The sequence below is a fragment of the Blennius ocellaris genome, assembly GCF_963422515.1.
Source record: "Blennius ocellaris genome assembly, chromosome: 6".
Taxonomy (NCBI): domain Eukaryota; kingdom Metazoa; phylum Chordata; class Actinopteri; order Blenniiformes; family Blenniidae; genus Blennius; species Blennius ocellaris.
The window spans coordinates 13,494,620-13,566,708 of record NC_137655.1 but is presented as its reverse complement, the minus strand read 5'-3'; the positions used below and the strand labels follow the sequence as shown (position 1 = coordinate 13,566,708).

The window sequence follows — 72,089 nt, the reverse complement described above, 5'->3', positions numbered from 1 at the left end:
TATAATATTTCTCCCTTCTCGGCCCACTCCAGTCAAGTTTCACGTTATACTGCGCACACTGCTTGTGAGTAATAGTTCAGCCAATTTAATGACTTGTTCAGGTTAAGTATGATTACCTTTTCACGCTTAGTTGAGAGTGACTAATCTTGTTCGGAGTTTAGTATTCACACAGAAGCTTCTAGTGGGTAGTGATGTCCCGACCAGCTTCGTGACCACTGGTACATTTTATCATGTGTTCATATATCGAAATGTTGCCTGGCCATTTATGGATAATTATTGATCCGTAAAAAAATCCAGTGGTCTGTCCCTGCAGTGTATAAGATGTGTCATACACACACACACACACACACACACACACACACACACACACACACACACACACACACACACACACACACACACACACACACACACACACACACACACACACACACACACACACACACACACACACACACACGGGTCAAATAAGAAGCCATAGTAGTTATGGCTAAATGGATTCAGTTGCCATAGGTGATTACTCACAGGAGCATGTGGCCTTTTTGAAAGAGCACAGTGTGTTTCAGCCAACCGCAGCTGAGCAGATTAACATATTTCCCATGATTGTTTTCATTAGTGTGTAAATGCCAGGGTGGTCCTGGTCTCTGTCCCTGAGGGAATCAGAACAGACCAAGCACACTGTCTGTTTGACACTCAAGAGAGTGGAGGCCAGCTCATTACTATTTATTAGACTCAGGTACATCAGTAAGACCAACTCCTCGTGCACAAGCAGGCCGCTACTCAGCTGCGCGTTATCTCATTGCAGACTGCCACTAATCACAGTACGCCTTTCCAACTAAGTCAGAATGTCCACATGGGAAACTGACTCAAGTTCATTTAATTTGAGTGATTATTACCTGCATCCTATCATAAAATAAATTTTTAGTAGTACAGAGTTTGGGCTCAGCTCCTATGCAGCTCCAGTTTTATACTAGCACTTGGCGATACATCCCACACTACAAAAAATGTTTCTCAGTGGTACATATTCATCCTTCACCTCAGTACTGGTGACACATCTCTTGCATGCAAAAAATTTTTGAAGAAGCTGGAAACATATATAAATAAATGTATTTAAAAACAATCAAGAAGCTGCTCCTGATGCGACCAAACTCTGAATATTGTTTCTGTTAAAATGCATGACAAAATAGGAAGATTTCACATTTCACAGCCTTCTTCTGGTATTTTGAATGACACATTTTGTGAATGTTCTTTTTTGAGTGTAATGATGTATGATAATAGTATAAACAAAGATAAAACTAAAGCACAGACATGTCACCAGTGACAAAACAGGGCAAAGAAGACAACAGTGTGGACTGACTTTTTCAATTGTGTATTAATAATGTTCATATTGATGAAAGGTTTGGCCGGCTTCACGCCATCTCATCTGTGTGTTTGGCACCAGATTCTTGAAAACTCCCACATATACATGCAATCATGTATGCATGCAAGCATGCACACACACGTGCACTTAAATAAACATCATAAATAAATTATGCCGCATGCAACTGTTCATTGTTGTGCTTCACTGCCTTGGAAACATCATTATATTGTTACCACTTGCTAGTTAAGGAGACATGCCAAACACATTTACATCCGCAGAAACTTACATAAGATCAGACAAACTGCTGTGTAATCCATTCCTCGCGAATCTCCATAGCAAACGGAAATTGCTAAGGCATGACCTCTGTTCAAATGAGGGTTTAGCAAACGGTCACTTGGGAGAGAAATGGGAAATTTTGGTCTCCCCTAATGTAAAAGGCAAATAAAAGCACATTAATTGACATCAAGGTAATTTGAAGGGGAGCCAGGCCTGATGGGCCACTAATGAAATCAAATGGTAGCAGTGTGCATTGGTGCGCACATAACAGCACAGATTTACGTGGGCAGCAGACACGCACACACTGCCAGCGTGTCCTCATCAGGATACGGATAAAGGTCAAAGGAAATTTGGCCTGATTTTTCTTTTTTTCTCTCCGTTTCTGTCTTTCCACGGCCTCATCATCAATCCATCCGTCTTCCCGCAGATACCCAGAGCAGCAGTTTCATTTAGCTGCATCATCCCCTCCCCCTCAGACTCTAACACTAAAGTGACCTTCACTAGCTCAACATGCCGGAAGAAGGAAAAGACAGAGGCAGAGGGAGGGCGATGTGGTAAATGACTAGGAGAAGATGTATTGAGGAGGAGGGGGAGGAGGAGGAGGAGGAGATGGGAAGCGGATGATGACAGAGGCGCAAGAGAAAAATTATATGAGCGAGAGCGGGGAACACAAAAGAGGAAACGGAGACTGAGTGGAATGAAGAATGGGAAGGAGATCAGGGAGATAAAATGATGAACGGCAGTGGACTTTCTAAAATAAATCCATGTTCTGCACATGCACAGAGGGGCTTGACACTGCTGTTGATCTGGCTTCAGTCAGATAACATCACCCCAGCCTCAAAAACTAGAGTATGTAAGCCACTGATGCAGAAGAATCTGGCTTCTCCGAACAAGCATAATCAAATCTCTCCTGCAGGAGCAGTGTCTCATGTTGCTGGAATGACAGGAATCAGATTAACTGTGTCCACGCATGTTTGACCTTCTCCTTAACCTTGTTTAGTCACGACACTTCAAGTGAACACACACAATGTGGAGAGAGAGAGAGAGAGAGAGAGAGAGCGAGAGAGAGAGACAAAAGAAGAAGAATTTCCACAGTACTGCAGGCTTTACCGTCACAAGTCCCTTTCCCTTCCGGCCTCATTGCCAAGTCAAGTCAAACTAAAGCAGGGTAAAGTGTGATTATTTAAAAACTACATTATACATTAAGCAGGGAGCCATGCCTGTCAGCTTCAGAAACAGCCAGTAAGATATGGAGAATCTTTCCCTCTGTCTTACTGTCGCTATCTCACTCTTTTGCACTCTATCTTGCCCTTCCACTCTGTATAATCTTCACTTCATTAGCATTTCAAAAAAATCATATCTTTATGAGTCATGCATCGCGGGCGCTCTGGTGAGTTTGTCATTACTTGGTTACGAAACCGCAGCGAGTCAGCCTCCTCGCACAAGACCCAGTTCAGGGCTGCTGAAAAACATTTCCACATATTCACAAAACACACTCTGTGCTCGGCACGCAAAGGAGAGCAAGGATGTACAGAGGGACATGAAAGATCAGATGGAAATGTTCCCATCTCTGAGGAGAAATTAGGTCATTGCAGCAGGAAGCGCTCTCAGGACTCGGTGAGAAAGTGCAAAAAGTTCTGAGAAGCGTTCGAGACGATTTGCATGGTGATATCAACATGTGGAGAAGATTTTAAGCCTACAGGTGATTCGTTTGAAAAAAAAAAAACCCAAAAAACAAGCAAAGACGCAAAAAAGGCTGAAAACATTTGAGGGGAAAATATTCTTTAATCTTAAAACTGGCATATCTGTAAAAAAACAAAACAGTTTTAACAAAATACAAAACAAAAACCCCCAAAAAATGACAAAACAAATCTGCAACAAGGCAAGTGAACAATCCAAATAAAAATGACGTGCAGTGTGGAGTCAGATGAACGATTGAACAGTTTATTCTTAGTCCCAAAACCATCAGAGTTTGAGCACAAATCAGTCTGACAGGGGAAGATACAGAGGGGGCAAACAAAAGATCCAAGAAAGCAAGGAAAGGTCAAGAGCTAATAAGATGGTTAGACCAGGAGTGAACAAGATCCAGAAAGGGCTGTAACGAATACTGAGGATGGCACGTGAATATAATGTGCAAGTGGAGAGTTAACAATAAACATTAGGATGAGAATACGTAAGCTATAAGATTAAAACTGAATACAGTTCGTTATTCAGGAGGGTGGGGAAGAGACTCATCCTATTTATTTTCTCACAAATAAAACCAATGGTTGACCAATGTATTTGTTTTGGGTTTTTTTTTGTTTGTTTTTCTGTTCGTTTTTTCCACATCAGATTAAAAAAACAACAACTTTTTAATAGTTTATTTGGGATTTTAACCATATCCATCTTTGTTCGGTTCTATATAATCCAATTAAGGTCACAATATATTAGAGAGGATTCCAGTGGACTATACACCCAGTACACTGGTCCACAGTCTATCACAGTGTAAAAAAAAAACATTTGTGATTAAATAAATTGTCTTATAAACAGTCAAAGTTAAATTGAAACACCATTGATTCATGCAAAAAATTTTTTTATTTATTTGTACAAATTGGACACCAGAAATGCAGTTAAATTCACCTAAACAGCAGATCTATCTATTGTGGCACAATAAAACATTGTATTCTTAGTTGCATCAACAGATATAACCATGTATTTATACATGCAATCATGTAGTTATTCTGTCATTTGCTTTTTATGTGGAGGAGTTCCTGATGAACTTTGCTTGGAATGGCTGAGGATACAGCTCTGAATAAAGTAGTACAGAAGATAGATGGACGTCGAGGAGAGGACGACGCGGTGGGTCAGTGGTTAGCACTGTTGAATCACTCCAAATTCCTGGTTCAAACCTGCTCTGATGAGGCCTCTCTCTGTGCTCTGAGCACTTTACCGTTCTTCCCCAAGAGATGTTTCCTGGGTTAATTAAAGCACCAAGATTTAACTATGAATTGTGGGTGATTGCTTGTGATTCACTGAAAACTCGTCCACAGTGCAACCCCGCCTTTTGCTCTGAGGTGACTGGGATCGACTCCGATCACCTTACGTCTGGAGAATAGTGAGAAGACAACAAAGCAACAATGAGTTTGTAAATCTGAAGTGATTACTTTAGCTTGTTTTATTGTTTGTTCAACGAATGGTTTGTTGTTTTGTGTGTGCCAAAGATTAACAGGCTGTTCACACTGATTCACAACTGCAAGAATCTGATCAGAAATCCCCATTGTGATTCTTGATTTGGACTATAATAGTCCAAATCAAGTATCTTTTCCACCAAAACACACGTGCATGCAGAGGCAGGGTTGAAAAGTGGCATACAATTTGCCTTGTGGGGAACAGGCTGTGCACATATTGGTATAATGACAGGCAGCAATGCATGAGTCGTATATTCACACAAAAGAAGGTAAAAGTGTTTCATTACTGTTCCTGAAAACATCTTCATCTATGATACTCTGAGAAAAAAGTACATGTGGGGAGGCGGAGGGGCTCGTCATCACAGCCACTTCTCGCAAACACTAAGACGGGATCTGTCATCGGTGTTAACAATGAGAGCTGGAGAGGGAGAGAGGAGTGACGCCGCCACAGTCACAGCTAAAGAGAAATGCTTCTTCTCCCCCACCCTTTGTCACCTTGCCGCAAGCACTGGCTTCTTAGACCTTTAAAGCAAATTCAATAAACAGCTGTTAATAGGTGAGGAAAGACATCGCAGACAAAATGGAAAGTCCTCCAGGCTGCGTCGTCCCATTTTCAGATCGTCTGCTTTGGCTTTGTTCACTCTGATCACATGTGGAAGATACAATGTGACAGTGGGGCATTTTGTGCCTTGTGCGAAGATCAAAATACAAAATCTGGTGGTTGTTTTTTTTTTGTTTTTTTCCTTCTTTTTTTTTTTACAGGAGCTTTTCCGGCATTGCAGCCGTCACACAGCAAGAACACGTTACCGCGTACTACTTTTCTGCACAGGTGTCACATTATTAATCTCACGATGTTGAATTAAGTGTTTGATAATTACCACCTGCAGCACATCCATGTTTGCGGTGCCATGAAATGGGCTAAATATCAGAGTGAGTAAAAAAAAAAATGAAAACGTCAGCAGAGGCAGATTTTTAGAAGAGAATTGCAGAAAGTAATAGGAAGAGGTTGGAGAAGAGATACCTTATCTTTGAAATGACAGCCAGGAAAAATTGGACTTCTATTTATGAGCGTGTGAAAGGGGACCGCAATAAAGAAAGGGCTGAAATCACTAAAATCACAGTTATAAAAAAAAAAAAAAAAAAAAGCAATAAGTTTCAATAATGATAAGTGTGAAGAATGAAAAGATGAGCTGTGACAAAATAATTGTGAAATATGAATATTTCATATAGGATTTCTTTTAAAATCACAAGTACTTTGTACATGTATATTGTATTTCTGCATTGGTTTGAAACTGTGTTTTCATTGTCACCTTATATTAAAAGGGATTTCTGGTTACATTTTGTTGTATGAGGAATGTGGAGCAGTGATCCTTTTATCAGAAAGTTTTAAAAAATTAGTCCAGGAATCTGTAATGCTAAATAGAAAAGTTGCACATGAAATGAAGAACAATGTTTTTGTTCAACATGTACACAGATTAATTTGAAAATGGGTTGTGAATAGTCACGTTGCTCTGCACCGAGAATCTGTTTGCTTGCATCTTCATCATCTCAATAATGTTTTCCCCTCCTTTCAGCTTCTATTCTGCTTTATCAACGACCGTCGATTAGAATTATTGACTTATAAAAATGCACAAGTGCGAAAGGTTTCATAATCTGTTCACATTACATTCTGCTTGCAAAGAAGCATGAGAGTATTTATCAAATGTGTACAATACAAAATTAATCAAGGACATAAAATGTATATACGTCACTCATTAGAAAAACAAACAAACAAAAAATAGATTAAATGGATTAATGGATGGAATATTTCACATTGTTTTGAAGACCTGCTGCTGAATCCAAGAGAAAGATCATTTATGTTCATTTATGATAGATAGATAGATTTATTAAATAGATAAGTAGATTTAATTATTGGCTCTAAACAGACTTTAATATGCACACAGCCTTTTCTGTATCTGTACACGGAGGATAGAGGATCGGCCCTGAACTCGGATCTGTGTTGTTCGGTGTTGCAATGAGCCAGTTGCATAATGATGTAACGCACTTGTCATTCTCATCACTGCACAAGTGGTGTGTTTATGTTGGGGTTAATAATACTGCAGCTAATCCTCGAGTTCTTGGCAAGAGAAAAATGCTCCTCTCTGTACAGTACGCACCGTTATGTCCTCCTCCACAACACCTCTGTGATGCTTCCTTTGTACAAAATCACAAGGTAATCTAATGGAGCTGCAAATCACCCTCCTCCTCATGTACACTTATAGCTGCAATCACAGTGTTTGCCCCGGGGCTTCATCATAAATGATGAAATAAAAAAATAAAAAAATGGGGAAAGGAACTGCCTTTGAACTTGCATTTAAAACCTGAAAAATCACATGGTGGAAGTGCAAATTAAATATACCAAACCGACTCCCAATGTTTCCAGAGATGTTCTTTTATACACATTTCCCTTTAATTCGCCATGATGTCTTTTTGAAGTTGTTCGAGGTACAGTCAAGTTTAACATTCATTTTCTATGAACAAAGGGTGTCTTGGTAATGACGGTCTTTCAGCTGTATTCAGCAGAAGTGGAAAAGTTATTTCTTTCCTGCCTTTCGGTAACAGGGGTTATCTTGCATTTTTAAGAAATGTGTTGAAATGAGGAGATACTGTTTTCGAACCAAACATCTAAATAGCCTTAATCACTGTATACTTTTTAAACTGTGAAATTAAAACTGAATATTGAATGCTGAGAATAAAAAATAAAAAAAAATTCTATGGATTAGGCTTTTAGTTGTTGACATCACACATAATGAAAGTCCTAGAGAGACTGGTTCTGGACCAGCTGAGGCCTGAGGTGAAGTTCGGAGATACAGCCACAGGAGCAGTGTAGCGGAAACCACCTCTTCCTGAATGTGTCAGAGACTAAAGAGCTGGTGGTGGACTGGAGGAGAACAGAGACCAGGCCTGTTACTATCAGAGGGAAGGAAGTCATATTGTCGACCACTACAGGTATTAAGGAGTGCAGACTGGACTGGAGAACAAACACTCAATGTGTGCAGCGAGATGCTGGAGCTCTTCACTGTGATCTACTGGGGGTGGGGGTGGGGGGTGGCAGTACCACCACCAAAGATGCGACCAGAACAAACAAACTGATCCATAGAGCGGGATCTGTTTCAGGCCAGAACCTGAACACGTTTGAGTCAGTGAGTTACAGGAGGTTTAACACATCAGAGGTACAGAGAGGAGCTCATTCTCCAGCAGACTCAAAACAGCTCTGCTGACCTGTGTGACTGATCACTGCCTCCACGGTCCCCATCCACATCATGTACATATGTTCTTCTTTACTATAAACTAAAATAAATAAAAGAATCATACTTTGAGTAGGATTTCCCTTGGGGAAATTCATTTCGGTCATTAACCCATCCTATTTCTAGGGTTGTGTGCATTTTTCACCATTTGGATGAAAACTGAAAGAAAAAAAAAAAAACAATTTACCATCCATTAGAAATAAATTCACATCAATTGTGAATGTTCCAAAGGTTTTACACCAAACACAGAAACGTAATGAGCTCATAATCAATACTGCATCCTTTCTGCATTCGGAGCAAGTTGCAAGAGTTACCAACCATCATAGAATACTGAACAGTGACCACAAAGTAACTTTATTGAGCAGAAAGGAAAAGCGTTTGGAACTGCAAGGGCTGCCTCAAGTTTTGAAGAAAGCAGTACGTTTATGGATTGGAGGGTACATCGAGGTAAACCTTGAGGTTTGCTGGAGAGCTTTGAAAGAGTCTGACTTCATTAAAATGCAGAATCCAGTTTTATCGATAAAACTCAGCTCTGCCTTCGTCTCCTGATCATCACAGATCACAGCCTGGGAACCCTGAATGTGGATTAGTGTTCAAACAGTCTCCATTTATAACAATTTGACTCAGTTTGACAAGACAACATTTAAAAAAATGATGCAATGATGACGTTTTGTTCTGCTAAATGTCATCTCTTCGCCTTTAACACGTTCATTGGGAACTGTAGACAGTAAATAATATGATCTTGACTGTGAGCATGCGATTTCTATCTGGACTGCACCCATTTGTCATCATTATCTACAATTCAGCTCAATAAAATGGTAAAATGATCTTTCCATTATTTGAGAAAGGCCTCACATGTTCAGAGAGCAAGGGGACAGGATTTACATTTTCTGTTTAGCAAACACATCCCCTGAATCAGACCAGCGGCCAACAGCAGATGAAAAATCCAAACACACAGCAACGAAAACAATCCTGAAAATCTGCGTTTCATGCTTTCTTCTACACTGGTATATAACCCATTAGGATGATGATTGTGGCTTTGAATGTTGATCAAGTCCGACTTTTCTCTTTAGAAATCTACATGTCACAGATCCGAGTGAAAGAAGGGTCTCACAACACATTTGAAATGTTTGGTTTTTCAGAAGGAACAAGCAAGTTCTCCATTCGCTTTACAAAATACAAATAGTTTGAAGTCATTCTTTTTAAAGCCGTATGAAAACATCAGAGCCACTGAGCTGCCGCCTCATCATTCTGAAAACAACTCAGTCCACCTGATAGCATCGCGAAAGATGGAAGTGACATCAGCCTGTGTCCACCTGGGATGAATTATTAGCCTTGAATGAACATTTACTTACTGCATTAGAATCTATCAGCTGTTGTCTGCATGTCAAGCAATGCTAAGCATATAACTGGTAAAATGTAAAATGATGACCAAAGTAAAATTCAATTAAAAATCTGATTTATTTATTTCAACCTGTAATGTAAATGTAGTTCAAATGAAACATCAGAAATGTATATATTTTTTGTGAATCAACAACAGATTTTCGCAAATTTAACCCCCGTATAATCACCGTATTTTAGAGATCAAAATGTGTGCATCCAGCTGCTGAATGAACACGCTGCTTTGCTGTGGAGCTCATAAAGAAGCTGTGATGTGCAACTTGAAGAATGACACAATAGTGACACAAGACCCACTTTATGGACACTTGATAGATGATGCCATCCTGACTAACTGAGCTATTAAAAAAAAAAAAAAAAATCGACTTATGTAGCCATGGTAACATCACAGGTTTGAAAGGATAAAAAACAAGAATGCTTTGCGGGAATGACTCCTTGTTTTCAGCAAACCAAAGCAAAGATTTTGTTAAAAGAAACAACACAAGAATAGCGATCTAAAAACAGCTATAACAGTATTATTATTGTTCAAACTTACAAGCAAAGAATTGATTGAACTATATGATGTTATAGGCAAGCTGTTATTGGCTCTGGTGCCCGGCGACTGCACAGGATTAAGAAGATTGATGGATGGCTCATGGATGGATGGATATTATGTAAGTTCAGTAAGTACCTGCAGAACTGACTGATTTAATTTTGTTCTCTGTTTTTAGTCAAAGGATCAAATTTTCCAATTTTTCTCTTTAGTTCTGACAACATTGTTAAGCTTTACCCTGATGGGGACAGCCTTTGTTTTTTCCTTCAGTAACTGTGATTTTTCTCTCCCAGAGCTCCTTTTCTGAAACACGGCACATCCTCATCACTGAGCAGTCTCAACACATTTGATGCATCACATTATTTGATTCCATGAAGATCAGACGGAGCCATCTGGCAGGGAAGCTGGAGAGATGAAACCGGAGGGAGACGAAGCAGTGACCTTGGAAATGGCACTGTCATCACATCCCTCTCTTGTGTCCAATTATTGTCACGGACTCTGACACCGACTCCTTTAATAATCCCGAATTTATGTCCAAAATGTTCAAAGAGATGTGTTTTTGATGAGCACAGCCGAGTGGTTCTCTCTGAATTTCCCACCCATAAAGGTATAATTCAGCTGGGGAAGGTGAGAAAACTCAATTCTGCACATGGAGAAACTGCCTGCTGCTTCCTGCTGCCTTCCCACAGACACACATGTACGGCCGTGAATGTGCTTAAACTCACATGCAGAGTGATGTGTGTGAAATGCGAAAAGCTTATTCCAGGGAAACCCATCTGATATCTGTTTCAGTCATTACCATAATAATTGGCACTCCTCTGCACAGAGAAGGAGCTCGGCAGACTAGGACAGAATAATAACTAGAGATGAGAATGGAGGGCGCACACTGCAAAAAATACCAGTCATAACAAGTCTCATATTCAGTCTAACACTCTGTCTTTTCCCTAAAACTAAAAAAAGAAAAAAAAATATACCCCAGTGGTCTGTGGTGATTTCTCTTTATTTCAATACAAATTTGTTTGTGAAGAAATAAAGGTCATGATTTTAAATTGAGCTATAAAGAAGAGGAATGCAAATCAAAGGCAACTGCACGTGGTTACAGGCATTTGTTGAATGAAACAAATGTTAGCACAGTCAGAGCTTGGAGTACTTCTGGAGCCTGTTTTCATAAATGCATGGTTGCAGAGAGGATTGCTGCTGTCTACAGAGTTTTCAGGGTGACGCGGAGAGGAGCAGGTAATTCCAATGAACATCTGTGCAGCACAGCCCATGATGCTCAGTTTCACGCCGGATGTGCTTCTGCTCTCCTGGCTGACAGCCACACGAAGCTCTGCTTTTGTGAGATTCCCCTGCAGCCGTGTATTATAACTTTAGAGCTACAGCATACGAGCCTCTTCTTTACGTTGCCGTCGTACAAAAAGCTTGGCTTCCTCTCTCCCTCGCTCTCATTCTTCTTGCTCGAAGCATGCAGCAAGTGTGACTTCGTTTCGGTATACAGTATATGCTGCACCATACAGATTAAACTGCTTTGACCCTCCTACACTAACTTTTTTCTTCAATGGATTGAAATTATTTATCTTTTTTCCAATGAATAGTTACCCTTAGTTAACCTTAACCATATGACCTCTCAGCCACCACGTGATGATTACTGACCCTAAGAATACCAATAGAACAGTTTTCTGTCCTTCCACTGCTACGGTTTGTGCTGAGTTGGATATAACACTAAAACTACTGTATTTAAGTAAGCGGCATCTGACTATAAATAGAAAATGGATTGATTTGGTGTAGGAAAAGCTCCACTTTGAGTGAGCTTTTGAAGAAATGTCCTATTCAATGACTCATCTGGGAGACCTAATCCTTCCCTCTTGAATTAAAAACATTAAAGATCTAACACAGAAAAGGTTTTTCTTTTTCTTTTTCTTTTTCTTTTTTTTGGTGAAGGAGGGAGGATGATGCAGGAAATAAGACGAGATCAGCAGTGAATCCGAAATGAAACGGCTGCTCTGGCCGTGGCTAACGCTGTTTTCCATTAAGGTTAAAAATGCAGTTTGCTTCCAAATAAAGGAAGATACTTGTTTAAAGATTAATGAGCAAACGTCCGGAGTTCTTGTCCGGCTCTGCCGGCCCATCCAGTGATTCGATCTTCGTCTCTCTATAAACACTTGGCAAGTCATTCTTCCAGCCACGCTGGAGGTCAAACTCTGTTTTATGGACAGGATAAAACATTTATCTTGGGGCAAGTGTTTTTTGTTGTTGTTTTTTTTCATGTGTTTGTCAACATAAGTAAGTACCAATGAGCTTTCTATTATCCACTGAGTGTCAAGCTGTTTAGTTCCCACACAATCTGACCTCTTTGTATGAGTAAGAAAGGTGTTTTGGCCATGAGGGATTTTGCGTTGCATTATTCACGCCAGCTGTGGTCGGTCCTGTTAAACCTATGACACTGATCTACTCACCGTGTCAACCTGAGTGAACAGGCGGCTAAATGACAGCCGCGGTATCCGTCTTTGATACGGCAGCTGTGAGGAGACTGTTAAAATGACAGCGTTGCGAATAATTTCATCATGCTGGAATCGAAATCCCAACGAATTGCACTTGTTTGGCAAAGAAACGCTGGAAATGAAGTGTAATGAAATAAAAAGGGAATTTTCGAGGACCTTTTGAAGGTCTAAACTTTTGGTGATAATGCAACCACACATTCTTCCGGCGTACTCTTCCGGAATAACCCCCCCCCCCCCCCCCCCCCAACACACACACACACACACACACACACACACACACACGCCAATGACAAATTCAAGAGAAGAAAGACAAAAAGATGGACTGTATGCCATTGCCTCCAAGGTCAGCGAGGAATGTGGTGTATGACTCATGGAATTAGTTCATAAATCATTCAATGTGTGATGAGATAAAAAGCCAATATCTGGAAGCAGTTTGGTGTCTGAACTCCACAACTAATTTCCTCTTCCAAATTTAATTTTTTTAACAAAACAGTTACTGATATATATAATGTAGAGAGAAGACTTATTCTAAATATTTTGTTGTGTTTAATAAAGACATGTCTTGGATCAGTTTTCTTGCTGCATGTTATTGATCAAAGTCACATCACAAGTTTTACACACTTAAGTGTACATCTTTGCCTGTTTCAAAGCCGAGCATAATCTTTTTGCTGTTGCTTCTGTTCTTTCTGATTTGTTTCGTTCATGTTGCACCTTGTGGTCGTATCATATGTTTGTACTTTAATTTCCTGGTTCAAGTCATTCAGTTTAATGACAAGGACAGGCGTGATTAAAAGGTGTCAGGGCAAGTCTCATCTCATCTGGGTATTTTTGTCTTGTCAGGATCATATTTTATGTTTAATGTTTACTGTGTTTGAATAATAAACCAGAGGATGCATTTAAACAATGTCTCTCTTGTGTGTCCATGTTTTCTCCTTGACATGATATATTAGGCAGTGCTTTGCATGTTTCCTGATGTCCTTGTGTTTCATGTTACTCAGTTGTTTTTTGTTTGTTTGTTTGTTTGTTTTCTGTCCTTGTCTGGATTAATAATCACTGCCTTTGTTCACTTCAGTCTTTTTTCTCTGTCCCCGTGACATTCTCTGTGCTTCCTTGCTTCTCCAGTACCCTTGAACATCTTTGCTACTGACTGATATTTTATTTTCTTAATTTCAAATTTAAAACATTAAAAAAGACACGATTCCATAAATATGTTCCAATCAGACAAAACTATGTCACATGTATTGAAGTTGTACTTTGCAGATGCAGACAGCCCAACAGATGCATCCTTGAAATTTCTCTCAGGGAAGGATTGTGCTCTTGGTATTATTTTGAGCGATCACTGAGATGGAAACAGTCCTTCGGGGGAATGGTTTGACGCAGTAACCTCAGAATGCAGTCTACCTTGGAAGCATCCTTGCAATTGAGAAAGACCCCGACTGACCTGTGAATGTACCATCAGACTAACTGAGGCAACAGTTGGGATGCGTAAACACAATGAATAAAATCTGTGCTAAAGCTAAAGCACTGGGTCATGGAGGACATCTTCCTGGCTTTTCTTGAACTGACACACCTGATTGAAACACACAGGTCAGTATGAGCTGGTAACACTGGTCTGGGTCAGGGCTCCCCAACTCTGGACTTGATTTAATAATATCCTGCATTAAGCGTGTTAAATTGTATATTCCTGCAAGACTGCACCTTCAATAAGCATATGTGTTGCAAATTATCAAATGGTAAAACATACCATGAATGGCAATCACGTGAAATAAGAATGGCAATCATGTGCATTAGACCTTTCTACACAAGAACGACCTGCTGAAAACACAATTATTTGCTTGTGTTCACGATGGATGTAATGAATGTTGCTTTGTGTCCTCACAAACATAAAAAGGAAATATGATCCAAATAGAATTGGAGGTGTTATTGAATATATTGGGGTGTCACAGCAAATAATTCTGAATTTTGTGAAAAAGAAAGTCAAAAAGCAATGATAGCAAGTTTTGAAGAGTGTTTCTATAAACCAGTGTTTACTTTGAGAGCAGCGTTTTGCCAAATCATCCCAAAGGATCCACAGCCTTTTCAACAGAACTCTGTTTGGGAACAAAGGTCAAGAACCACCGATCAAGGCAACAAAAGCATTTTGGATGGAGGTGACCTGTAAGACTTTGTCTAAAAAAAAAAAAAAAAGACCCACAATGTCTCCTTTTATTCATCTTTACACATCAAAACTACATCCTTCCTTGTTTATTAATCCTGATAGTGGCTTGTTCCTTTGGTTGCGGTGTGATTCTATGTGCGTGTGCCGCCACAATATTCAACCCTAGTGAGTAGAAAGCTCCCCAAGCATCCCCCAGCTTGCTAGCTGTAATATTGGAAAAATATAAGGTAAGTACTGTATCTTAACATTTGACCTTTGGCGGCCTGTCTTAAAGGTGAATATCGCAACGTGGCTCGTGGTTCCATCAATGAAGGGTGCAAGAGAGGCTTATCTCCAGGGGCTGGATAACAGCCAGTGCACCATTTATTTACTCATTCAAATCCATCTGGCAGCTGCATCGTGTTTAGCGTCATCAGGCTCAAGTTACCCGGTAATAAGTTAACAATGTTGCTCCTCTCGTCTGCCACGCACCCGCTCTGTCTGGGAAAGACGTCCTCAAGGCACTGATGACTGAGAGATGACAGACTGAATTGTGTTATCTTTCACTGCTGCTTGTCTTTTTCATAGCCCTCCCTACTTTGTCTCCATTTTTCTCTTTTATCCTCATGTGGTCATTACAGGTTGACATTCGGCCCGTTAATTTCACTCAGGTTTTTAATTTTTTTTCTGATTCACTATTAGGCACTCACAATCACACGAGTCACACCTACCCTTCTTCTTCATTGCCTCAATTTAGCATGACCTTCCCAAAGCTCTGTCTCGCCAATATGTCTCATTATTGCACCATGGGGGGGTCTGAGACACACCGAGGCTCACAAAGCATTCACACACACCATCTCAGATGATTAAAGAGAACACGGCAATGCTGACATGTGCACACAAGCAAAGTTATGCATTTAAACATAATACACAGTCTGCTGCTTCCTTGTGCGTGCGTGCATGCATGCACACACACGCACGTGTGTGTGTGTGCGTGTGTGTGTGGAGGGTGACTGACAGCAAAGCTGGAGAGAGTAAAAGAAAAAAGGTTTGAAAAATAAGGCAGCGTGGAGGCTTCATTGATTTATGCAAAAATACAATGACAAACACCCACACATGCACGGACGCTGGTACCCACACACAAACACACACAGAAAGGGGACAAAATAAATCCGGCAGAAGAAAACAAAATGGCACAATGCGAAATAAAAACGATTGTGGCTGTGGCAGTGACAGGTTTTGTAAAACCTGTGGCTTCCGTGGGGATTGTAATTATATTCACAAACACATGCAAAGTTATTCACATACAGTCCTGAAAACGTCATACATATACAAGTGAAATAGTTTTAGTTTTTTTTTTCTGCTCAACTGACAATTTCTTGCATACACAAGTGAAATGTGAATGTTTGTCGGAACATTTCAGTTTCAAATATGTTTTTCAGTTGCCTGCATGTTGGCGGCTCCTGATTATAATATACAGGTATCTGTTGACTCCACTTCCCAACCTCATATCTGACTCCGCTGGTGTGTTCCGAACCCTCTGCAAACCTTTTTGCTGTAGCTCTTTAATAGTATAGATGAAAAAAAACAGCATTAACTTTAACTATGCAGGCATCACAGGAGCACCATTGTAAGTTAAAGTTTGCAAGTTTTGCAAACTTTGACTTACAAGTTTTACTGCAAGTAAAAATTGTGAAATACTATTTTATTAAAAATAAATATGTAAAGTATTGATATTAAAGTTTTAGTTGCTTCTCAGGTGCTTTCTTGTGTTTACTTTGTTAAACAGTGTGTGATCAGAATTGTTTTTGTGTTGCAGGAAATACAATAATGGAACAAATATCTAGTTTTAAATTACTTCTTTTACTTCGATGATATGAAATGCATTTGCTCATCACTATGACGGTTTCTCATTTGATTTTTCACTGCAATTCCTTTAATGTTTCACTTTAAACTACTTGAATGCTCACCTATGGTGCACCATAATGCACAGCCTTCGAGCTGCACCCATTTCATGCAGCATTGATCAGGCATTCAATGAGCCAACATTCTTTTAAAGATCTGTTCTCAGCCAATATTGATGAAGGAGGACACAGCATCCGATGGCTCCTGAAATGATTTACTATATCAATGGACTTCCATGGAGCAAGATGAAGATATTGTGCTTCCTTTCCTTCTTTCTTTCTTTCTTTCTTTCTTTCTTTCTTTCTTTCTTTCTTGTAATGAGTGACTTTTGGCAATTATGCCAATAAAACCAGAAAAATGTTGAGTCTGAGCAATGCGTCTCAATTTTAACATTTTTAGACAGAGATTAACAAATTAGATTTTTTTGTTTGTTTGTCGAGAAATAATCACGTAAGAAAAGTCAGCTGTATATAGCCTGACCAAATTTGCACATGTCGTGTCTACCCAGCTGCTTTATTTTACAGCAGTCGCCTCGCCACATTCAGTCATAACAAATTGCACTGTAGACTTGGCAAGTTCATTCTCTTACACTCGAGGTCAAGGCTTGGCCCGAAACACCATTAAGGAGGACACCAGATGTGCACAGATATTTAAATGACACAGACTAATTTTTCACTCAAATCCAATTTTCCCTCTTACATAAGAACTCCTGTATAGGTCGTTCTTGTGCTCATGTTATAGTCCAGACATTTTCATTGAGACTGTTTGGAAGATACAAAAGCAGTGAGACGGCTGATTGAATGTTTTCCTTCTCGCAGACGTGCAGAGTTGCACGGAAGAGTTGAACCTTACGTTAAAAGCATACGTTTTGATATGAGCATATGGGGAATTGCAGTCACAAGGGCGGCTGAGTGTGTGTATCTGTGTCATTGTCAGAGTTTGTGTTCCCAGTCTGACAAATGGTCTCTCTAGCAGACGGCGTGTTCATGTGGTGTCAGTCATTTGTCTCCTGTACAGCGTTTGTGCCCACACACACACACACACACACACACACACACACACACACACACACACACGCACACACACACACACACACACACACACACACACACACACACACGTCTGCACATACACACAGGCAGGAATCTGGACAGCTTTGACAGTGTGTGCGTGAACGTGTGTGCATCACGATAATCTAATGGCTTTATTGACCCGAAACCCAAGGACTCCGCAGCACTCTTCACCTAAACCAAATGGTCACTTCTCCTCATTTCATCCACAGAGCACTTGTCCTCTCGCCTCCTCCCCTCGCCAAGTATGATCTCCTCCCATCTCACATGCTTCTTGTCTCTCCGATTGGCCCTCCTCGTCTTAATCTCCTCAGTCTCTCAGTAATCTCCTGCTCTTCTCAAAGTGCTACGCAACAGAACAGGAAAGACGTGAGGATCGAAAGTTAAAGAACTGCAAAGTATTGTCCATGCTCCGAAGCACACACACTTCATTTAACGTGAAACCGAGTATCATGTATGGTGTGTACCTTTCTCAACATGCCCCATTAAATTGTCTTAACCCTACAATATACATTTATAATGGCTGTATTGTGCAGAAGTGCAGGCAGATGGATAGTATTTACCAAACGTGTCCATGTCTTTTATTTTTTCACGAAACAAAAAAATACCTCCAGTTTTATTTTATCTAACAGGCTTGATGAAAAGGTGAAAACACATATTCACACCAGTCATACATTATTTAGATGGTGAGTACTTGAGCTGTATTGTCAAGTACAACTGGCCCCTGGCAGCCTTGGCACAAAATGTTTCACAGGGTCAATTGTGCCTCAAGGGCCCAAAAGCTTAGCTGTGCCTATTTAAACCACATTTTAATTCCTAATCTAGTTCAAAAGCATTTAAAAAATAAAGGGAGTTAAAAGAAAACACACAAAAAAACTTGTAGTCATTTTAATTCACATAAGCCTTCACATTTTGTAAGATAGCGCAATAATCTTGCAACACACACACACACGTTGGAATTCATGGGTAATGAAATGCATGCATCTTCTCACACTAGATGCTGTGGAAGCGATTCATTTGAAACATTTTTGTGGGCGTTCAGGTATAGTCTGGAACTGTCATAACTGAGGGGGGGGGGGGGGGGGTGACGGGGGACTCATGCTGGGGAAAGGTATTCCCCTGACCCCCTCCCAGAGTTTTCTTCCTACATCCTGCTGCTCATTACTAAAACCCTAAACTGACTTGACATAATGAACACAATGTTATAAAAGAAGTCATCTGGAGAAGTCTCTTCATATTGTGCTCCATATCCAACCGACGAGCCCCAGCCCATCCAGCCATCTAATAACTGTGTAGTTCACCATGGTGTGTTGACCTTATTTATTCATAGTTCTACAATAAAGAAAAAAGGCAGCATGGGGTGACCCCTTGTTTTGAATAAAAACAGTGGTCAAGGGAAACTGTAAAAGTCGCCGAATGTTTGAACGAGTAAATACCTACATCACGGCCGCCTGCTGCTTAACAGGATATAAGATTGTTTTCTACAGCTGAAGACAGCTGTTGGTGAGTAAAGGAACTACGTTTGATGTCTAACTTGCAATGTTGCTTCCGGTCTCATGAGAAAACAGCTGATGGTACTAATGTTGCTTAATGTATAACATTACCGAGCATCCTAAGAAGCCAAACGTTGAACCGAGCTGCCGAGTGCTGTTCTCACAGTCTCATCCTGATGCCTGCCAGAGCAGAATGAGATTTGCACCCTCAGTCAACCTCCTATTGACATGCTAATCACTGTAGCAAGCGAGCTCAATTCGCGAGTGTTCCATCTGTTCACACCAAACTGAGAAAATGCACTGTAGGAACCAAATGAAAATGAAAGACCCTGTTGAGGTCAGTTCAACACAGACAACGGAAGGTCTTGTAGAAGACCTATCAAGAAATAATACAATGACTGCAATGATGTGTTGTGGCAACCCCAGTGATCACATGTGCAATACACCAACCACTTTTTTATTTAAAATGACATGTTGCAAGGATATCACAATTGAGAATAAAGTGGTGAAGATTCAGGAAAGTTGTTTCTGATGCTGGATTTTAGAAAAGATTTTCAAGATACTTTATCTTATTTTATGTCTCCTGGTCACTTTAGTTTCATATTTCACTATCTCCAAGACAATATAAAGGTGCCAGAGAAGCCTGCTTTGTATTTACTGCTAAAACATAATTCATCCGAAACATGTAGGTCACACATTGTACAGTCAAAGGCACAACTTGTATATTCTGGAAAGTTAAGATTTATCATGTATTAAATATTAGACGAGGCCAGGTACTTTACAGTCTTTTAAGCCTCAAGGCTGCGAGACTTAAACATCTTATCAGAGCAATAGGATTTCTCTTTATGGGAACTGGAAAAGTACAGTCAGTGGCTTAAAAGAACTCTGAAGGACAGTCAGAAATTGTCCTTGTACCTCAGTGTACCGATGAGATTTCATCACAGTGTTGCTGGTCAGTTGCAGGAAGTCCCTGAAATCTTTTCAGCAGCACCACAGTCAGGATCGTGAACCTCCAGAGGAAAAGAGTCATCTGTTGTCTTCACAGATTGCTAATTAATTTCAGGATGGGGTCTAATCATAAAAGTCTCCCGTGTACATTTTTTTTTTTTTTTTTACTCTTTTGCAATCTTTTGCGTACGATATGGACTTCAGTGTGAATAGAAAAAGTTCAGGATGATGTTTTGCTCTTGCAGGGTGGCATTTCTACATCGTTATTGTCAAAGACAATAACATAGCAAATCATTGTCTGACATATTCAAGGCACTGGCACACGACGTTTGAGACGTCTTTGGATTTTGTGTTAAAAAGTAATAACTGCGAGGTAATTGTTTTGTTGTGATAATTTCAGGGAATAATTTTATAACAGGAAGACAAGCAGAAAAATGTTTCTTATCAAGTTTCACCCTTCAGAACCAAAACACCGAGCATCATGTCGTCATCTGCTGTTGTTAATAACAGTCATGACATGAGAAAACAAAACAAACAAAGCAAAACACAGCAGCATTACATCCGGAACTGATGTCAGTCATAGCAATGATGAGGAGGCTGCGTAATGTGGTGGCAACATCTGTGCCACCCCATTAAAACAAATATATTCCAAAACAAGTCTTGCTGGGAGTTAAGTTGAAAGTCTTTCACATCCATCCACAACACAATGACAATGTTGGACAAGGCTAACAGACTATGAGGAAGAGAATATATTTGAATGCGCAAAAAAAACAATTAATAGCACTTACGCTGTGTTACTTGTGGCTCCTTCTTGTTTTTGAGTGTTTTCACACCTGTAAATGCAGACTGGAATGTGCTGCACTAAAATGTATATTTGATTCTTGCAGTTAGCAGATTAAAATTCACACTGGAGGCTGTGAAGGAAACCTAACAATGGACACAAAGATATGCTGGTCACTTTTCTCTGTGGCGTTTGTGTGTTTCTGTCAACAGAGAAAAAGGAGTTTTATCTATGAAGTGCATTCACGTTCGAGAAAATGATGTTGATGCACAGCAGACACCGACAGATTATATCAGTAACAATAGGAGGTGGAGATTCATGTACAAGGCCGCAGGAGCATCCTTTATCAAACTTGTGATGCACACAGGACACATTGGTGTTTAACTGGTGGAAACGGTTTGGCAGAAGATGGTTGATAGCGGACACATTGTTATCTCAAATCTGTATTATATTTCCTATAGCACAGACACCCGGAAGCTCTGTGAAGTTTAAATGTAACCCATTGATGTAAACTCTGATCTGTCTTATTGCTTTGATTTGAATCCAAAGTTATCAGAAGCAGATGGATCAGGAGCAAACGTCCCGCTCTGTGGGTGTCCCTCTCTGCTGTGTAAAGTTGACAAGAACTTTTCAGAACACCTGCTGTCTGAAAAGCTCAAAAAGCATGGCACACAGCTTGATGTGTGTGTGTGTGTGTGTGTGTGTGTGTGTGTGTGTGTGTGTGTGTGTGTGTGTGTGTGTGTGTGTGTGTGTGTGTGTGTGTGTGTGTGTGTGTGTGTGTGTGTGTGTGTGTGTGTGTGTGTGTGTGTGTGTGCGAAAATTGCAGTGAAGAACCACTCGAGTCCGATTTAGATGCAGGTTGTTGTGAGATCAATTCAGCTGCCCAGATGTTGAACAGATTTATTTTGCAGTCCTGTAATTATGTCTGTGAGGCGACTTTGGAAGTAGCATCTGGAAATGTCCGTCCCCTGCGATGGCAACATCTGAAATCGGTTGCTCCTCTACCGGTCTCAATAAAGCTGTGAAACAACAGACACGATCCAGCATCTATGACTTCAACACATAAAGTAACTCTACTCAAGCATCGATGTGACATTTGATTATGACTGGATTATTATACTGTGATGGTTCAGTTTTACCACATTTACATTTTTGTGGTACTTGCAGCCTTCGTTCAAGATGGAGCACTGATACGACTTGTATTGGTGTCACATTCACCAACAAGTGACATTGATGTGATCATTTTCACTCAAGCATGGTTTTAGACATAAATTGGTGTTTTGGGTCTCCATACAAAAATAGGTGATAGGTGTCCAAAATTCATTTGGTTGGGCCAATAATTTGCTATATTTTGGCAAAAAATTATGAATTCAGGCAAAATAAGACAGTGACAAATATTGATGGCCATTACACACATATTTTAGAAGGCTTTGAGCAACCCTTCCGATATTTTTTTCCGAAAATTGACCATCCAAACGATGGCTGGATGGCTCACTGTCTAAATCCATGCACTCAAGAAGGTTTAAGAGCTGTTTGCATGTGGGACAGGTTCTCTGGTGAAGATCCCCTCTGATCCTGGTTCAGTTGGTTTCATGAATATACAGACTTATTCTTATCATCAGCATCCAGACAGTTTCGCCAGGTGAGACTTGATTGATTCATATTGTTATGACAAGGCCTGATTAAACTTGGCTACTGAGAAACACCAAAATAAAAGCAACTTCAAAACAAGTTTGTAAAAAACAAAACAATAGTGTGAACAGACATATTTTACTGTTTTTTAAGGTGTGGGGATGTGGGGATGTGGGGCTTCATCATCATGTTTGGAGTCAAAGAAAACTGAACTTTCTTGAAAACTGGAATGGCTGAACTTTTCTGGTCCACTGGTAATACACATGTGAATATTGTTTGAATAATTCTGCACACGTGCAATGACATCGATAACAAGAATGAAGAAATCCAGAGTGTTTACGCTATTCACTGAGTTTCAGAACTGACTTTATCTATCTAGTTTTGTAAGGAACAGAAATAGACTTGGACAATTCTCGTTTTACTTGTTCTATGTGAGGCTTCTAAAAAGTTTGTCATCTATTATTAAACCAACAAATGTAGTTTCATAAACCCTTTCAATTTCAGCATTATTTAAACACAGTAACTTTTTCCACCAAAAAACATAAATGTTGTTTTACTTGCCTTTAACGATAACGTATTTTAAGCAAACCATGTATTTCACTTGTTCAATTCTATTTCTATTGTTTTCAACAATTTCTTGAGGTTCCCTCCAGAACAAAATAAATTAGCGTCATCGGCAAGCATTGTAATTTTTAATGTATTGTTTACTGTGCAAAAATCATGGCAATGATGTTTCACACTGAACATTGATTCAGCCATAATAGTGTATCAACCACGATAATGCGGCGCGGGCTCCAGGAGCTCACACAGTCTTAGGAGAGATGGATTGCCACGTGTGAAATCTGCCCGTGCTCCTCTTCTCAAGGACATTGAAGGGTGAGTGTTTTCTTTGCAGCATCTTTCCTTCCTGGAAATGGAAGAATGAATGAAAGGAGGGATAAGCCAGCCACCTGAGAAAGGAGAGATTGTCATTCAGCAGGCGTCTGATGGCTGTCAGGCAGTTCTCCTCCACTGCAGATGTGACGCAAACATGCGCTCCTTTTTCTCTTCTCTCCACTTCCACCCACCACTCCTCACAACACACACACACACACACACGAATTCTCTCCTCTCTACTTTCCTTTATCATTCTCAGGTTCTTTTCCTGTCTCGTCTGCGGTCTTCTCTCTACATGCCTCCACTCAATCTGTGGACATTTCTCCTTCTCTCTCTCTCTCTCGCCACTCTTTCCCTTTATATATTTATTCATTTATTTGTTTTATTTGTTTACTCATCTCCCTGCGTCTCTGTTCACTCACTTCATAGTTCCTTTCTTTTTCCTTCTCTCTATCCTCTCGGTGAGGATGAGTGGGTGGAATGAAGCATTGTGCCCTGGAGATTGTAGTGCCATACGCTTTTCATACGGGCCAGACTTTGTGTGTACCTTATGTGTGTGTGTGTGTGTGTGTGTGTGTGTGTGTGTGTGTGTGTGTGTGTGTGTGTGTGTGTGTGTGTGCATGTGCGTGTGCGTGTGCGTGTGTGAAAATAGGCATTTTCCTTCCATTCAGCCTTAAATAAATGCTCTGAGTTATTGCTTCATTGTTGTTTTCTTACAAATACATAAATCTTATTTAAGAAATGACAGCTTATTTTCTGTGTTGCCCAATCTCCTGCTTTTCTGTGATTTTGTGCCCGGGCACCTTTATTCTTTTTTTAATTTTTTTTTATTTTACTTTCTGATCTGGTTTATATCCCACTTCTCATTTCTGTCTTGCTCGTGAATTGTACCCCCCCCCCCACACACACACACACACACACACACACCCCACCCCCTTCTGCATTTCCATGTATCTTCTCACTTACTCTCACTCCATCCTCTCTTCTCCTCTCGTTCTCTGGCCATTTTTAGACAGAAAATCCCATCCTCGGCTCATACACTACATCTCTGAGTGCTTGAGTGTATGTATGTGTTTTTGAGAGATAATAAAGAGTGCGCACGCACGCACGCACGCACGCACGCACGCACGCACGCACGCACGCACACACACACACACACACACACACACACACACACACACACACACACACATACACACACACACACACACACACACACACACACACACACACACACACACACACACACACGTTCATGTGGGAAGATGCTGCCACTCACCTTCTCAGCCCTCATAGTGTCAATTCCTGAACACGGTGAATATGACTGGACATGACTCTTTCTCCAACACAGCTCTGCACACCACCAAATGATGTTCTGCCAAGTATAATTCTGTAAGCATGCCTGTAGAAGTTAATAGAAAGGTGGCGATACCATTTTACAGTAACAGCAGTATAATTGGTTTTTAAACAGCGGTTGTCTCATTGGTAGGACATAACAAAAACCCATCACTGGACAAATCTCTACATTTTGTGAATCAATGATCACCAATTTGACTTTATCTGCATTTTAGCAGCTTCTCTGTCTTAATGAAACACAATTCATCTGTGATTCTGTGGTCATTGGGTTTGTTTACAGTGCGAGATAGTGAATGTGTTCTCCTTTAATTTCTTCATGGCCGACCCGCAGTGTTTCGGATGAATTCTTGTGGGTTTCTAAGGGCCAGCTTCAGGATTTTCCCTGCTCAAGGTACAAATAATTGATTCCCCCCCACCTTTTTTTAATGTTTCATGCAGTTTTTACACAGTATTTTATTTATGGTGCAGACCAAAATTAGAGGTACTCTGTTTGCCTCATTTCATGTCCCTCATGAAAGTGAAAAACTTAACTTTAAATTTTTGTATTTTTTTTTTTCCATGTGTCAGGTCGCACTCTAGTCTCTTAGCGAGGTCTCTGGTTCAAGTCCAGGTTGGTTTTATGGGCCATGATCTCCTTGTGGGCTTTCTGTGAGTTTACTTCCACAGCCCAAAACAAGTATTTGAGGCTAATTGGTGGCCTTAAATTGGTGTGGTTATCTGCCCTTCTTTGTTTGTCCTGTGATGGACTGACGACCTGTCCACAGTGTGCTATTTCTTCTCCCATACTGAAGGCAGATGGTTGTAACATGGTCAGGAGCTGATCCTCAGAGAGAAGCACAACAGTCATAACCAAGTCAACAAAATTGTTGTCTTGAGAGAGAGCACTGCTGCAGTCAGGTTCTATTTGGCCAAGTGGGATCTCAAATTCTTTTATTTTTATTTTTGACCACAATAATTAATTTGTGAACTGATCTTTTGGTATTTAGTCACATTATGACTGAGAAAGTGAAGGTAGTGAAGAATGATCCTGCTTATAAGTTTTATTGGCTTGAACTGGAGCCACTGACATTTTCCAATTAAGGTGCTTATTAAATCCAAACAGTGCATCAAGACAATGTTGATTGCTGACGAGTCCACATATATTATTATAGGCCCTCATAACACATAGGCGCGTGAACTGCATTGTAAATGATTGTAAATGGGGGGAAACATATATGTTTAGCACTGCCTTTAACAGGGAGGTAGAGGTGCTCGCTGCCTCACCTCGTACTTTTGAACAAACCTTGAATATCCAATGAACGGCACTTGTCCTAATGAAATAGGCCTACCTACAAATACATTACCTCATTTGTACAAAGTGAGAACTTGTAAGTGTCTATAAACATTAGATTTGTGACAAATGGCCCAACACTGTTTGCATGGGATTGTGCGATTTGCATGCCTCCTCCAGATTTGACCAGGAGAAATGTACATATGGTGATTTGTTCATAGATTGTTTGGTTATCATACAGAAACTATTTTCTTAATGATAGTGGAGGCCTCAGATGCCTCCCTTGAATGTGTGTCGTTGCCTGAAATAGCACTTTCACTATTTAATATGTGGAGTGTAGATTGCAATGTGTACTGGATTTCTTTGAATGCAAACAAAGACGTATTTACAGATGTTTTCAATGAACAATATTTATTTTCCAAAAATACTGATATATTGCACAAATGTATTCTGTTTATTCATTTATTCTCTTGGTAGCAACCCCCGAACCCCCCCCACACACACACACACAAAAACCCCAAACCACAACACTCCTTTACTTTATCTTTTATTCTATTCCTGGATTGCAGCTTCTGCTTTATTTAGATGCAGAATTCAAATGCAATAAATACTCCTCTGGGTGGAGCAGAATGGAAGCAAAAGTGGGACCTGGTAAGTAAGAAAAAGTCCATTTCAATGGAGTTCAGTTGATTTCTAGAAACATAACTGCGATTACAACTTACTTAACGAACCACTGCACTTTCACAGAGAGAGAGAGAGAGAGAGACAGAGAGAGAGATACTATGATTAACTGATCCACATTTGGAAAGGGGTGCCATATTCCACATACAATCCAACAGAAGAACCTCGACAATTACCAACTAAATTAAATACCCAAAGACCAATGTCTATGTACCATTTTGTTTTCATTGTATTTGTCACATTTTGAACTGTAGTGAGCTGCCACTTCCTGCCACACACATACACAATATAGAAACAAATGCAAGTCGAAAGCAATTTTGAGCAGATGCTGAAAGAATTGCACCACATATTTGTGTCAAAAACAATTTAATGAATACACTTAGGGGGATAATTCAATGTGTCCTGAGCAGCATCTATAGACAATCCAGAGTCAAATTACCCTGGAATAATCAGAGGTGGGGGTTCATTTGAAGTATATTACAAGGTTCACCATCTTTATTTTCCACCAGCTTCTCACCAACTGCTGCCAACCACACACCTGAGACCAAACCTAATCAGTCTGGCTGCACAATTATGGAACACAAAGTGGTCCATAATGACAAGCAGATTAACTGAGATGCATTGCAGAGAAAGTAAGACTTCACAGGATGGAATACTCAGCTTTCTTCTGTGAGCTGATTTCATCAGCGTCATTGGAACAGAAACCTTAAAATCTGAGCCGTAACAAGCAGCGGTTGACTGCAGTTATACTGATCCACATCATCACGGTTTCAAAGCATTCAGATCATGTTTGTTTTTTCTTTTTAAGGCACAGATGCATATTCATTTTCACCCCCCCCCCCCCCCCCCCACTGGTCAGGCGCAGTTAACAGATGTGTGCCCTTTCTTCCGGTCATCCGTCCCTCCATCAGGTGTGTTGACAATGTCTATGTATCATTTAGCCTTGGGCAGTCAGGCCTTTTCCATGAGCCACTGCAGCTTGGAAGATTAATGGCTGTCTATATTATACACTTCGACACTTGTAACAGGTGGATTTGCAGACATGCAGCTTTGTCTTATACCTCCAGATGAAGAAATACAAGTTCTACCAACTTGTCGTTGTTGTTGGGGCTGTTTCATTAATTAGATAGATGAAAGCTCACTATAATACACGTTGTTGATTTCAAAAGTATATGCTATATAAAGTATATATATTTCGGTCTGCCTTTCCTTTCAGTCAATGAGAAAACTCCTCAGCAGTGCAGCTTCTCCACATCTGTTGAGCACACCTGTTCAAAAGATCATAAAAAAAAAAAACAGACATTCAAAAAGTGATGAGCTTCTCCCATCAATCAAGTTGCAGGTGGGTTTGTTATTTGAGTTACACATAAAACCAGCTGAAGGGTTCACTGGTGTCTCAGCAACAGATTTCAAGCTTTTATGTGAAAGTCTTGTAACTAAAATCCCACAGGGACTATTGCATACTAATCCACGCTGCAGATAGTTGGGTTTATATTTCCTTCACTCACTTTGAGCACAATGGTTTTTGAGAACTGCATAATTTTCAGTTGATCACAATGTCAGATTTTTAGTTGGAAGCGTTTTGCATTGGACCCTGGGAGTCGAGGATCTCTTGCTGTTAAATGTAGAAACGGGCGGAATTGTCAGAGGGGGACAAACTTCAGGCTAATGCACCAAAACCTGCCTGCAATATTATTCAACACACAGGATCCTATTGTAAAGTGGAATGAAACACAGATAAATCTGAATTTGGATGCTTTAATGAAAATAAAAGTTGTTTCCATCATTCACTGGAATTAGAATGAATCTTGTTCATGGAGCATTACTAACACAGCAGCCCAGAGATCAGCAATGCAGCAATGCAGCTAATTAGTAAAAACCCGGTTTGAAATCTGCAGGTAACGTGCCGTGAGAAGAGATAAGCTTTTACTAACATTAAATTGAATGGAAACACTGCAGCAAAAGAGACTTTGAGCTATTTGCTCTGTTTGGAAGAGAATATGTGTGCGCAGCTTTGCACAGTATTTTGCACCACAAGCCATTATTTAAAATGGCACAATGTTAAACTTATTCTTGTATTTCTATAACAAAAAAACATAAGTAAAAATCAGATTGTTCAGTATTTAAGAAGAGGGGGAAAAAAAGTCAAATGCACATCTTTATTATGATACTCATTCATCTTTGCTCTGAATCAATTGACAACATTAGGTGAATTTTTCCATTTAATTTCAACAGTCTGGCTTTCTCAAGATGAAATGAGGCCGAGTGTGGCTGTGAAATAAAATGAGTTTTACACCCTGGGTTTGTAGCTTGCTTGGTTAAGCCTGATGCTGTCTCACAGTGGCACGATGCTTTGTTTAAACTAGTGCAGATTGGAAATAATCGAATCATGGAAGGTCAATGGTTTGCGTCCTTGAAAACGCATTGCAGAGAAAACTGAATGAGATACGTTTATCTTTTCTTCAACAGCTACTGGCAACGTGCCGTATGGCAACATGCTGAGGGCTCATCTGTTTTGGATGCAATAAATCATGACTAATAACTCTGTTACACACAGGGATGCCGCCATACTGCAGCTTTCAGAAACCATTCATATAATTAACTTCAAAAATAATACACGACTGAAAAACTTTTATAAGAATGGATCCGTGCTTACCAGCGCTTCCAAATGTCAGGGAGGTATTACATTGTTTATAAGCTGATTTTTGATCCTTGCCAGAGCAGAGGCTGGAAAGAGGACGGTCTGTTGGCTGGTCTGCTGCTGACTCTCTGGAGAGCTACTGATTGGATTGCCAGCACATCCTGTGCAAGTCCTAATATCTCTGCTTCTTCCTTTATATTTTCCTCTACTGCCCGGCACAAAATTCCATGAAGATTTAATTTGAAACCGAAGAAATGCAATGCATGAATATTAAACACTTATATGTTATTTTGACTGCTAACTTTACTAATTTCGTGTCCAGTATAACTCAAACCAGAGAACACCACTGGAATCAGACTGGATGTATGCATCTCCTCCGTAGAATCTGCAGTAGAATGGAATGGCACACAATACTTTTACTTGTGTTTCGGTTAGGCTCTGGATCCAGAAGACCCATATCAAAAATTATGATGAATTGCCTCACTCTTCCATTGTACAGATTTAGAGGGACACTGTTCTCTAGTTTTAATACAATGCCTTCAGCATATTCGGCAATGGTCTTTGATTGTTTGGGGGGGGGGGTTCTGCTCATGCACAACAAAATCAAAAACAATAGATGAAAAAAAGCACAAGAAATGTCTAAATCAAAAGCCATCTTCTTACTCTAAAGAAGGGTAACGGATATGCGTGTGCAAAATGGCAAAGTGTGTGTAAGTCAGAGTGGGTGACCATGAGTGACAGGCTGAATCTGCTTTAGGATTGCTGTCAATAATAGTGTCTCCTCAGTCTTTTGCTGTAATTACATAAATGGATGCTTATTATCTACTTCCTACTTTATGACTATGCCTGCAATGAGTTCATTAAATGTCCCATGGGGAATTTATGCAGTGGGAGCTGCCACTTAATGGTTGAATGAGGGCCTATTAAGAGTGTTTATGATACTGTGGATCGAGCTCATTGTTATAATTCATAATCTGACCCAAAATATATGATCATAAATTACAAACGCATTAATGAAGATGGTCATTTTGTCACTCCTATGTGCTCTTTCTCTCTGTTTTCTGCCTGAGTGAGCTCACAAGGCAGACAATTAAGTACAGACACGCCGTGCCCTCACATTACAAAAGAGCCGAGGAGACAGCACCTCATTCTCCTTATTGTGTCAGGCGGTTATTCGAACAAGTAGACAGAAACATGAGGCAACTCTCTGCTCCTGCCAGTCAAATGTACCTTGATGAGATGTCCCACATCTTCCAACGTTTTGATTTGGATCGTTTCCTTTAAGACAAGATGACACCGGTTCTTCTCTGCTTCCTCTAATTGAGTCTACCGTCATGTATGCAGAAAGACAGATGCCACACTCTTTCTGGGTTCAAAGCTATTGAATATATTTAGTGCGAACAGAAATAGGAGAGAGTCTGATTTCAGTTTTTTTTCAGTTTGTGTTTTCTTTACAGACAGTGTAACCTTCATCTATATTCTCTGCAGACCCTGATCATTTACAGTTCATATCAATGTGAAAGCGGTGCACTTCTTCTTACAAGTATGTTTACTGTATATTTCACTCAGTAATGATTTGGCATTTGTCAGCTATTATAAAGGGAAATTAGGTTACAATGAAAACATGAAAGTTAAAAAAAAAAAGCTAAATAAATAGATGTAACCTTGACGTTTATATAAACACTCACAATGATTTTAATACAAAGAGAAGAATAGGTTATCCTCTAATTTCTGCATAAAACAACCATTGTTGTTTCTGAGCTTTGTCACTAAAAGAAAGTAGAAGAACAAAAAAGACAAAAGAAAAACTGTGAAATTGCTTAAAAAAAAAAAGGAAATTAAAACACCATATTGTGAAGGTACTCAACAGAAAGCACTGTAAAAGGCGTGCTCTGAATCAAGATAATTCAGTTTAATGGAAGCGAATCTGAGGCCACATGGTGGTGTAGTGGTTTGTGCTCTCACCATCCCACACCCAAGACGCCCTGGTTGGAGTCCGACAGGGCTGCTGATCCCAAGTGATTACCAGTCTATCACTAGGCAAACACACTATGATTAATATCTAAGGGTCACCAGTTAGCTGGTAATCCATGTCTTCTGACTGCAGGAAGAAAAGCAGAGTATGCAGAAAGAAAACCCAGCGAATCAATAGGAAGAACATGCAAACTCTGCTCAGCATTACTCAAGCTGCTGGGCAAGAGCATTAACCATTACCCCACCAAGCAGACTGACCAAGACAAAACAACCCTCAGTTGGAAAATACAAAACCTTAAGTGACGAAACTGACACTAAAGAAAATGTACCTCAGTAGAAAAAACAACACTGGAAATCAAACCCAAGCTGACATTAGAGTTTAAGATCACAGAATTATTCGCAAGGGGAGGAAGATTAAGATATTGATTATATGTAGCAGTGTATTCACTTTTGAATTGTGTGCGAGCGAGGAGCATAAATTATAACACCCCCGTGAAAATAAAAAAAAAAGACACACATCTTCAAAGAAGGGTTGAGTTGTTTGTTTGAGGGCTCTTCAATCTGCGAGCAATCTGCTGTGTGCAGTAAATTATGCAAAGAAGACTCTTTGAATCGTCTGTGTGTGTCCAGCATAATGAAAATCTCTGAATTTAAGGGCTGTGTTTGGTTTCAGGGCATTTAGTTTTGCTGTCCCTAACAGCGAGCTGAGGCTGCCTCAGGTTCATATATCTGTGCTCACAGTTTGTGCTGCAATTCATTTGTCCTAATTGAATTTGGTTGAATTTTTTTTTATTTACTTTTTTTAAATAAAGTTGCCATGGTAAATGCACGCCTGCGTGGATTAAAGACAAGCTATCAGCTAGGGGTCTTTCATTAGAAAATTAAATACTAACAGTGTTTTCTGGGGATGGAGGCACAGGGGCAGGTTTGCAGATCACATTTCTAAGTATCTTCATTGTATAAAACACTGAACCATGAAGTACCCCTAATGTGTGTAGGGTGTAATTGCTTTGGTCATACAGTACATGTGAGCCAAATTAATCGGATTTAACAGTCATTTAACACTTCGTGCTAAGTCAAGGTAACAGCAGTGGGTTGGTGTGTGAGTCTCCATTTGTATGTGCAGCTGTAAGACTTGTGTTATGGGGGAGCATAAATCTTATTTGCTCAGTCGCACTGTCATATAGTGATTGCTATCCGACCAGCGGTGGTATCGCTGATACGGATACCATTCTGATTCTTTATCAAAAGCCTCAATGATTTTGGGGAAAGTAGCTAAAGAAAAATGTTTTTTTTTAAATATTACTCTAAAACAGATTATTCTTTCTGTGTCTTGAAATACATTTTATTTAAGGCCCCTTTTAAAACAGTCAAGGTACATTGATACAGTGTAAAGCACAGCAGCAACATTAAAAACTTGCCAGTCAGGAATTTGCAAAAGGTAGCACAATAGTATAAAGATTAATGCTCCCGCTTTATGGTGAAAAGGTCATGGCTTTATGTGTGGAGTTTGCATGTTCCCCTCTTTGTGTTTTCTGAGGACACTGGGAATTTGATGTTAATCGTTGAATTTAACCTTATTTGTATACACATGTGTGTGCCTGTGTGTGTGTGTGTGCGTGTCTCTCGGTGTTTGTCCTGTGACGGACTGACGGCCTGTCCAGGATGTAGCCTGCCTTCACCCTTCGTTAGCCAGGATTGGCTACAGTGTCCCGTCACTGTGAACAGAATAAAGTGGGATGAAAGAGGGACGATTGAATTTGCGACAGTCCAATGACATTCAGCATGTGTCAGCTCGATTGAAAATGATGCATAGTGACTTGGGATTTAAAAGTATAAAGGGATTGCATGTTTCGGATATAGGATGGGAAGGACTTTGAGAGACGGGGGCCGAAATGTTGAAGTCTCTGAGCAGATGGAGGTCAGGCAGGCTTGGAGCACAGTGAGGCTGAAGTCGTTGCTTGGATGAAAGGTCTGCAGGTTATAGATGGCCTTGGTAGTAGAATTTTGAAGTGGATGCCGTTATCTTGGAGTTCAGTATATTTTTGAAGGTTTTATTTATTGGATGGATGATGGTGGAGATCCAGGAGGCAGCATGTGGAACCAGCTGAGACTCATGGACGGATTTGAGTTGGAAAACTGATACCAGGGAATTGCAATAGTCCAGAGGTGAGGCGATCAATGACTGGAGCGGTATAGAGGTGTTATCGGGAGGAAGGGAGGGATGTTATGATGATGGCAATATGTGTGAGTGCTGCCCAAACTTTTAACCCGAGAGGACGGGGAAACAGAAGCGTTTTCAATGGATGCTGATGGACTCGGTGCTCATGAGGAGAACAGTTTTATCACGGTTTAGTTTCACAAGGTTGTTGAAAATTCAGGCTTTCATGTTCAGTAAACAAAGCTTATTTTAACTAATATTTCAGAGTCTTCTTGTTGTTTTCACAGGTGGCAAAAAAAGCTCCACAAAATACTTTGCAATCTGCCATCATCAACGCATGTCATCTGCTGACAGAACAGGGCTGAGAGTGAAATATTAATAAATTAGGGACAAACTGTGTCTAGCTTCTTGTGTTCAGTGATCAACATTAACACTCTAGGACTATAGGAACAATAGATTTTTTTTTGTAAGTCATAGTAGCTGTGTCACATATTCAGATAGTGACCATCTGGGAAAGTCTCATTACAAAAAAGAACATCCCCGATTAACATTTACACTTAATCCGTGAAAGAATGACAAAAAAAGTGAATGGTCTGTAGAAAATAACACATGAATGAAATTATAATTGCCAGGTCAATAATATGGATTTTATAATAGAAATTTGGAGCTTTCACAAGTCCCAGTTATACATACGTTTCCATGACATGAATTTGGGAAAGATGATTGAAATCCACCCTGAGAATTTGTACAGCATGACAAAACCAAATCAATGTAATGCAAAATGAAAATGTTGTGCTAATGTGTTAATTTTCTAACATTTCTGTGTCTCAATGGGCCTCAAGGTGTTGAAGCCCATTGAGACAGAGGCTACAGTGCAGCTGTGTGGAACATTTCTCAACTATACATTATCACTACGACCGATAGAATAAGCAGTTCCTCCAGTGAAAAATCTAAAGAAAAGAAAAAGATATTAAATATTGAAGGATTTTTTGTTTCCCTGTATAAATACACCCTCTTTCTTTTTGGTACGATAAGTAAGTGACAATGAGGTAAGTGAGTGCAAAGACAAACTGGAAGGAAGCTGGTTGTTAATGCAATAAGGTGGGTTGCGTGTGTGCGTGTTTGTGTGTGTTTCATTGACGGTTCCGAGAATGCTTCAAAAGTTCAGACTGTGCTCGAGGCTCACTGGTTCAAAACTGATGACGTCCAATTGTTGGACGTCATCAGACTGACAGTTTCACTCACACGCGCAGCAAAAGGACAGAGAACAAGTGGCACAATGATATGTTTATTGAGAGGCTTTGGATAATAGAAAAGGTGGCGGCTGCAGCTGGAATGTCACAACCATCGACAAAAAAAGAACCCAAAAGAAAACAAAAGAAAACATGGGCATCGACACCCTTATCGAAGCTCTCATTCACTCACTCACTCACTCACTCACTCACTCACTCACTCACTCACTCACTCACTCACTCACTCACTCACTCACTCACTCACTCACTCACACACACACACACACACACACACACTTCCACTCCCATCGCTCCAAAGATTGAAACAACTTACAGCAATGCACAGGACAAGACGGTATCACAGTTTCTACAAGTCCAACTCTACATGGAAAAAGTCACAGTTACACGTATACTTTATGTGGGAGATTTTTCTTCTTAGGCACGGCAAAAGCAATAAGATGTCTTTTTCCAACAAGAAAATAATGTTAAAAATAAAACATTTTACACATTTCTGAACTCCTCGGGGGGGGGGGGGGGGGGACCAGATGGACTGAATGTTTACATTGGATTGGACATAGTGGTATCCTGTACATGTGCAGCCTCAAGAGACTCCAGTGCAAGGCTGCACCCACAACAAAGAAACAAAAAAAAGTAGGATACGAGGGTATGAAAAGGACATCTCTGTGGGTTTTCTTTGATGTGGAATAATACCAGAGTAATGATTCAGTTCATCTGGACACCCCGACATAGTATACATCTTTATCTCTTCATATACATATACACATTTAGGAATCGCAAAAACTTGGGACGGAAACATTTAATATAAATGTCATCCCAGGTCAGTCGGAGGAATGGCTATTAGAGCATTTTCAGTCTACGCACACACACCTCCCCAACGCTTTGAAACGATCATATTACAGATTAAACACGTACGGACGACATCACAGACAGTTACTCGAGCTGTTTATGCTCTTTTTCTACATTTGCAATTCAAGTTCGGCGTGTTGTCATGTCTGTGCGGAGCAGAGCGCTTCAGGAGGATGCTAAATATATAACCAGGTGATCGTCGATAATTTAGCAGCCACTTCTCCACAACACTGAGACACCCTCATGCACCTCCTTGTCCCATCTTTGGAAAACCTTGTGCTCAGATAGGAAAGACGGTCAGTTAGCGTCCTTGCTCTATTCCTCCTTTAACTTATTAAGAAAAACAGAAATCTTCTGCAGCAGCTGAACTGAGAAAAACCCAGCAGCTCTTGAACAGGATGTAGCTCAGGTTGTAGCCTCGTACTCTGTAAATGAGCGGCGCTGAGTAGTAAGCTGGTGTTTTCATTTGGGTGTGAGGAAGCAAGCAACGTTTGTTTCATTGGGACTCTTGTTATTTTGTCAGTACTTCACAGGAGCCCGGGGAACCGTACAGTCACACAACAAAGCACTGAGGCAATAAACAGTTTTCAAGCAGTCTCACAACGTGGAGAATGAACAAAAGAAACTTGGAAACCTCCTCCATGTATTCTCTAATCTAGAGAAAACATCAAACTTAAAATATGTTTGATGTTTATTTAAATAGAAATGTCCAGTTTTATTCTGAATTTGATTTCAATCATGGTATTTTGGACCAGTAAGATGTCAAATTATACTGACAATCAATCGGGATGTTAAAGTTGTAACTGTGATTAACTGGGAGAGAATTTCTGTCTCTTTGCTGACATTTTCCACGAGTATAAACCAATAACTTCCAGTGCAATACTGCCAGTATTTTTAAATGAACAAAGTGACATCAGTTAATGTGAAAGCTTGCAAGTCCTGACAACTTTATTTACTGTTACTAATTATCTCACATGAAGTGAACACACTATTTGAAAATGATTTGTCCTTTATCACGCCCCTTTAAAGGCATGTCTGCAGTAGGACCTCCGCCTCTGATATCCCAGAGACAATCGTGTATGCGCTGGTTGGATGTTTAGTCATAGGTACACTTGGGTACCGTGGTGAAAGTCACATGTTACTGTTACTACACGTCTCATGGACCAGAAGGACTGTGTAAGTAAAAAAGGTAAAGATGGCAATCCCTTTATGTCCTTAAGAGGATCATACACGCTGACAAAGATGAGCCAAACCAACCATTTCACTTTGCGATTTGAGGCTGTCGTCTCGCTGAGCAAGAAGCGGCAGGTTCAGTCTGACTTTCAAATCCTCCAAAGGATGACTTCCTGTGGGCTGCATCGCAAACACCATTAGGCTCCTGGATTGAGACACATTTTAAACTACAAAGGTCAACCGCGCCATCCGATGCACACTGATGATTTCATCCCTTAACATACTGGTACAGTTTTTTAAAATTCCTGATAAATGTGTCAGCTGGAGCTGATGTCTTTCTTTCTTTGTTCACGTTCTGAGGTTCTCCTCCTCGCCTGAAGGTCTGACTGTGTGCCACTGGCTGAATTAGCTACCACAGTGTTACTATTGCTTCACATACGAGCAGAAAACAATGCTGGATGCTCAGTGGCAGTTTCCCAAGCAACCATATACGTGTACAACAATATTTCGTGGGGATGGGTTTTAGCCAAAACTTGCTAATATTGGATCGAAGTTGTCATAATCACAGCTAAAAGACGATAATCACAGTGGAGATGGTGTCATTGCGCTATGTGTGTGTGTGTGTGTGTGTGTGTGTGTGTGTGTGTGTGTGTGTGTGTGTGTGTGTGTGTGTGTGTGTGTGTGTGTGTGTGTGTGTGTGTGTGTGTGTGTGTGTGAGAGAGAGAAAGTCATGTTTGTTTGCTCTGTGCCTTTTTGGGTAAGCCTTGCTGGCTTCCAGTCTTTCTGAGAGGGTGTGTGTGTGGGTGTGTGTGTGTGTGTGTGTGTGTGTGTTTGTGTGTGTGTACCCAGCAGATGGAGTTTGATTCTCACCACTGGGAAATCTCAATCCCACAATGCACTGGGAGGGAAGCCAAACAGGGAAGCGGCAGTTGCAGCGGCAGCATTGAAAAACCAATCACAGTTGAAAAAAAAAAGTGCTTTATCGCTTTCCCTGTTCCTCCTTCTCCTTCTTCCTGCAGAACTACCTATTGTTGTTCAATCCATCAAGACCAATCTGGTTCTCCATATGAGTTAATTCCTAACTCATGTGCATGAAAACCTACGCGTATCAAGGACACGGTAAAAGCGATTAACAAAGATCACAAAGGAAAACAGTGGCAGTAAGACGTGGAGGTTGGTTCCCCGTCGTTCCCTTTTTGTTTCAGAGCAGACAAAGGCAACCAGGACCATTTTGGAATCCTGGCTACAGAAAATGACAACAGCAGGTAAATTCCCCAACAACAAAACCAAATGTTTGATCACTCTCAGGCTGCAGGAGGAATTATTCCCAATTCAGGCCCACTTTTCAATGGGATCCCCCATTTTCTTGGTGTCCTACCAAATCCTCCTATCAGTCCCTCTTTTGTCGAGTTGCTGCACGGCACCGACAGAGAGAAAGAGGAATTAAAGTTCTTTTTTTTCTCTGAATCTCTGAGGACGGCTGAATGTTCCTTTTAGCGCATTGCTCAGCTATGATCAACACGATGAGTCAGCAGTGACTGGTAAAAGCACATAAAGGAAAAAAAAACCCTCAACAAAGCGCTCCCAGTAAAACAGACGTATTGGCGACGAGACGATCTGAGAAATCACTGCGATGTGTCAATGGAAACTGAAGACATCACATTCTCTCACCACAGCGAGGCGAGTTAGATCAGATCACTGTATTGCACAAGTGTCGAACTCCGGTCCTCGAGGGCCGCAGCCCTGAACGTTTTCCATGTCTCCCTGCTTCAACACAGCTGATTGCAACGAGCAGCTCGTTACCTGGCTTTGCGCTGATGAACCATCAGGACGTTCAGCGGATGGAGACATGGAAAACGTGCAGCGCTTCGGCCCTGGAGGATCTGAGTATTGGAACGTGTGCATGTTTGTGGATGCTTGGGGTTTTGACCAGCATGTTAGTTTGAATCCAATTTCATTATGTCAAAATCGTCCTCCTGGAGTAGGCATGCGTTTCACTGTTTCTCTAGAAAATGATGTGTATGGCAGAACCGCTCGATTCGCATTGTGGACATTGAATTACTGCATTTAACGTTGGACTTCTGGCAGTAAGGCAGAGTGGGATATGTTAAACTACATATTAATGTCAATGCACTTCTGATTAAACATTTTGTTTCCTATAAATGAAGAATCTACTTCATTTTGTAATGTGTGTTTGACATTTATTGTTATTTGATGTTGAACTGAGTTGTACTAATCAGAACTTACGTTGTCTGCGACAGCAAAATTCTATATTGCTGTTACTATAGTGTGTGTGTGTGTATATATGTTGGCTATGTCACAGTGAAAAATAACAAAAACTAAGTCTTCCATCCCCTGTAGCCCTTGGTTGGCAGGTCTGGATAGAAAGGAATAGAGGGTCTTCGCTCCTCAAAACACCAATCACAGCCCAGCGGTGGATTGTAACGCCGTCAACATAAATTGCAACGAACGCCTTGATGGGAGGTGTGGACTGAGAAAAAAATGGAAAGGAAGGAGAGAGTAGCTGGTGGGCCCGTGTTCAGGGCCTTGATCCGGAGTCTTCAAGTGGATTTAGTCCTCTTGGGCATCCTTCGGCTACTGCAGGCCCAGCAACTGAAGGCTGACTTCCCATAGGCTCAGTTGCAGTTGGGGGTCAGAAGTCAGTGGTGTGGTCCACTCTTGGTGGCCGTTGGCCCAGTAGCCGCCTCCTCCGTCGTCCCCCTCCGGGGCTGCGAGGAGGGCAGCCGACAGCACAGTGGCAGCACCCTCTGCAGGAGTCTGGGGAAAACACGCACACACACACCTAAATTTAGCAAAAGTAACTGCACACCAAAAATACATAAACATGAGAAGGAATTGGAATGGCTGCAGGATGACAACACCAACAACAAGTTATCTGAACAACAACGATGTGTTGGCGTGTGCGTGGATGCAAGAGTGTAGCCGATGTCACTCCGCGTTAGCGTCAGTGAGACGGAGGCTCTGGCTAAGTGCCCCTGTATGTGTAAGCGTGTGCATGTGTGAGCGTTGCTGCGGATGCGTCTTCACAATGATCTCAGTGTCAGCTGTGAGACCAGTAGCAGGTTTCGAAGCAGTGAGTGGATCACATCCCGCAAGCATCAACTGTACACTCGCAAACCCGTGTGAATCAGCATTAGCAATAGCGTGCGTGTCTTGATACTGCCCAAGATTTCACATCATGCATTTTAATTGTTTTTATAAATGACTCAATAACTATTTTTACTTGAAAGCAACATTTCAAACAAATATTTTATTTTTTTTGTAAAGATACGCTAATTCGACTTTCTTCATTAATGTGTCGGTTTGGCTCAGTGATGAGGCAGTTTCAGAAAAGAAAAAAGTATTTTTTATGGAGAAAAACACAATTAGTCTTTCTTTTGCAATGGGGCTCATCTGTTGTTCTGAAGTGACTGTAATCTCTGACTTTTCTCACAAAGCTGCAGGATTTACACATTCGTAATTTTTTTTGCAGTTATTTTCACATAATAGTTTGATGGGATTTTCAATTCTTGTATCTTCCTTATTTTAAATAAAACATTTAAAAAAATATACATTGATATAATTTTATCAGTGTATATAGCAAGACAATGCCAAGCTTCACAAATGATTGACAATGCATACCCTCAATGCATATATAAACACACACAGACACCCCTCCAGGGTGGTAAAATTAACACCTTGATAACAAATGCACAACAGCAACTATTTATTAAGTGTTATAGCGAGACAGCATATGACCATCATTTTTTAATCCTTTTCGTTAATTATGTACTTGCCTGCTTGTCCTCATAATGCTTTATGACAAAAGATTAAATGTTCTTTCATTCCGTTTCTTCTTACTGTCTGATCCATGGCTCTGCATGCACATAGATGTAGTGGAGGAGGTTAGTCGTTGAAACGTGTGAGATTCAGTGTGTGTAGATGTGCTAATGATGAAATGCACAAGTTTGTGTGATTAATGTGTTTTGCTGATGTGGGGCAGAACCATCCCAAAGGTCACGCTTACAGGCAGAGGCTTGTGACAATTGCAGTTAAGGGCTCAAACCAGCACACACGTCTTCTTCCATTAAATCCCAGGGACATTAAGAGCAGCCTGCGGTCAGCGCCTTAAGCTATGCAGAAGAGGCTTTAAAATTAACACAAAGTGAACAGGCGGGCTTGACTGTTGGTGGCACTTCCGTTTGCAGGGAAGTGGAGGCTCTGGAAGCTCTTAGAATATAATCCTGACCAGTGCCTGCTGCTGAGTTGGTTGTTTCAGGAAACTGTAGTGCCTTAAATGTACAATAACGAGCTTATTTCCAGGAAGAAAAATCACATACACTGCTTTATGTTTCATGAGGTTTTTGACCCAAGATCTTACATATGTTATTGTTTGTAATGAGAAAACTTGATTTGTACCGATCAAACAGGTTTCTGGCCCACTGCATTATGTTTTAAAATCTAAACTTTCTGAAGGTTTGATCAATCCGAGCAGACTTTATTGACCTTTATGTTTAACATTTCGTCTGGGTTTCATCTACTAGCAGACAAAATGCAGGACAGAGATTTCTAAAAACGTCTATTTCCTCGCTGTCACCGGTGTTTTACGGAGCTGTAGTTGATGTTGTCTTTTCCTGGCCTGTATTTAACAAAGAGTGACTTCAAGGTTTAAGTGTGGGATTTTATTGCCGTCTGAAGGACACATGATTTCACAATGTGATTCCCCTCAGAAATTCAGAGGCAGCTGTATCAGATCCTAATAAATCCATCAGCTTGGTTTTGCTCAAAAGCTGTTTGCAAGTACTTAACAGACCTTCCAAAAATACACCAAGATCCAAAGTTTTTTTTGGTTTATTTTTTTACCTTGTAGCCATTAATATTCCAGTCATTCGATGGACAAGAACATCACAAGGACAGAAGCAGGATAAACCGCAGTACGAGGATTGAAGAAACATTTGAAGTTAGAAAGATAATGACCTTCATGTCCTCAAACATTTTACTGTGATGATACATTCGTTTAACTTAGCTCAAGGAGTGCATGGAGACGAAATACTGTGATGAACTATAAGTCAGATATCAGGCAGAAAGTGAAAGTAAGATCTGAAATTAGCCTACTTTCTGCCTGAATTTAAATTAGATTTTATCATAATATGTGGAGTTTTATTTGTTGGTTTGGTATTTGGTCATTTGATTATAGCGGAGTTGTGTTTAGATCATGTAAAATGTACTAATATTACAAAATGTACTAAAATGTGTTTTTTGGCAGAGGTTTTCCTGTTTGATTTATTATGTTGCATCACGATAGTTTTACACAATTACTGCATTTTTTTTATACGGTGTCTGGCAGAGCTGTATCTCCCCCTTGTTATGGTTACACATTTCAAAGTCAAAATTAAAATACCTTCCCTCATGGAGGAAGATTCTGAAGTGTATTCTGATGTGGACTGTTTACTAACATTACATAGCATATCTGCATGCTCAGCTTACATGATCTGAGTTATATCGTGATCAGTGATAGTGGACAACTGTGGGAGTTTTACCCTGAAAAGAATTCGAGCGATGACGCTTTGTGCCAGGCGGAGGGGCGTCCAGACGTGGCGGTAGAGAGCAGTGTCCACCATGCCGGGATCCACAGTGCTTGAGCTCACTGGGAAACCTCCATGCTGCATCTCCTGGTGGAGGTGGGAACCGAATAACAGCTGGGCCAGCTTACTTTGACAATAAGCAGCATGAGCAGAATAGCTTTCGCTGAGCAGGGACAGAACACACACACACACGAAAAAAAAAATCATGTCAGTCAAATAAACACATCATCAAAAATCACTTTTTTTTTTTGCTGGAGGATTTTGAAGGTGGTACAAGGTGGGGCACACAGTGGAGTAGGGCTTAGCACACCGTGTGTGCGGGTTTTCTTAGGTGACTTTGACTTCCTCTCACTGTTTGAAAAATACAACAGCAAAATAAATATATGGTTGACCGATGACACCAAAATTGCTCATAGTAAACTGAGATAGACTCCAATGCCTGGAAGCCTAAGGTTGGATCAAGACGTGCAGAAGAAGTACGTTTATTAAAACAATATCATAAAACATATTTTATACAATTTCACAAAGAATATTAAGACAAAAAGTAATGCTATGAGTGTCATTACGCTGCGTTTTCTACAGAACTGTTGAGTTTGGCAGTAAGTCCAAAGTCAGCGAGAGTGCTTTGAGATGTGTGCAACTGTTCGGTATCACACCACCAGGGCCTTGTATCAGCACTGCAGGCATTAGAGCAGGAAAGATCAGGCTGTAAAAGCTGGATTAAAGCTTAGAGATTAAATTGAATGGAAGCAGAAGGTTAAGATTATATTAACATTTCCACTTGAAGAAATGTGTATATCACAAATTGGTTGCTTTGGGACGGGCTGGAAGAAGTTTGAGAAGAAAGGAAAATATCTGTACTTCAGCATCAGGCAAAGACAATGGGTTACACTGTGCAAGTACAGATAACACATACACGGATAGCTGGACTCGTACCAGGTACAATTATAAGTCATGACAAAGTTTGGAAAGTTTCTTCGGAAAAAAACTAGCGGGCAGGTCTCGTTGATCACAGAGACACAGAAATGGTGTGATGACCCCGCTGATCTATATTCCTGGTTTATAAATGAGGGTAAATTACAATGAACTTTGGTAATTTCACAGTTCCTGTGTTTAATCAATAAAACAATCTTACACTACTATTGCAATTGTAACAGCCTGGTTTTCATTTTATTTGGTTTTTGAAGAGTCAGTATGTACTACATGTGTTTGAACTGGAACACCCAGAATTCAGTCAAATTGAAAGAGGACATATTAAATTTGCACTAAATTTAAAGAGGTATGGTGTTATACTCCAGTATTTAATGACAGTTTTCCTCTCAGAAAGTCAATCTCAGATCTGCACGGTGAAGCTCACCATTGTGTGACCCACACACTCTCACTAATTTACAAAAGCAGCAGCTGTTGGAATAAACGTTTCCCTGGTCTGCTCTATAGTCTATAGAAATTTCTTTTAACAAGTGCAACTCTTGTTTTGAGAATCTTAGAGTAGGGAAAGCCACTAAAAAAAGCAATAAATCCTGAGTTTGGAACCAAGTCATGACAAGACGGGACTAAAATTTTATTTAAAAAACCGTGTTCTATCTCACTGGAATTGTGACTGCTGAAAATTGTAAGAAAATAATAAGGTATTATAACCTGATAGCATTAATGTCCACTGTTCACATGTAGCAAGCAATATGTGCATAGTGTGCCTTTGTTTGCATAAGTGTGCACCCACCAGCTATTCAAGTCATTTAATCTGATCTCCCCGATGCAATGGGCTGACGACGACACGTTGATCACTCGGGAGAAAGAACCACGTTTCCCAGAATCCTTCAGTTGATCCAGGAGTAGCCAGGTCAACAAAAAGTGTCCCAGGTAGTTCACGCCAAAGTGCTGCTCGAATCCCTCCGCAGTGCGTCCTTCAGCCACTAACATTACACCAGCTGGACGTCACCAAAAAACAGGTGAAAATAAATCATTCAGGCAATTTAGTGTTCAAACTGTGAATATGAATCATCATTGGTGTAGATTAACATCCATTTTATAGTTCAACTGAACACATCTGGAACATGACAGTTTCAGTGAAGGGGTACTTGAAATGTGTAGGCAAAAGATTTCTCGGTGGGGTGTGAAGCTCAGTTTAATGCTTTAAACCCTTTTAAATTCAGTCAGGTGACAGCGCATAAATTACACTGCTGTGCAGGGGATTTCTACTTTACCCACTGAGCACTTGATAAACTGCTTTACATACATATACTGTACTTCAAATGCCTGCACATTACCAGAACATGACAGTTACATTACTCACCATTATTAACCAGAATATTTAGTGGCAGGTCCCGATCCTTGAAGGTCTGGGCAAAGTCACGGATTGACTGCAAACTTGCAAGATCCAGTTTTTTGAACTCCACTAGAATGGACACACACACATACACAGAAAGACACGCACACACACACACACGTTAGAGTCATTGTAAACGGATTATTCCCGATAACCGTTTTGCCGGTAAGACATCAAAGAGTATATTAATCATCTCATAACAGGGTGGGTTCTTCCACTACAATACTGGCAGCACCGTGCAAACCTAATGCCTCTTTCTGAGCCCCATCAAGGCTTAACACATTGTTATATCAGGTCTAATGTATGATAAGACACAGGTTAGAGATCAATGCCCAGGAGCTGCGATCATCAGAGCGTGAAAGTGACTCCACGTGTGCGCATGTGTAGAGAAATGGCTTTGGAGTTTTCAGCCAAACAGCAATTTGCTTTAAAAGCCCCACAGACATCATGCGAATGTGTTTCCTTAAAAGTATTCTTGGATCATACAAAGGACAAACTCATGCACTTTGGAAATGTCTGTTATTGAGATCTGAAATCAGTAGCTGTTTTTTTTGTTTTTGTTTTTGTTTTTTTTACATGCACAGAAATTCAAAGCTGAAGAAAAGCCTGCTAAAAATGGACACAAGAAGAAGTAAGCGAACACAAAGATTTTCCTGCCTCTACTTCCCCTCTCCATCGTTTGAGCATGCTCACAAACAGCTGTCTGTTCCGCTGCCTTTGTTGCTAAAATGGTGCAGGCTTGCTGATGCTGTTTTTGGCTCTGGTTCAGGCTTGAACACGCATGGATGCATTTTGGAACTTGACATCTTGAGTAAAGTGAAATCCGACCGCTATTATTTTCTGATTAACTATTCAATATGTTCACTGATATTAGTACTTCAGGGATAAGGAACGACGGCAGTATGACCTAAAGCTACGTAAGTTAAAAAAAAAAAAAAAAGACACGGAGGAATCAAACCACTGCCGAGGAGCACTGTCACAGTTTCATTTGATGTAAAAGTGCTTTCAACAGCAGTGTCCTTCAGGTCCCATCCTGAGGGCTCACAGCCCTGCACATTTCACAAGACGCATGATTAAAATGAGGGTGTTTGGTATCAGGCTACCGCAGAACGTGATGATGAGCTGTTCATTTGAAACAAAATTCATAGAAAACTCCCAGCTTCTCGTAAGACGACTTGGAAAAGTCTTCAAAGAAACTCGGAGTCATGAGTGAAGCAGAACTTTTAATTTTAAGATGATAAAAAGTGATATTCTTTTTGAAAAACAGCTGCCTTGATAGCTTAGGACTGTCGCCGCACAGCAAGAAGACCTTGATTGGTATTAAACTACTTCCTAAGTAGATTGTTATCCTCCTTGAGCCTGCATGTGTTGTTTGAACAGGGTATTCAAGAACTCTCCTATAGTTTCATGACATGTACAGTATCTTACTCTAATTTTCACATGTTAAACTCGTAAGTTTACGGCCTCAGGCAGGGCAGTATGATCTCATTAAGCCATCGGTCCATCTCCTTTACTTTTTTAATCCAAATCATGGTCCTGGAGCACTGGAGCTTCATACTGACTACAGGTGATATACTGCATTTCACGAATAAGGGTGAGATTACTTGTAGTACTTGTACTTGTAGTTACTTGTAGTAACACAAACATATGAACACCCTGAAAATGTTCCGAATGTACTTTTGACAAAATCTATTATGCACCATGGTGAATAATTCGGGGTCCGGTGTCTTGCTTCAGGACATTTTGACAGAGTGAGATAGGGAATAGAACCTGCAACCTAGTAAATGAAAGTTGAACCGCTGAAAAGCATCTCAAGCCCAAAAGCATGGCTGCATGAGCTGTGAATTAAACCCTTGTTTCCCACATGGCAGGCGAGACTAAACTACTACTAGAGATCTAACTCTCGTCACTGCTGCATCATCGATCTTGCAGCTACAGGTATTGCTGTTTTCTGATATTCTTGGTCTCGGTGTTGTATTATGACCTCGACTATTAGTCTTCAAATGCACTGAGTCCTCATCTCAGTTGACCTAAGACAGGTGGGATTGGCTCCAACCTCACCCCTGTAAACATGAACTCAACATGACCCTCCAGTATGCGACAGTCGTCAACACAGCCACCAAGGCCATGGGGGACCATCTGACATCCAATCCTGAAGCCTTTAATCCACTCAATCTCATCGACAGTGTTTTGTATTTGGAGCAAATACGAAACGTTCTCCCAGTTTTGTTGGGCAACTATTTCATACACAAGAATACCGACTTCACTAAAATAAACTTTCCACAGTAGGCAAGCCAGTTCATGTCATGCAGTCAATTGAAATATTTTCATCAAAAGAAGCTTAAGACAGCCAATCATGTTAATCTTTAATGTTGTCTAATGTTAAATGAGAAATGCTGAACAAAGCTCCTTCAGTTTACAGTCACACAATTATTGCTAATAACAATCAAGTCAAAGTCAGTCAAACAAAACCACAGAAGACTATTTATAGATAACATCTTGCTACTCAACGGTTTCACTTCAGTCGCTTGACTGTCGGTGCTGCTGTTTATTTCAAGTGGGAAAAAAGTGTATGTAATGAAACACATATGCAATTATTTTATGCTTGCAATTCATTTTTTTTTTAAAGGAGATTGTCCATCCAGACATTATGACACAAACATGTACCATCACAATAAAGGCTGTAATCCAAATGGAACCCTCACAGTGCTATTGAAATTGAGCATGAACCATGTATGAATGTGTAAAGATTCATGGTTTCATGTGTACTTTGGCACATTTAAGAAATCCTCCTTGAACTGTCAGCTGCTGTGAAGGTGGACGAACACAAATGTGTTGCCATTTAATGAAAAGACGACGCATTTTGGACATCAAGAACATAAAAGACCATTCCCCTGGGTAACTCAGGTAAGACTGTCGAGAGTCAAATATAATGGACAAAGACAGGAGGAGGACGTAGCGGGAGCAGACCAAAGGAGAGTTGATGGAGGTGATAGAGAGAGGAGAAAAAAAAATCTGCCGCGATAGATGAGAGTGCAGCTGTCCCTGATGAAGGTCTGATAGCAGCCTTATCTCCCAGCCATGCCACTCACCTCCGGCTGATTGTGTGCAAGAGAAAAAAAGAGGGGAAAAAACTAAAGAGAAAGATTGTTCATCTGCATGACCGTCAGCACAAATTTGTCTCACTTAGGGCGGTACAAGTGGGCTACATATGGAACGACAAACGTGTGTGTGTGTGCGTGCGTGCGTGTGTGTGTGTGTGCATGCATCCCCCTGCTATGCATGTCAGTCCTCCCCTGTCTACTTGAATTGACCCCCTTGAGACTGAGCCTTTTCAAAAGAGTCCGTCGTATCAAGAAAACCCGCTGGGAATGAAATGTCATCGATCAGGTGTGGGTCTGGACCCCAGGATCTTCTGTTATAAGCCTCAGCCTCCTTAAATCAATAGTTCAACACAGTATTTGAGGTTTCGTCTCTTTAAACTGACAAAAGAAAATATAGTATATTTACAGAAACATGCATGCTGTTTATAAGCAGCGAATCCTTTCATTGCCAGGCTTTTGAAAGAATGTAGAACTCCACACTAAATACTTGTTTAATTTTTTTTTCAATCAGACTTTAGTTTACGCAATAGCATACGTACATACATCAGGTTGGACACAATTGGTTGGCTCAACGATTTAACGCCAGCCCCCTTGTGAGAAATCTTAGTTGGTTTAATTAATTACTGTATCATTCATGCACTAGTCACCTTTTAACTACCATGGAGCCTTTTTAAGACTGCAGGGGGAGAAATTATATATATGTGTGTGTGTATAAACCGTAAAGCTCCATATGCTTTTCAATCGGATGCTTCCCTCCAATGCAAGATGAATCATCAGACGTTTAACCGTTTCACATGAAGAAATAGAAAATGTATACCCTCTGAAAAGTTTTAAGGTGATTCTTTATTGGAATTGCAAAGAACTCAGAGAACTAAACCTTTAATGGAAGACCCCAATCAGACTCGGCTTTTTAGTTCAGTGTCACAGGCCAAAGAATGTTGGAAACACTTATACAAATATTTCATTTTCACTTTAAAGACACTGAAAAGCTTCTTAATAATTCATTGGGTCAAAATTCAAAAAAACTGTCATATTAATATCATAATAACTCAGGGTCATTTAAGGAAAAATGTGAAAAAGGTTGATCAGCTGTCAAACAGAGTTTGGCACAAGAAAGTGTCAGAGACAACTCAAAGGGATGCGGGTTCCGGTGAAAGTTGACATTTTGACTTGTGATAATAGAAACGCATCAAAACTACAACGAGCAAAAGCCTAATTGCACTTATTCACTGTCAAGGTTTGCCGCAACGTTTGTTGAAACAAGAAATCAATAACGCCATTATTTACACTGGAGCTTGTGTTCTGCTCCAAGAGGCCAATATGCCTGCAGTTGGAAAGGTTCGGGGTGAATGATATCTGAGGGAGGAAGGTGATTGGAGCCACCTGAAGCTCGTCAGGGGCTAACCACCTCCCCCCCTGTGAAAAGAGCACACTGCAAACAAACAAAGAGCAGGAAGACACGCTGCCGAGGACTGCGGGGCCTGGAGGGCAGCGGTACGGCGTGGGTCTCTGGGAGAGCGGGCTTCTGCCTGAAAAGGCTGCAACAGTGGCGTGCGGGTGTTTTGTTTTCGGTGTCGGTGTCGGTGCTTCCATAAAGATGGCAAACCGGGAAGCCGCGTCCGTGCCTCTGTGCCACTTCACTTTCACACAGTATGGCTTTGACGCAATGACCGTACAATAATGTGCTTATTGTTTGGAAACGGGCCCGTTTTTGACAACCTCCTGCAAAACGGCTGATGTTTTAATGTGTGCTTTCTGGTGTTCCTTCCTAACAAAGACACTTGAATGCCCCACGTCGCATGTGTGAACTGTGAAGTTTTGACGGGGGCAAAAGTCAAAGAGCACTTTCATGGAAGAGTAGCCATTTCTAACAATGCTTCAGAGCTTGTGAACCATCACCTCCATTTCTCATTCCCTCTGATATAAAAATAGCTCTGTCTCTGCATCCCAACGAGTTTGTTTGTTTCCCACGCGGATGGAAAAGCAGGCGCTACACAATTGAGTCTGAATTTTTGAACACTAAATGTGATTATAAATGGTTCCTGCCACATCAGTGCACAGAGCCGGCAAACTAGCACATCTACTGAGAAAATATAAAAGACTGGTCCTGATGCAAGTCAAGAGACAAACAGGCGACATCGAGAACAGATGCCCAATACACTGATGGCAATTGACTGTTTGGATCAAGACAACAGTGTGGTTGAATAAAGTACCTTAAATAAATGTGTCTATCGTCAGAGTGATAACAAGAACATATTACAGCATTGTGATTGAGAATTGATTCCCGACGGCTGTTGCAAATGTAGAAATGTGTGAGAAATTACTGGTACTTCTCAGGACCTCAGGTTAAGTTAGTAGTTGATGGTTTGTGGAGTTTGAACATGTGATGTAGGAAGCACAGAGCCATAATGTCTGTAGTAATCAAGAAGTGAGCCAATGGCGCAACACTCCATATCTGTGGCGGGACTCCATTAAAAAAAATTTATCAAATTAATTAGGGGCTTTGTAATTGAATCATTGTAATTTATCACAATTTAATTGGATCTCAGTATTTTATACAAGAAGCAATGGATTTTTGTAGATAAATTAATCATTAAATTGTTCCGCATATGTTAACATAACAAAGTCATGTTAATTAATTTGGTTTTTTTTCAAACTCTGAATGTCGACAATTGTGTGCTTAAAGGCCATGGCTTGAATGCACATGCTCATGGCTGCAGGTTTAACATTAATGGGTTACTACAGAATTCTCTGTTGCGTTGAAAAGCAAAATTTAAGCGTGATTGGTTCTGTTCATTGTTTAAGGCATTATGTTTTTCTAAAATAAATCATGGTAAACCTTTGCCTGTTAAACAATACAAGCAAATATTCTACTCAACCTTGGTGTGATCATCTGTTCAGATTGTGTTCGATACCTGCTACGCTCTTTGAAGTGGTTGCTTTTTAATGTACTATAGATTTGAAGAAACCTGCGTGCTTTGTGTCCAGGGCTGATGCAGATGAGACACTAGGAAATGTGTCTTTCTAATGGACTAAAAATGAGTAAACGCCCTCCAGCGCATGACGAGTCATTAGATATTGAAAATAATTTTACAAGATAAGAAAAGAGGAATTTCAATAGGATTTGGCACAAAAGATAAGACAAATACAAGATAAGATATGTACATTTCATTTATGTGAACTTTAATGGAGTAACATATTAACACAAAACAGTATTAATAACTATTTGCTTCTCCTGCCATAACTCCCTCTTTTCCATCGAGCATCTTGTGCCCTGCATGTGTACGCGAGATATGATTATGTGATTAAGCTGGATTACACCTGAATGTAATATTAAAATGCACCGCTAGAAAACATTACATGTGTCTTTTACTTGTTGACTGACAGGCCGGAGATCTATGTATCACTCCCACGCATGGAATTTAATTGTCAACACCAAAACATTTTTAAAAAGTAATTTTGCATTTAATTTTCATATTTTTTTTGGTTTTTTTATATTTCATTGTGTGCTCAAAGAAATTACTGTATAAAGTCAGTGCATGAGAAAGAGGAGCGTCTGATTTGACACTAAGTCTCCCTGTCAACAATGCTATCAGAACAAAGAGTAAAAATACACACAGATGAATGAACTGGGCTCTTTGAAACTGTCCCTTATGAGACACAGACAAGGATATATAAATAGTTTCATTTGAGCAGCCCGATACACACAGTGAAACTCAAGAATATTAGGTCTGGGCAGCGTGCCAGTCTTAGCTCCTTCACAGACAGTTTTATTCAGCTGATGTAGGAGAGAGGAGGTTGGCTGCTGCCCCAGCCAGTGGAAATGTGTAGTGCGAATGGGACGTTACTGTCCCAAGCTAAGATAGGTACAAATCTTTATTCTGTTTCAAACTCAGTAAAACCACAGAAAACAAACAAACAAAACAAAAAAAACAAATGCGGTTGCTTAGAAATTATGCACCTGTGATTCAAAAGTCTTGGATCAAACGCTCACAAACATCTCAGAGGTAGAAACATAGACTTTTCCAAGGTCAGATTTCTAAATGTGTTCTGTTACATTTATAGTTTGTTTGGAGTCAAAGAGTTTAGCCACAATAAAAATGTTTTTGTTAGAGGGGAGCAGCTGGGTTACCTAAGCTGAGAAAAAAATTAATGTGCATTAAGCAGACACACACACACACACACACACACACACACACACACACACACACACACACACACACACACACACACACACACACACACACACACACACACACACACACACACACACAGGTCGCCTTGCTTCACACTGTTAATCTAGGCCTATGGTTTGAGGCACAATGTGCTGCTTTCAAGTGCACCGTGACTAAAGTTAGTGGACAGACAGAGCCGCCTGTAGCGGAAATACAGAAATACCCTTTATCTGCGCGCGTGTGTGTGAGGGTGCACATGCTCATAAATTAAAGTAAAATGCTCAAAGTTTCATTGACCAGCATCCATTTGCAGTTCAAAGTCGTTAGCATTTTTCTGGAGGACTTCACTCAAGGTTTTCTAAAGGACGATACATCTTATTGCCCATTCAACAGAGTCAAACACAGACTAAACACACAAATGGAGAATTGAACCAGCAACCTGACCTGCTCTACCAACTGAGCCACAGCCACCCCACATATATTATTGATTATTCCTTAATATGTGTAATCCTGGTTGCACGATGGAGCAGTGGTTAGCACTCTCGTCCCTGTGTGTTTACCCTGTGATGGACTGGAGACCTCTCCAGAATATATCCTGTCCTCATCCATAGTAAACTGGGATTGGCTCTAATGACCCTGTGCAGGATTAAGCAGTGTGGATGATGGACAAATGGATAATTAATGAGTATAGCAATCATTTCAGAGACCGAGACCAGGGTGGGTGAACACTGGACCCCCACTGCTTGAGGTCTGCAAAAATCCTTTTAACAATTAGTTCATATCAGATAAAACTGGACAGACTCGTGGAAATACCACAGACCACTGAAGCTATGAAGCCACTGGACTTCCTGTCAGTACAACTGCTGGCAGTTAATAAAAACCATGATGGCAGTGGTTCGGAAAATTGTTGGTCAACAACTGAAAATACTGCCCGAGATTGAAAAGTCTCACATACAACAATGAAAATCACCACAGACATGATGAGTTTTACTTAAAAAAAGAAGAAGCAACAATTACAATATGCATGCTCAATCATATACAGTGTCGTTTTTAATATACGACAGCCAGAGCTTGGATAAAATAAGTGAATGAAAAGAGTTTTTCAGACAGCGCTGGAGAAGAATCCACCTGCCAGAAGAAACAATGTTTCAGGAGTGAAGCAAGGAGGTTGTTTTATTTGATAGCTCAGCCAATTATAAAAAGCAAAAAGTCAGACTGTCAGCTGAGACTGAAGCAAAAATAAAGCCAAAGAATGTTCTTTTTTTCAAATAACTATCCAGTCTGAAGATATTGTGGAGACGGTCTCCATGGGCTTATGTGGGTTTAGTCCCACAGTCCAGAAACATGCCATTAAGGCTAATTGATGTGTGTGTGTGTGTGTGTGTGTGTGTGTGTGTGTGTGTGTGTGTGTGTGTGTGGGTGTGTGTGTGTGTGTGTGTGTGTGTGTGTGTGTGTGTGTGTGTGTGTGTGTGTGTGTGTGTGTGTGTGTGTGTGTGTGTGTGTGTGTGCGCATGGTTGTCTGCCTCTCTGTATTTGACCTGTGTTGAACTGGTGACCGGTCCAGGAGGTACCCTTCATTTGCCCACAGTCAGCTTTTACTGGGAAAATATGCAAAGAATAATTGTTTAGAATAGAAAATCTAAATGAACTTTCCGCATGTTAATAAAGAAAATAAGTCTGCTGCTTGAATTTTGAATTAGCATACTTGAAAGAAAAGTTAGGGTTAGACACACGACACAAAACATATCACTTTGCGTGACTCGGTCAAAGTGTCTTCTTAAAGAACAGACGTTCACATATGGAATTTTTATATAAAGAGGAAGAGATGCTTGTGTAGTTTATTTCACATACACATCTTATAAAGAATACATAACGTGGCTACCGACTAGATAACTTGGACATATTTGATGATCAAAGTGGTGCAGATGAACTCATCAAAAACTCAGCAAGAACGCAAATAAGCATTTATATCAAAAAACATGTCAAAATGATGACATACAGAAAGGAACACGCAGCTACTTTGGTCTTCTACAAAACCATCTGGAACCCCGACATCTATACAAATAGCTGACATGGCTAAGGAGGCTAAGTTTTAAGTTTATCCAAGAGGAATGAAAGAAAGGATTGTGAAACCTGAATACAGGTTGGGAAGACCTTCACGCCGTTTCAAAGTGTTCAGAGGAACTCCAGTGAACTTCTATTAAATATATGTTGGTGTTTTGTGGTGGAATTAAACTCTTTGTAAGCGGTGACACCTTGAAATTCCCAAAGGGACATCAACAATTGTTCGCCCAAGGCTGCAGTTCGAGGACCCCCGACGTGTATATTATGAGCTGTCTCCGCTTTCTCATAACCGACGAATACGCACACACTGGGAAGGATGCCAAAGGGCATTTGGACAGAGATGTTTAAAGCTCATGCCGCACATACTAATGAGAATCCATTACTGTCTCTTTCACACACGCACGCACGCGCACACATCAACACATTCTCATCCAGTGCACAAGCATCTGGCTACAGACACCCCCTTGTCCCCTATGCCTCAGTGCCTGCCAATTACAAAAGAAGTAATCAATTCCACCACGGCCCCGTCCAGGGAAATCGACTTCAATGACACCGGCTACATGGCCGCTGTCTCTGTACCTGACAGCCACTTACACACAAGCAGGGACCGAGTCGGGCAGCCTTCTGCTGTGCTGCTCTCCACGGCGAGTCCGGCGTTCTTCCTAACTGCCAGCAACTCCCTGAAATTATTATCTAAGAGAACGTACAGTCACGACTGAGAGCTTAGACATCATGCTAACCTTCCCATTTCCAACAGGCCTTCTCCTGTGTGGTGATTAATGATCCATAAGGGCTCATTTGCGGAAAGGAGATGGCGCAGTTGAGTAATAACTCACTGAAGTTTACATGGGCTGTCACCTCCTGGGATGCTTTCAGATGATCTAATAAGGATTCAGGTTCTGTGGGGAATCAATACTCAAAAACCCTTTTCTCTAAATAAAACCTGATACCTGATACACTTCACAGAACTGCAGCATTAAACATTGCTGATGTTAGTTTTGATAGTCAATGTTTGTCTATTGTTTGGAATTGTTTGGATTGTCCAACTCAGACAATATTTGTGGGTAGTTGGATCAATTCATTGTGGTGTCTTTACACGTGTGAGAGGGAGAGAGAGAGAGAGAGGGAGAGAGAGAGAGAGAGAGAGAGAGAGAGAGAGAGAGAGAGAGAGAGAGAGAGAGAGAGAGAGAGAGAGAGAGAGAGAGAGAGAGAGAGAGAGAGAGAGAGAGAGAGAGAGAGAGAGAGAGAGAGAGAGAGAGAGAGAGAGAGAGACTACTGGTCAATGTAAATTTTCAGACAATAATTAAGTTAAAAGTCATGTTTTTTGCATGACTGCGAACCTTTAAATACGTTTGTGGCAGACAGCAGGTGTTGACAAAACCTTCATGCAATTTTGCCAACAGAAGAATAACTTATGCTGCGTTTTAGTCATGACACTATGGTGGATTTATTGTGCGATGAAGGTCAGCCGATTCAATTTCTCCCCATCAGTTACAGAGAACCCTGTAAGCTTCAGTCCATGGAGTGATAAATCTTTTCTTTCACCTGTCTGCTCTCAGTCCATCACCTCCTCTGTGATTCCATTCTTCTTCCACCTCCTCCCCATATTTTCCCTTTTATTTTCCTGCATTTTTCCATTTGTCAAGCGTGGCCTCTTCACCCCTATGTCCTTCTCTATCATATCTCAAGTTTGATTTATCATTATGGCAGTTGTTGCAGTGGTTTGCGGGGTTGGCTTGGATTGGGTGGATTTCACCTCTCTGGGTTGTCCAGCGTGTGTGGCGTTCTCATGTTCTACCTGCCTACAATGTTTGTTTATTTTTTTTCTTCCTTCCTCTTACAGCCCAAATGATGCATTAGGATGCGGAGTTGCCTGAGAGTGCACATGAGCATAAATGATTGTCAGTAATGGACTGGAAGACTGTTGTTAATGTAACCCCCCCTGCAGCCCCCATGTGACCCTTTAAAGGATAAAGAGAATCTTGCTAATGGTATGGTGTTCATCATTTTTTTCCCATCACTCCTTTTTTCCTTTTATCCTCCTCCTCCTCATGATGCATCACCAACACTCCTGACACTGTATATCCAGCGCAGAAGCTCCATGCTTGTCTTTGTGTGCGTGTGTGTGTATACCTGTAAGTGTGCAATAATGTGTGTGTGTGTGCTCAGTAAAGACTGCAAAAACAAGCCCGAGGGACAGACGGCTGCTGCTCGGCCCTTTATCTTCAAACACGGGCATCCTTAAAACAAGTACACTTGCACACAAACATTTGTGTGTCTGTGTGGACGCGAGTGTGTCCAATGTTTGTGTTCTTACCTTTGGCCTCTTTGTGCTGTTCACAGATCTTTCTGACGGCTGCAAGGCCCTCCTGCTCATCCCGCCCACCTCAAAGAGAAGGAGACGCGCAGAGATGAATACCTTATCTGACAAGGCCTTTGAGGCTTTTATGAAATAATACAGACTTTTTTGTCAGTCCTGCATTCTTTCATCATAAAAAAACATATTCACTAGAAGGGCTCCCTTGAGAAAAAATACACAATTCACACTCCAAGTCATTCAGAACTTCAGGAACCTCGACAAACAAATGGATAAAATACACATTGTTGTAAAAGCAGACTTGTAAAGAAGAGATCTTAATAGGCATTCAGCAGCAAATGGCAACTAAAAATCACATTTCCTGAAAAGAAACAATTTGTTCACACAATATTTCAATCTAAGTAAAACAACAAGTCCTAACTGGGAGGAGTTTTTCCATGACATTAGTTCTTCAACTATCATTTATGTGAATTTCCATATTTTTCAACATCACCTGATTGATCTTAAATAATTGAAAATGCAACTTTATTTAACGCGTCATCTAATTGTGCCTAAATGCTTTTACAGGATTGAAACTTTGACAACACCAAATGATTGAACCTCCACAGTGAAAAAAGCCCCTAAAATCAGTTGTTCAGTAAAATGCACAAAAAGGCAGAAAGCTGCCTCTCGTGAGCCTGTTCAAGAAGCTGGCGCCGCTTAAAACAAATTTTAAACAAATGAAACATTTGAACTTTATTTTTTAGGTGAGGAGCAGTCAGCTTCTTTACTATTGTGAGTGATCGCACAACTCATTACAGGTATAATAAGTAAAATACATTTTACCCAGACTAATTTTTCCATGATGCAATTTTGTCAAACAAATCACAAAAAAGCTGAATATTTGTAAAAGAACATTGCAGCAAAAACTGGTGTTAAATAGGCTTTCACATCTTTACATAATAAGGTACAGATACTATTTTCTGAATCGAGGAGCAAAGTAGGAACACAACAATCCGACTTCTCCATAGTACTGATATGAGCACTAAATAATGCAATTACATGTATTACAATCACTACAAAATACTGTAGTCTCTTTGGATGCAGTTAATTTACATGATGTTTGCATCACAGCACACTTCACTGAAATAAAGCCCCACTGTCAAACTGTGCTTTGGTCCTCTGACTTCAGGCCTGTTGCCACGAGCTAATGTTTAATAAAGGAAGTGAAATACAATACATTGAGATCAGATAACTTATTTTGAAAATGATGAAATATACAATCCCTTTCGTGTTTGTATTTTCTGCCTGGAGCAGCTGTGTCTGGTGTATAGGGGGGGTTACATGGGCAGTAAAGGTTTTGCAAATCATTTTGCAAATGCACCACTCAAATCAAATAATTTCTCGAAATATGATCAACCTCGTCCATAAACTGCAGTCAGCTTCACCTTTGTTGCTTTTATTTATTGTCGAAAATCATGGCTTACATTGCTCCTCCTTTCCTGTCAGTCTTTCGCAAGGTGTTATTGGATGTGTTGTGTCGCACCCCTTTAACATTTATGAAGAAAAGGCCCAATATCAGTCACTGGTATCAGCATCATTGCGACAGATGTCACTACTCTGTCACAAGTCGTGGTCGATGCTGAAGAATGGCAAGAAAGCATTTGCACATTGAAATCCCGACGATCAGTGTTTTGTGGCTTCTTCTGGACAGGAGCTTTTTCATAACAGAACCTTTACGAAAAAAGACTTATTTTAAAACAAAGGAGTAAAATCTGAAAAAAAAAGTAATAATAAATAAAATACTTGTGTATGCAATGACCAGGCTTTAAACCCCCACTGTCTATAAAAGAGTCACTGAGGGAGCAATCAATTGAGAAAATATTGGCCAACAAAACAATAGAACATGAGCTCCCTCAATTTTATGAAATGCTTGAATGTCCTGGCACATCTGCGACAGGAGCAGACAGCCACACACACACACACACACACACACACACACACACACACACACACACACACACACACACACACACACACACACACACACACACACACACACACACACACACACACACACACACACACACACACACACACACACACACATACACACAAGTAACCCACATGTGCATTCCCATTTACTCTATGCACACACACAGACACACTAATCTTGGATTATCACACTGGCCTTTTCAAGGGCATAGCATCATTTACCCTGATGCACCTCGGTTCAGGCAGGGCTGAAGGAGGCAGCTCCTCTCTGTGACATGTCACAAAGGTCACGCCAATACACAACAGCAGCGGCAGGACACACACACACACACCTCACACAAATGGACTTATTAACACAACTAGCCGCTGCGTGACAATTTCCTGTCCTGTGATCATTTACCCAAACTGACAGAGAACACTGTATGTCATTAAATACACGTCTCCGCACAAGTGCACAAAGCTCTCCATTAAAATAGTCACTGATTAAAAATATGCCCGGAGGAAATGGTTTGCCTACTAAATATTTTGGGCAGGGGGATAAAAATGTAACCTAATTAATTTACTGAAATAATCTTGCTGCGGCGTAACAAATGAATAAATTGAGCGTGACACAGAGTAAGTCCTAACAGACCACTCGAGCTTACACTGACACCTTCGGTTTATTATTAATCTCATACATTTTAAAGAGGTTCGATGGGAGAAAAAAAAAAACAACAACTTTGCTGGGGGGGACAAATGAATAAATAAAACATACAATATCTTGGTCAGTAAGGGTTCATCCATTCATGGAGCACTTAAGTGCAGCGTCTTTTGGTTTAGCGAGCACAGGTTTTGGTTGTGCTCAGTCACCATGACGGAGTTGTAACTGCATTTGGTTGAACCTCAGAGGAGCCTTTCTCTGTGTTTACGTCATGCAGTTATTATCATGCAGGCTGTAAAAAATCTGTCCAAGCCGCAAAGCTAATTTATTGTCAAAAAAACTAAGAAATCACTAGAATTCAAATCCTGTTTGACGGGAAAAAAAAACAAACAAAAAAAAATCCCCACTGTAAGCACAAGTGCAGCTCCTTAATGTCTGATTCTGATATTTGGCTCCACAGAAAGTCTCTTCACACAAGCACTACGCTTCCACTCCACCTGAAATATGCATCCAATCCATTATCAGAGAGGGATCTCCTTCACCATAAATATATTCACTTCATGAATTATCTGAAGAAGTTGGCGTAACTAAAATGGAGACAGAGTCATCGGCTGTGGGATCGCTTCAGTACGCAAAGGATTGACTGGTACTACAATAGACACTTAAACTGGCACTTGTATGATTAATTTTGTGCGTGTGATCATACAGACAGCTCACATCTCATTTATGTTAAGCTCAAACCGTCTCCAAGGAGAACCTGACATTGACTTTGCAGTAGACGTGCTGAATGAATAAAAGCAGTTTTCTTGAAAGTTTTCAAAACTCGTGAATGGAATTTCAAATGTAGCCTCGCCCTGGAAGCTTGTTCCATGAAAACAAATCGCAGTTCTACGGCATCTTAGACCAACTACATATAAAAAGCATCGGAGCTATGTAAAATGTTTCATACCCAAATTACTTCAATCAAAAAAGAGTAAGAAGAAATTAAATAAAAGTACAAATGAAAAGGACAAATCTCAGGTCTTGTCTAGAGTAAAGACGACAGAGGATGTTACATAAAGCCCATAGGGAGTGAACATTTAAGCAGATGGTAAAGGACATAAGGGTCAGCTGCCACATTATTTTGAAGGATTGCTACTGTCATTTTAAATAGTAACACTGATGCAAACATATACACCTGGGCCTGTTATGCCATGAAGATGCTGATGTAAATATCATGAGCATTAATGACTGCAGTTTGTGTCGATGATGAGGTTGATACTTTAAATTCTTCAACCATTTATCAAAATAAACGTTATATAATATGCAAAAACTTTAAGATAGACACTTCAAAGACATCGATTTTCTACTATGAATGATAATTGTGAATATCTGGAGAGAAGAAAGAGCATTTATGAATGTTAGATTATCTTACTACTGCATATTAAAGACATCCAACCCACAAATATGTATCTGCTCATGACTTTGAGGGGTACATGCACTGTGTTTTACTACCTATCTGAGTGAGCTGATACAGATTGTGTGGATAGTTGTGCGCTGCAGACAGGCTAAGGGGTATTTAGTCTGCATGGCATATCAATTCAGTATAGACATCAGTATGTGTCCCTGTGAAAGAGTGACATCAACTTGTTTATTTTCTAAGAGCGACTACACTTATTTGAACTTTATGACTATGTCAAGAAAGCAAGCATTGAATGAGTGTGTCCATCACTTTTTCCAAGATTCAACATGAACTCTTGATTTGTGGCAGTTATTCAGTATTACTCTGTATTTCTGACACTACTGGGAGGATCATGTAACAAATGTGTGACACAGTGAGGAAGCCCTGGGGGCCACTGTGTGGAATCAGAAATGGGTGCAAAGTTTTATTTCTCTGCTTTCTCGAAGGTTTTGAATTTTCTCGGTATGACAAAAAGATCTAGGAGCGATGGTTATGAGACGTACCCATGCCAAATGCAGTCAGCAGCTACAGGGTAAGACGCAACACGGTTAAAGGAAGCGAAACCAAAGATGTTAATGTAGTCATCAGCACTTTTACTCAAAAGGTTCCTACATAAGATTCCATTATTTCTGAGAGATGGGTTAAATGCAAACACCACATTTAGCTGTATTGTTGCATAGTTGACAAATAACGGCTTCTTCTCCTTCAAGCCGCTGTTCCTTGATCGTTACATTGTTAAACTTAATTTATTCTTTCATCGGCAACTACTCCATTTACACCCTTGCCCCAAAAATTCGCCAACTCAATCTTCTTGAAGCTCGTGTCTTCATTATTTTTCAACTGTCTCTGGAGACGCACTCACCTTAAGAATCATCCAAATCATTTCTTCCCATTGCTCCTCAGGTCATCAAGTAAACTCAGTATTTGTTGTATCTCAACGTATATCAGGGAAAAACACCAAAATGAGATCCCTTAATTGCAACTTTGATGAAAGGATTTCATTTTCTTCTGTTGCCCAAAGGCAACAGTGTGAGAGCACATTTAAACTACTTAAAGCAATCGTTGTGTCCATAAGATGAAGCATGGGCATTACAATAAATCGTAACGCTTTGCGCAGAAACAGGCCTATGGAGGAGCTTTCTTCACAGCCTAGTGTCAAAACCATCAACTGAATACTCAAGTGTGTGAAGGGGCTGCATTTAATCAAAGATGAAGACTTGAGCTGTGCAGCATTAAGGAGGAGGACATCAAAGGTGGAGTGATCCACATATTTAGGCAAGTGGCTCTGAGTGTATAGAACGAGAGTGATAGCGCATCACCACGGGGAGCTGCTGTGAGACGACGCTTCAAGGAGAGCAGAAGAAGAAATCTGCAGTCTCACTTTAGAGATTATTTATATACAGCACACATAATGCCGTCATGTAGATCATTGCTTAATCTGAAAGTTCAACCTCACACTGTTCTAATCTGCTTTGTCTCGTTTTTTGTTTAAAACTTTTTAAAGACAGCCTTTACAAAGACATGTAGTGTTTTCTTTGAATGAATGTTTTATTTTATTGTTTATTTAATGCAATTTTTTTTTATATATATATATTTTGAACTACTTTTGCTTTTTTTCCTTAAAAGTATTTTAATGTTCTTTCAATGTGATATTTCTACTTATTTCAAGTGTATATAAAGAATCTGGATAGTGTTATATGAGTAAACTGGTCATGTCACCTCACCTCTGGAATGCCCTCCCCCTCCCTGTTAGACAAGCCCCCTCACTGTCCGTTTTTAAAACTCGTCTTAAAACACATTTTTATTCTTTGGCTTTTACCTCAGCGTGAGACTCTGGTCTGGTTTTAGTGCCTTCATTTTTTGTTGTTGTTTTAACCTCTTATGTTTTGTTTATTGTTTTAACATCTTATTGTTTTTATTGTTTTAATGTTTTTATTTTGCGACTTATATTTTTATTTATTTACAATGTACAGCACTTTGTTTCAGCTGCGGCTGCTTAAAAGCGCTTTATAAATAAAGTTGATGATGATGATGATGATGTCTTAAATGTCACAAATGTTTTTTGATCTTATAATTGAAATGAACGACTTTGCTTGTTTTAGCACATGTTGAACAGCATGTTGCATTGTGCACACAGATATAGAACAAAATACAAATCACTCATTTCTGTTGCTGCATATCAATTATATTGCCACAGATCATGTAACTGAATAATTAGTGGAAAAATATAAAAGCCTATTCAGCAAAACAAAAAAGGCTCCTTGTAAAATGTATGTGAAATTAACATCCAGTTTGATGTGAGACTTTGAATGCCAGACAGCATTTCAAATCTTCTCACAGAGCCATGATGCAATACTGTATATTAAAAAGATGGAAACAAACCTTTGTGATGTCTGCACCAAGGCCGACGGACTGAGGTTCATGTCAGTCTGCGGCACAAGCACACACGCATGATGCCTTTTACGACGACTGCCACTGCTCAACCTTATTGTTGTTTTCTCTACGATACATTTTATCTCATTGTAAAGATGTGCGGTTATCAAGAGCTCGGCATCTTGTCATTAGCGGAGCCAATATCCCAGCCTCCTCGCCCCTGAGCTGAGCTGGACTTATCATCCTCATGCTTTAGGACGGCAGTGACAACGGGGATATTGGGTACCATAACGCTGGTGATTGACAATCTGCTAGACGGTGATTCAGCTTAACACACTGACAACACTTCCTCCTCCAGACAGGAGAGCTTTCATTTCTTCCTGCGTTGCTGCCGCAGAGCCATTTAAAAACTAACGCATGTCTGTATAGCGGTGATTGAGACATTCTCACTATTATGTGTGATGCTGCGAGGTTATTGTGCCATCACTGCCACATCTGTGCACATTCTAAGGGCTTTGACAAATTGATTTTTTTTTCTTCCCAGTATGCCCTGCACACACACACACACACACGCACTTACTTTCAGTAGTGGTGAATATGTGATGTGAGTCCAACATCATGAAAACATCTTGACTTATCTGAGAAAATAGTTTCCTCAGTAAAATGTGCTGTATTCCTTCCTCTCGTGCCAATGCATAGTAATACACATAATGGAACAGGTTTTTATTTTGTAGTGAATTTCAGGAATTCCTCTGTGTGCAGTATGTGTGTAATCAATAGCTGCTTTTTAAAAAAAAAATTCAAATACAACTTTAAAATGTTTTTTTTTCAAACCTTGTTTTTATTTTCTCTATTTTTGTCAAGATCTTTTTAACAAAAACCTGGCTAGAAGAGATACTCCAGATGCAAGTGTTACCTCAGAGGGCTTTCCAACGGCCAAAGAATTGATCTGAGAGTAAGCGACAAGGAAAGACTCCGAGGGCTTTTCACCATTGTTGACAGCAAATAGCACCAACTTGGTGCACTGTCCAGAGGGGACATTCCAGCTGGACAGATACTGAAATATAAGAATTTGAGCTACATCTACTCTGATCCTGGTTTTAAAGAAAATCCCCAATTCTTAGGCTGAGCTAAGGGTCAACATACACCTGACAGACAGCAAAACCCCTGGCTTTCATTTTGTTGTGCTTTGGGACTGTAATAGAAAATGCCAACATCCATTTAACTGGAAAGCTGGAGTCTTTCGATGTCACTGATTTAAACTTTGCAGTGCAAAAGGGAAAGAAGACTATGGAAAAAGAAATCAACATACTCAATATCAAAAAACCACACAAAAAAGAGCCAAATCATTTTGAGGGTTTGCTTGTATAAATAAAAATTATTCAAAAATGTAAAGGAAAAAAAAGCAACCGCTATTAATTATTCTTATTTTTGTCAGACTTGCTTCCTAACTTTCTCTCTGCAGTATTTGTTTCTTTACCTCATTGCATTGTCATTTTCATTACTGTTTGTCGTTGCGCTTGATGTTAATGTTACAACGCAGAAAGGATTAATGCCATTATTTGTGGTGTTTTTGTACTTTTCAAAAGGCTGTCACACTGTCATACTCGTGTGTTTGTGCTCTTGCACCTCCTGTTCTGTTTGCATGCCCGTGGTGTGGTGCTTGATACTGTACCTATGATAACATGCGCCCCCAGGGTGGCCATGTGGCGGACAACCTCATAGCCGATTCCCCTGCTTCCTCCGGTCACTATGACAACCTTGCCATCTTGTCTGGGCATCACTGGCAGAAGCAGAAGGGGGCACACAGATATTAGATAGAAAGTCATTTACTAACGCCGCTTTGTCAAAACAGGCATACTTTTCTCAAGGTGAGAAGTCCTTATAGTTAAACCTGAAGATTGTTTGTAAAATTCAGTGCCGCGTTATGTTGGTTTTTAAATCCTTTCATGTGGCATCACAAAGTTTATTTCCCTTGCTCTTCAAGACTCTTGTATTTTCCAGTTTCAGGCATACTTGAAACAGATGACCAGAATCATTTTACATATGTTTAAAAAATTATAGTGGCTCTTTTTCCCCACGTTTTAAAATACATGGGTGCTCTCATTCCTTAAATATTGTCATGTGGACCCTAGTCTGATGGAAATGTGACCCCAACTCGTGTAAATGTGGCAAACCACTTCTTGCCAGGACAAGGTTTGACAATACAGCCTGATGAAAATAGTAACCTGGTCAGGTTTTTGCTGTCCATTTCTACACCAGTACACAGAAAATGCAGTATGATGAATGGATAAAAAGATTGTATCTGATAAAACAGGGATAGAACCCAAAGCCACAAAGCATCTGTTCAACCGCAGAACAATCTGATCATCTGATGTCCTTTGCCTGTGTTTGTAGTAGTATAAAACCCACTGTAATATATACATATATAATATATAATAATAAACAATATATACAATAATATTATATATTATTATTATATATTATTATAATTCTGTATTCAATAGGAATTTGAAGCGTTTTTATGTGAAATACCTTCAAGAAAATAACATAGGTCACCAGAGACATCACTTCAGAGATACAGTATCTCTGAAATCTATTACATAAACACAAGATAGCACAAACAAGTTTTATGGTTAGGTTCATCTACACAGCAGTCCTGTGTAGATTTATTTTTTGCACTGTGATCGCTTAAGCAGAATATGTTTGATGACTGGACGCCAGCATTAGATTGTGCTGAAATCGTAATTCTTGGAGGACTGAAAATAAATAGTACTGCACACTGACAACAGACTGAAGTGGAAGAGCAGCAACAAGACGAAGGGGAAGAGCTGACTTTTTCTCCAGCTGCAGCTGAGATTCCTGCGACGTGCAATAAGATGCTGGAGATCCTCGATCAGTCTGTTGTTATTTGCTGCTGCGGCTGTGTGAGCAGTCATGGAGGCGGTTGTTGGGACCATTATGTCCTCATATGGATCACTATTTATGTTTTGGTTGGCTATCAATAATGATTAATAATTATCAAAGATAGTTATTAATAATGTTGAAATTTAATCTGATCTGTATCAGATACCTCGGAGCACCACCTGTCGTAACAGGAAATGATAGCCAATTCAGTTATATCAGTCTCATAAGATATACTAAACAGTTAATCAGGAATTTGAATTAATAGTGAAATTAATTACAATTACCAGAATTAACAGTAAAGCTTGAAGGATTTTGGAGTTCTTAACACAGAAGAGGTCGACATTTCATTCACCCTTGTGCACATTAATAAAACAGCAAGTATGATTCCAAAAATATATTTATTAACAATGAAAACAAATAAAACACAGATTCTAACTACCTATATACAGCTGGGTGTGTGTAGGTGCATGTGTGTGTGTGTGTGGAGAGAGAGAGAGAGAGAGAGAGTTGGAGGGAGTGTGTGTGTGTGACGTGTGATGGAACTACAAAACAAGATGGCGGATCACAAGAAACTACATTCCAAATGGAGGTTGTCAGAGAACAGGAAGTCTGTCCTTTACAGCTCGGCCATGTGCTGATAGCAAAAGAACAATAGAAGCTAGCCACAGCATCTGCTTCTGTGTGTCTCTGCTAAGGGACCATTTCTAGAATGAGTTTATGTGAATGAGACTTGTCTTGTAAAACGTCAGGAGTCGTCAGATGGTGTTCGGTTACGGTGTGATGTTGTCTTTGATGTGATATGTGTAGGGTTGCGAGTTAACAAGTTAGTAAAGCAGATTAGCATGCAGACCCTGTGTCTGTGGCAGAGCTAACAGTGGTTTACAGGTTGATAACGGTGCCTAATATCATTATCAACAGAACGCGATCACTGTAACAGAATCAACACATCTTCATAAAGTTAAACAGTTCTATGCATGGCATCAAGTTTAACTAATCTCAAGTAATGCCCAGTTGTTACCACTTCCTTGGAAGAGTTCAGTTGTCGTGCTGGAGGGAAGCTGGTGCCTTCTCCTGTAGTTAGCACCTCCTGCTAACTGTGGTTGCTGGTTCTGCAGGCTGAGAAGAAGAAGGTGGAGTTGGTGTTTCAGGAGCTGTCCTTCTTTGCAGCGCCTGGCTGTCCCTTTGTTCAGACTGAGGAGCTGATCGCTCAGGCCTGTGATGGCTTTCCTGCTTGTTCAGGAAAAACACAAAGAAGTTCTGTGAGGGTCCCTGGTCCCGTCCTGGAGGAACCGGTTGGTTTCCCTGGAGAGCAGACTCTGGGTGCTGGTCTCTGGATCAGGGGAAGGTCTGACCCTCGTGGTGGGTCAGCAGATGAGTTGAGGAGTGGAGGCCTCTGGTTGCCGGCCTCTCGTGTTAGCTGTGTGCTAACACTGGATGAGCTGCTCTCCAGCAACCCACCTCCTTGGAGTTTGCTTTTGCAAGAGTCCTCTGAGTGGAGGCTGGGTGAAAGCCTTTTGTCCACGTGTGACTTCAGAGGTGTCGAAGCCTGAGAGCTTCAACCAATCAGTGACTGGCTGATTGCATGGGGGAAGAGTCTTGTGAGCAGAAAGGGGGGGGTGGAAGGTCCTGGAGAATGTCCCCCCTTCCCCACTCTAGGTGTGAAAGGCCATCACATTCCTGGGTCAGAATTCATGTCATGACTGCGTCTCATGACAAATGAATATTGTCTCTCCCCAGAAATGAACAAACTTTCTGTGGTCCTGCAGATCCCAACAGGTGATACCATCTGAACTGATATACACCGGTGAAGAAGATTTGCTCTATCATTGGATGCACAGTGGACAGTTTTGAAGATGTAAAGGATGCTGAACAAATGGTCATCAAATATGAATAACAGAGATCATCCTCTCCAACACATAGGGGATTGACAGGGAGCACTTTTTGTCTCAACAGACTGCTGCAGAGCTGCATTTATTGGGAAACATCCATCAGTAGCACTGTTCACCACCTTCCCTCATAGACTACTTTCTTTCAACTCATTCCTGTAATAATTTTATCAATTGATCACAATGCATTTGAGCATCACAACACCGACATTTCTAATCATAACATGTGTGCATTGTCTCAACACTTAAAATAAACTATCATTAAACACACATTTACTAAACACATTTAACACACATTTACTAAAGTTCTGCCACATACTGAAAGCTCTCTTGAACAACAGAGGGGTCAAACACTTACTCATTGTATGTTATGTTGAATTCTAAAGCCATTAACTCTGAATGAATAAACACAGTCAATCCAGTAGGAAAAAGGCCCAGTATATAAATTTAAAACAAGGTTTCATGTGTGCAATGAGTGTCAGTAGTGAGCAGTTAGTTTTTATAGTACACTATTTGACACCAAAACGTTTAATGCTTGTTGATTTTTACATTCCTAGTCATGTTCTGCTGCAGTTATGAGAGGGAAATAAACTGGAAGGAAAGTAATAAGTAGAGTCGACTCACTGCACACTTGTGGTAAAAAGTAGTACTAGACTAGACAACAGTCCTCTCTAACATTATAATGTAAGTGGCTATTTGTTTGTTTCTTTATTGCTAGTCATATCACAATACTCATTATTTTCAAATATAGCATGCTTAACTAAAATCAAGCAGCTCAACAATTAATGTCTATTTTTTAATATATATATTGTATTGTTTGCTGTATCTATAGTTTCTTTACTCAATTTCTGTTTACTTTATGTTGTATCCATAGCACACATTGCGGGAGAAACCAATTTAAAATACTTAGTTTGTTTCATTATTGTGTGACGACATTGTATTCTCGCTAAATCTTTCCAATCATCAGGCATACACCAGACTCCATTAAAAATAGGACACCTTTTCAACGAACGCACTTATTAAAAAAAAAGAAAACTATTTTAAAGGACTTCTTTGAGATTAGAAGTAAGTGACAACATATTTCGGTTAATTCGGCATAAATTAGATGTCGGACAGACATTAAAATCACGAGTGTTTCGATGTTTTCTTACACAGGCTAACGTGGCTAGCTGGGTTAGCGCATGTAGCATGGTAACAACACATTGATAAACAACAACACCGAATGTTACGTTACGTTGTGTGGCACGTGCAGTGTCAGTACTCCCGAGCCGGGTGTCGCTCGCTGACAGCGTCGCTCCTCGACTCGTCAAACTTAAACGGAACGTGACGCACAAAGTTAGAGAGAACTGGACCAACCTGGTAACGTTAAAGCGCCGCCGAACAGCTGAACCAGCAGGACCCTCAGACCCAGCAGGTAGAGTCTGATAAACGGCAGGACATGAGACCGAAAGACGGACCACATGTGCTCGGAGGAGGAGGAATAACGGAGGAACCAGACGGAGCAGCCAGCCCGTGCAGAAGACACCTGGAGGAGAAGCGCAACTCAGTCTGCGGGACGTGTTCCAATTTAAAGTCAACCCACATTCATATGGGGACACGTCCCAATTTTAAGTCAACCTTCCTCCATACAAGGTCCTTCTTAGTGAGTTACAGGTCGCTGTTTACTAACACGATCAACATGTTAATAAACACGGTGGTGATGTTTATCAACAATGCTTAATCTTGTTGCTTTAAAAATCTAAATAAACATTTATCAAAAATTACATGGCTTCTTCCTGCCGATTGAGAGTCTGCGTTTGCATGGGGTCTACAATGTTTGAAAACATGGCTTTAGATACTCCATTGTCATCTGACAATCTGAAAACATGTCTCCAATGTTCATTTGTAACTCCTAATAGCGGTTGTGTGTTGAGACTATTTAAGACTGAATTATTATTTTTTTATTATTATTATTATTATTATTATCATTATTAGTATTATTATTATTATTATTATTATTATCATTATTATTATTATTATTATTATCTGTATTAGTATTAATAGTTTTGGTCGTTCAGGCATATCTGCATTTTATCTGTAGTAAAGTTTCCTGGAACGAGAGTCGACAGCCCTTTCCAAAGACCCACGTGTTCACCTTGAAACATATAGTGTCCTGAAGCCATCCATCACTTCGGCTGCAGGGGCAGAATTAGCGCATGATTGAGGGGCCTTTTTGCTGCTGCTCGGCTGCTTGATGTGCCGTATGATCTTCATCTGTAGGTCCAGCATATTGCTGCTATCAGATATTGTAGACCACCTCGTTAACTGCTGCCAGGGAGGTCACACATGACAGAAGCAGCAACGAGACGAGACTCCAGTTTGATCTCTAATGCTGTATTTCCTAAGATGGGTTTTAAGAGCATGTTTCTGGAGCAGTGCAGCTCCTCCTGTCAGAATTGTATTGTAGTGAGCTTCGACTGAGTCCTGATCTGGTTGTACATTTCTGTCTCCTGGGATCGCTTAGGTCCTTCACAATTGACTCTTAATAGAAGCTCCTATGATAATCAGTTCACTAATTCTGTGATTTAATCAGCACAAAGTGCTCCCTCAAAAAGGGCAAAATGTGGCATTTTAATTATGGTACGTGCTGAATCACACTAAATTATATAACTCGAGATTGTTGGATTTCATAATTCAAAGATTTTATTTCGAGCCATTTTGTTCCGTAAACATGATATTGATATGAAACCTTAATTTGTCAGTCCAACACAGAAAGGATCATCACTTCAGTAACAAATAGAAATCATTTTCTCGTTGCCTAAGATAAGCTCCACAAAATGTCATTACGACTTCCTATCAGGACGAACACACCCTCCATGTTGTACATACAGAGCATTTCCAATCGTTTCTCTGGCCCATAAGAGTCAAATGTTAAGATTAATATTTTTTTAATCTCGATCATCAGACACAGAGATTTTCAGATGATTTTAGGAAGATGGGACCTGTCAGGGAATCTTATTATTTCTAGGCGCATGCGTCACAAAAAGCCAAGATGAAAGTGATTGCACCCCTCGAGTAGTTCCATGCATGTGTGCAGAAAAACTGATGACATTGAAGCTATGAGGGGTTCATTAAGGAGCAGTCTTTTTTATGTTGGATGAATGCTTATTTCCGTCTTTGAAAAGGGCACCTGCTGCAATGACTCACATTCCCGCGACATGTTAAAATGCTGACAAAGTTGTTCAATTAAATCTATATCAGAGTCAATGAGAATTAAATCCCAATTCAGGTTTCAGTGTCTTGCTCAAGGACACTATGGACAGATGGGGTAGCGAGCATGTAATCTTCTGTTTGAGAGACAACCCATATTCACCAAAGTATTAAAATTCAATGAGACAATCCAGAGAAAAGCAACCAAATGGCCTTGAACCGGAGACATTCTCTAACCATCTCACCACTATACAATCCAAACTGTATGTGGAGGAGTTAATTGTCAACGAAATTCCCAAAGGGACATATATTGTTAATTCCCCCTTGTAAGGTTAATAAGTCCATTGGCCTGATTGGAAGTAACAGAGACATGTCTTTCACCATCATGGTTGCAAACATTTCACAAAGACTGTGTCTGTTCACAAAACTCAAACAGCAGCCTCTTATATAAAATATCACTGTGACCCTGAGAGACTGCAACATGTTTGACTTGAATCAGTTAATATGGATGGGTTTTTTTTCCATGTCAATGACCAAAACTTGCTCCTCATGCATCAAAGGATCGGTATTAACAATCTTATAATTTCATAAATGCCCATAGGAGTCGACATCCTTTCATTAGGCAACCATCAATCTATCCAACCTGACATCCTTTAGACACACTTTATCCACATTAGTCTAACAAGGGCTGAAGCCTTTATCAGATGACATTATAGTGAGAGAGGTGAGCTGCTTCCCTGGACAAATTTTATTCATCACAGGGTTAACACAAAGTGACAGACAATCTTACATAATTAATCCTAAAGTTAGATTCAGGCCAAGAAAACTAAAAAAAAACAAACAAACAAAGGAGAACATACGGATTTCACACGGTGCAGTCCCTGATGTGTAAGAGTTCCAGTGCTGTCACTTTACAAGGAGAGTAGTACAAGTAGCTACATGCAAAAAAAGGATACATTTGATTGCCTGCATTCGCCTACATTTATGAATGTTGAATTTTTATTTGTAATTAACTATTTTTTGGTCATCATGTTGGTCATTTGCCTTTGGTAGATACGTTTTCCATCTTGACACATCATTTTGTAATGATGTCCAAACAGGACAGTTGAAGTGAAATCCCAGCAGTTAGAGCCACAATGTCAAAAAGATACAACAAAAGAGCATTGTAGTGTTCATGCATACCCAAATCTAATCCCGGGAGGAAAACTTCAAATGTCCAGCTGCAACATTCGACTGTTGAGTAATTGGCATTCACCACAGGGCTGACTACTTAGCCTCCCAAAAAGAGGACCAAATTCAAGCATCATTACAGTTTCTAAAAAAGGAAGTCTGGGAACTACTGTCTCGTCGACAAACTACAAATCGGAACTGATAGTCTGCTGCAGTGACG

General features: G+C 40.3%; 1 protein-coding gene across 1 annotated transcript; it reads right to left on the bottom strand.

The window, feature by feature from the left end:
• Positions 1 to 39,313: 39,313 nt before the first annotated feature.
• On the bottom strand, positions 39,314 to 69,019 carry LOC308131806 (polyprenol dehydrogenase; the record flags this gene model as incomplete). Its single annotated transcript, XM_080498657.1, has 7 exons — positions 68,867 to 69,019; positions 64,393 to 64,500; positions 56,290 to 56,358; positions 44,597 to 44,698; positions 44,024 to 44,231; positions 42,259 to 42,466; positions 39,314 to 39,496 (listed from the first exon to the last, which is right to left on the bottom strand). The coding sequence occupies exons 1-7, from the start codon at positions 68,970 to 68,972 to the stop codon at positions 39,314 to 39,316; spliced, it is 984 nt and encodes a 327-aa protein (XP_080354783.1). The 5' UTR covers positions 68,973 to 69,019.
• Between the last annotated feature and the right edge of the window lie 3,070 nt (positions 69,020 to 72,089).